Source organism: Notothenia rossii, assembly GCF_949606895.1.
Source record: "Notothenia rossii genome assembly, chromosome: 1".
NCBI classification, from domain to species: Eukaryota; Metazoa; Chordata; class Actinopteri; order Perciformes; family Nototheniidae; genus Notothenia; species Notothenia rossii.
The window spans coordinates 79,131,785-79,193,883 of record NC_136912.1 but is presented as its reverse complement, the minus strand read 5'-3'; the positions used below and the strand labels follow the sequence as shown (position 1 = coordinate 79,193,883).

At 40.4% G+C, this 62,099-nt stretch overlaps 3 protein-coding genes across 6 annotated transcripts in view; 2 read left to right on the top strand and 1 right to left on the bottom strand.

Moving 5' to 3' along the window:
• LOC307019599 (dipeptidyl peptidase 9-like) overlaps positions 1–3,656 on the top strand; it is a 9,423-nt gene extending 5,767 nt beyond the window's left edge. The window contains 6 exon segments of the mRNA XM_079650603.1: positions 13–26; positions 160–306; positions 1,433–1,585; positions 1,804–1,946; positions 2,231–2,342; positions 2,430–3,656. Coding sequence (XP_079506729.1) covers positions 13–26; positions 160–306; positions 1,433–1,585; positions 1,804–1,946; positions 2,231–2,342; positions 2,430–2,522 — 662 coding nt within the window. The 3' untranslated portion in view covers positions 2,523–3,656.
• A 1,172-nt stretch (positions 3,657–4,828) lies between these two features.
• Positions 4,829–7,807, bottom strand: LOC307028997 (angiopoietin-related protein 4-like). The gene is given in 8 exon segments (XM_079664508.1): positions 4,829–5,306; positions 5,395–5,673; positions 5,765–5,860; positions 6,028–6,141; positions 6,743–6,833; positions 6,987–7,097; positions 7,261–7,731; positions 7,733–7,807. Coding segments are annotated over 8 exon segments (1,395 nt in total). The 5' UTR covers positions 7,793–7,807; the 3' UTR covers positions 4,829–5,133.
• Positions 7,808–30,582: 22,775 nt separating this feature from the next.
• On the top strand, positions 30,583–61,792 carry kank3 (KN motif and ankyrin repeat domains 3). Of its 4 annotated transcripts, none has more exons than XM_079685939.1 (12): positions 30,584–30,649; positions 48,771–48,830; positions 50,810–50,896; positions 51,463–53,256; positions 54,485–54,587; positions 54,681–54,911; positions 55,183–55,273; positions 55,671–55,890; positions 56,618–56,760; positions 58,627–58,827; positions 60,205–60,306; positions 61,129–61,792. In XM_079685939.1, the coding sequence occupies exons 3-12, from the start codon at positions 50,860–50,862 to the stop codon at positions 61,189–61,191; spliced, it is 2,985 nt and encodes a 994-aa protein (XP_079542065.1). In that variant the 5' UTR covers positions 30,584–30,649; positions 48,771–48,830; positions 50,810–50,859; the 3' UTR covers positions 61,192–61,792. The 4 variants fall into 4 exon arrangements, 3 of the variants coding, with proteins under 3 accessions (XP_079542065.1, XP_079542066.1, XP_079542067.1); XM_079685940.1 differs by lacking the exon at positions 30,584–30,649 and adding an exon at positions 33,501–33,635; XM_079685941.1 differs by lacking the exons at positions 30,584–30,649; positions 48,771–48,830 and adding an exon at positions 50,041–50,107.
• The last annotated feature ends 307 nt before the right edge of the window (positions 61,793–62,099 follow it).

The window sequence follows — 62,099 nt, the reverse complement described above, 5'->3', positions numbered from 1 at the left end:
ATACTTCTTAAGAAATTCTTATTTTTGTCCTTTTTTACTTGAATAAATGGCAATTAATTTGTGCCTGTGGTCTTGTCAAAGCAAACAGACTGTCAAAGCTTTTCTTTAAGAAGGAATCAAAAGACCTAGCTGTAACCATGATTGTATTCTTTGTTCCAGGTCCAGCTAGTAAATAACTCGTACAAAGGAGTGAAGTACCTGCGGCTGAGCACGCTGGCGTCTCTTGGCTACGCCGTGCTGGTGATCGATGGACGAGGCTCCTGTCAGAGAGGACTCAAGTTTGAAGGAGCTGTGAAAGACAAAATGGTATTTAACACAAATCACCCGTCTGCTTCAGGACAGACTCACACAGGGACGATCTGTTAACACAAACTGGGACTAAATATCTTTGCAAACAACCTTTCTTTCCTTGACTTAGACAACATTAGACATGGTGATGCAAAATTAAATAGAAAATTAAAACTAGACTTTATTCTTATTTCTAGTGACAAAAAGAAGAAGAGACAAAATATTTTGGACAGTTTTTCTTATGAATGCAGCGTTCCCTGTCCTGTGTACTACACCAGCAGCACACAATAGCCGCTTTCACACCGCAGTACTTTTCCCACTTTAGTTCCGATATAGTTCTGAAATGTCGCGTTCACACCAAAAAGAGCCGGAACTAAAATGAGTTCATCAGAACCTTTTTACCCCCTTTTCCTTCCCTGCTAGAGAGCAGGTACTTTCGTGGGAGAAAAAGGTTCCTATGTCTGATTGGCTGGGCGGAATGCAAACCACGCCCCGTAAAAAGTTTTGTGAAGCCGCCATTTTATTATCCTCGCATTAGCATTATTAGCATTAGCCCAGCGCAGAAACGCAGAGAGACTAACTTATGGTAACACAAAAGGAAACATGGAGCGGTGGAGATGAGGAGGTGTCAGCGTTCTGGCGATTTACTCGGAAGGCTTCAGTAGAAGCTGCTGGGAGTCCCAGCAGCTTCTACTGAAGCCAGTTCCCAACTCCGGGGACTACCGGCCGGGGATTCCGGGTGGCAGTATACGCCGTGAAGTTGTTTGCGGCCTGCCAGTAAACCCAAAGCAGCAGCAGAAGAAGAAGAAGAAGTGACGTCAGCAACTTCATTTGCCTAATCCTTCCCCAGGAAATTATTCCGGTGTGAACGCGATCTTTACTTAGTTCATGTGAACTAAAGAGTTCTCATGAACTAAGTTCTCATGAACCTTTGGGAAAAGTACTGCGGTGTGAATGCGCCTAATGAACACAGTCCGGAGGAATAGCCACTTTGAGGTTTTAAGATCTTATTGTAGCTTCAAATGAGAAACACTGAGTAGCCACTACCTCCTGCATCCAAACTTTAGTGGAAGTAGTATATTATTTAGATTGCCAATGGAAGTGTGTTGTTGTGGGGGAGTAACCTCTGTTCTCCTCCAATCAGGGTCAGGTGGAGATTGAAGACCAGGTGGAGGGCTTGCACTACGTGGCTGAGAAGTACGCGTTTGTGGACCTGAGTCGTGTTGCCATCCACGGCTGGTCGTACGGAGGCTTCCTCTCCCTCATGGGCCTCATCCACAAACCGGACATTTTCAAGGTCAGAAACGCCACTGTTCACTCTGTCTGAGTGCTAACTGACGTGCAAGTGGGCAACCAGATTAACGGAAATAATTGCAGTTGTTTTAATAATCCTATTTTTCTTTAATTTACCATTTCAACTTCCATTTTTCAGCTTGTATTTCATCTGTGAAGAAAACTTTGATGTATTCTGTTTGACACTGTATTTGTGTTGTTTTCTTTGTTTTGTTTTTTTAGGTTGCCATCGCAGGAGCTCCGGTGACACTGTGGATGGCGTACGACACCGGATACACCGAGCGGTATCTGGACACGCCTGAGAAAAACCCCAAGGGTTACGAGGCTTGTTCCGTCGCCCTGCACGTCGACAAGCTCCCCAATGAGTAAGAGCTGTCTATTGAAAACACGGAATTTAGTTTCAATTCTCTAAATCTATTACTATTCAGTTACTGTCCACTATCATCCGTGACAAATACCCACTTTAGATTGCATTGTTATGCTGTAACTTCTGTCATAAATCACAGCAAAGATTGTATTTCACTTGTACCTTTAAGCTGCAGTGATCAGTGTCCCTGTCAGCTGTAAAATGTGTTACATTTAGTCCTACATGTTTACAAGTAAACAACACGGTCAGAGGAACTAAAACTCCTTCTCTCTGTTAACGCAGGCCCAACAGATTGCTGATCCTGCACGGGTTTCTAGATGAGAACGTGCACTTTTTCCACACCAACTTCTTGGTGTCTCAACTCATCCGCGCAGGAAAACCATACAGCCTGCAGGTAAGCCGATTGACACATTCATACTGACTTAAGTGAAGACTCTTCAGCTGATCCCATGTTAATTGAACATGTTTTTTGTTTCCCCAGATTTATCCCAACGAGCGACACAGCATCCGGTGTCCTGAGTCTGGAGAACATTACGAGATTACGCTGCTGCACTTCCTCCAGCAGAACCTCTGATAAGCCTTTCCAAACACTGACCTTTCCTCCCTCGCTTCCTAACCTCCTCTCCTTGTCTCTTCGTTCCATTTCCTTCATTTATTTAAACCTGCATCTCCTTTCACTTGGTTTTATGATTTGCTGAATGCAAGCTATGCCTCGTTGCAGTTCAATAGTTGTTTGGCAGTTTTAAAGGTGCTTTAGTTTTTTAGCATCAATGAATGAATACGAGATTTGAATATCGTTACCATAAAGGAGACTATCTCTGAGAGAAAGTGGTCTTGTAGTCTTAACACTGTATTTACAGTGAGGGGAAATCTGCTGGGATGCTTACAGGCCCCGTAACAAGCAGAGGGCGCCGTTCACCCTAAACACAGGGCTGGAACTTTCTGAGATTGATGTGATGGCAGACGGTGACAGAAAAACCATCACAGTGGGACAGTTGTGTTCAAAATGCTGCTCGGTGCTCCATTACTAGAACTTTATCAGCAATGCAAAAAGTACAGAAGTGGCTGCTGGGCTCAGTATTCTCTTTTTTCGTGCCATTCCTTTTTTTTATTGAACTTTTTTGGAACCCATTTGATATAGTTATAATTTTCTGTGTCTGAGAATAAACACTGGAGTAAATTAGTCATTGTAAAGCTCTAAAAGAGCAATCAAGCAAGCTCTTAAATCCCCTAGTGTGCTCTGTGCCCTCATGTGCCATCAAATACTTTTGATGTGCTGTGCCACACTTTTCCACATAAAAAAATGAATAATCACAGGCCACGATTTTATTGTGTTGTAAAACGAAATATTTTATGCAATCATAAACAATTGAAATATGTAGCGACATGTTGCTGTTTCACTCGCTTGCTTTATTTTCCGGGGAGCTTCTCTTTCTTCTTCTTCTGCTGCTGAGGACTTTTGCACATATTACGTATATTTGCCTTGGTGCCAACAAACTGACCTATAAGATGATGTATGACACAGCTGTTGGCAGTCTGAGGTGCCTTGCTCGTAAAGTATATATCAGGGAATCTGTCTGAGGACCTACGAGAATAAAATGCCTTTTTACGTGTGTGTCTGATGACCATCTGCAAGATGAGCTGCCATGAGCTCATCATGGTTAAATGTTCTCTCAGAAATGGAAGAAATAAACAGAAGTGAACAATCTTTTTCTACGTTTTGTCATCTCCTTAAATGTATTCTTTTAGAACGTTTTTAGATGTAATAATTTTGTCGAATAACACAAAAAATGGATGTCTTTATAATCCCCACCGGACCATTTCTTAAACAGTATTGGGCTTTTTGAGTTTAAAGAAAAGATTAAACAGGATTCAACTTCCCCTAAGTTTCTTTTTAAGGAAAGGCAAAAAAAAAAAGAAAGAAGAATAGAAGAATTCATATGCTTTACTTTACGTTAAACTTCCAATACATTATTGTCAACATATTTAATTACTAGTAGAAGTCCTGCATTCAAAATCTTACTTTAAGTAAAAGTACAAAAGTATTATCAGCAAAATGTATTTAAAGTACAACAAGTAAAAGTAATCAATGTGCAGGAAAATGGCCTTTATAATTGTATGTGACCCTTCTAGATAATATTGTTGCCTCAACTAGCATTTGACTGTAGTAGACAAACAAAGTTATTGACTTCTCTTAAAATAATTTGACCCTTTTGTGACTTAAACAGTTAGGTCCGCTAGTTTAATTTTTAGAGATGCATTTTTAAAAAAAATAATTGTAGTGGAACAAAATTACATTATTTCCCTTTTTAAATGTAGTTATTTAAATGTACATGGAATTACTCAAGTACGTCAAAATTGTACAGTACTTGCGTAAATGTACTTAGTTACTTACCACCTCTGCGAAATACTCAATATAAATATGTATTAGTATTGGTATTAAGAATTAAAACACTTATTAAAAATGGAAATATTTGAGATAAGATGTAGGTAAACCACGGACTCCACAGAACATTTCACATTTTCACCAAAGAGAAAACCTGTTAAGGAATTCATCTTAAACCATTTTTCATTAGAGAGATTTTATATTTATCCATTTACATTGATCCTGACGACTAAAAGACATTCTCCTGTAAATGTACTGTTTGTTCATTGAGCACAACATTTATTATGATTTCCCCAGCAGGGAGTAGCTGTTTCAAACTAGTGTGTGTGTGTGTGTGTGTGTGTGTGTGTGTGTGTGTGTGTGTGTGTGTGTGTGTGTGTGTGTGTGTGTGTGTGTGTGTGTGTGTGTGTGTGTGTGTGTGTGTGTGTGTGTGTGTGTGTGTGTGTGTGTGTGTGTGTGTCCTTTCACCTTCAAGCATGATCGAAGAGTCAGAATTTATCATACCTTTTTAAAAACTTTATTTTCGTCCACTTCATATAAATGAAATATAAAATGTGTATAAATGTCAAAAATAATACAGGGTTTATTACCAAGTAGACGTTTTTAAAAACACATATAGTAAGTCAAAGACAAACTAAGATTATGGAGCCCTTATAAAGGGAGTAAAGAAACGGTCAATATGACAACAAGTGACGGTATGGCATAGCATAGAAATATGTGATGATCCTGTGCATGATGGATCATTGGAGTTAAATGCAGTTTTCTTTGGTCCTTTGCTCTTTCATTGAGACTGATCTGCCTAATTATGTAACGTGGCGGGGGCCATCTTCAAAACAGTCGTCTTCACAGAGTAGTTTTGTCCCTTTGTGGACGTCCAAAACATCCCCTGTCTTCTGGACTGATGATGTCTCATCCCTCTCGCATATCTGCCATTCAGGTTTGACTCACCGCAGCTACTGAACCACCACCCACCTGAAACAAAAGAGCATTATTATTACAACTTTTCATTTTTCCTCGTATTAAACCACTCGCACAGTTTTGATTTGTAGAAGTTTCGTACCTGAGAGCAGCTCAGCACAGTTGGCGTCAGTGGAGAGGTCGTTGTCTCTGTCGGCCGTGGAGAAAGGAAGACCAGATTTTCCAGTCGTCATTATTTTCTCTTGAAGCCCGGACAATGACTCCAGGTGGAGAGCGAACTTCTTCTCTTCTCCGTCCAGTTTGATCTGATATTGAGCGTTGTGCTGCTGGTCTCCCGCCCAATCAGAGAGCTCCACCTGCAGGATGTACGGGCCTTGTCGAGAGAGAGAGTGGATGTTCTCCAAGCCCAACCAAAACTCACCTGGAGGGACGAGAAATATTAAGATTAATATTCACCACTGAGGTTTAATCATGCAGATGTTTAAATAACTCTTATGAGACAAGTTTCTCACCATTCAAGCTGCCAAAGCCTGTTTTATAGCTTTCCCACAGCTGGTTGAAGCTCTGGGATCCATCGTGACGTTTCTGGATGACAGTCCATCCACCTTCTGCAAAGAGAGAGGAACAATTAAGCTAAGACAAACTCTTCTCTGTGGTTGAAGCCGTTGAGACAGGTGTGGTTTGTAAGTACAAAAGTTGCTTCCCTCAGGAATGTGTTGTTGTTCTGTATAATCTACACTGGAGGACCTTTAGGGGAAGTTCCTGTTTGACTCACCTGAAGTCATTTCACAGAGCACGCTGAAGGGTTGGGAGCTCTCTGGTTGGATGGTGTAGACGCCACTGGCTCGCTGCCCTCGTACAAACAGATCATGACAATCTCTGGCCAGACCTGATAAAACCAGAACACAGAAAAACTCAGATTAGGTCCTTTGTTCAGACTGAAGCTGCAGCTTTCATTTGGGGAATTCATTCAGTACATCTGTAAGCATTGATGAGTCTCATGCTTGCTGTGTCTTTGCACCTCGCTCTTTGCATGTCCCATGAGCATGCAGTACAGTAGTCGTGTTTTAAAAACCACTGTCCTCATGTTCTCCTGATCTTTGGACTCTAGGTGAGCCGCTCTGCCAGCAAGTCAGGTATTATAAATTAAGGTTCAAAGGTTTTAGCTCTTATGTAACTTTAGGATAAATGAATAGTTATTGTGTCTCTGTGCACACAGAGCTGCCCATCCTGTAAAGTCTCTATTGTTGCAAAATCAATGATGTTGACAACGTTTTCTGTCGACGTATGTGTCTCCTCAAATCGGGATTGTATACCTTTCGTACTTGATAAGGAATGCCCAGAAAAGAAGAACATATGAAGGCCATGGTTCCTTAATTGTCCTTTGTTTTCAGCACTCAAAGGTCAAGCCTCTCACACCGGCTACAGGTCAAAGTCATCACTCATTTTGACTTAATTTCTTCCCCTCAGATCGACAGTTTGATTCTTACCTGATGCGTCTGTTCTCTGCTCTGCTGGCTCTCCTCTCAGCGCCATCTCTTCATCTCTCCGTCGGTGGGACTTCACTCTCTTATGTGCAATCTGGTGGATCACAGCAGGGTCAATAAACTATAACGTATCACTTACATTGATGCTGTCAACACTAATGTAATCCTGCAGCTGAATTGTTATGTTGACAGTTTTGTTCTCTCACCTCCTAAATCATGCGTGCTGTATATAAGTGGTGTATCTCACCTTGCTCTGCAGTGTTTGCAGGTGTAGGCTCTGCTTCTCCTGTCTTTCTTGCTGCTGCTGGATTTTCTCCACCAGCTGGTCAATGCGTCTGTTCTGAGCCGCCACCAGTCTCTGGAAATATAAAATGTCTCGTCAGCTACAGAGCATCATAGCGTTTTGCAGGATTACAGCTTTTATTACAATATATAATGCCTTTCTTTATGCCGGGGTATTTAGATAAGAAACTCTTTCACAGTTACACATTAACAACATGAGCACAGTATGCGTCTCTCACCTGGATGAGTGAGACCTCTGTGTAATTGATGCTGTCCAGTGTCGGCTCTTTGAGCACCTCATCCACTTTCTGTTCAAGTCTGTCCATCCTGGAGTGGATGTCCTCATTCTGTGTCCTCACTTCCCTTGACAGCTCTGCCTCCAGCCTCTCCTCCTCCTCCATTATGCTTATTGCCTTCAGAGCTTCTTCTTGCTGCTGCTGCCTCCTCTGCAGTTCGTCTACAGTAGCGTTGAAGGTCTTCAGTTTGGTGTTGATGTCCCTCACCTGGGCTTTGGTCTTGTCCACATGCTCCTTCAGACCCTGGCCTAGCTGCAGGAGGCCGTGAGCCACCACGTTCATGTCGTCCCAGGACGCTTGTTTATCCCGAGCTCTTCTGTCTGTGGGGAAAGAATCTCCTGCTTGCACTAAAATGAACAGCAAGAGGATGAGCAGTAGTGGCATATTCATCTTAGTGTCTGCTGAGATTCTCTTTCAGTATGAAAGCGGGTTCTGAAATGTTTCTCTGTCTCTGTCGTGTGCTGCTGAAGAGCATTGTGGGGGGTTTATAGCTCAGGGCTGCAGCAGAGGGCTCCTCTGATTGGCTCTCGGAGCAAGGAGGAGGGAATAGGGGGAGGCCTGGGGCGTGGAAATTCCTTCAAAGTAGTCACCCTCATAAGGACTTGATCATGATGCAATGGGAGGTTTTAATTACTGGTAAAGACTTAGTGAAACAGAAATAAAAGCTTGGATTCTCCTCACTTATCAATGCTCATAGCAAGTCTTTCTACCTAAAGTTTGTGGGTCAAATAAGGTACAATTACATTTAAATATCAATATGCTAGAGCCAACCTTTTAAACATTACATTTCTTGAATTGTCTGAGCAACAAGTCAAACATCGATTAAAATGCTTTACAAAATGTTTCATCTTAATATTCTGTTTGTATTAATACAACCTATAATGTAGTATACATCTAACTTAAGCATGCGTTTTTCAATCGCTAAATAATGCACATTTTACATCCCCAACACACTGATAATAATTAAATACTATCTTTCTAAGTTGTTTTCCATACGTCAATACAGATTAAACTGTTTTTTTTTTAAATAGCCTAATGCCAACACTTGTGAATACTCTTTTTTGTATTTTGTGTAAATTATACAAAGATACATTCAAATTGCAGTTTTTTAGAATGGTAAGCAACAAGATATAATGACTGATACTTGTATATTGTTTAAAGCTTTAAATATCTAACGTATTTAATATTGTTAAAATGTAAATGGGCGAGCCACTGAGTCCTCCGCATAAATCAGGAATGCCGGAGAGCACTCAAAGATGGAGGAGTCAGTGTGAGAAGTAGGGGAAAGTTCAACCCTCCGGCCTTCCTATTCACTCAATCCCGACAGCAATACACACACACACACACACACACACACACACACACACACACACACACACACACACACACACACACACACACACACAGCGCACGTGGTGTACTGATGAGGTACAGATGAGAAGCCGAACTCTGAAACACAAACATTCAGTATGTGGGTTGTCACATTTGTGAGAAGAGTATTTTTAAAGAGACATTTTACCCAAAGAAGGAAATACATTACACAATGTGTTGATTAGATAAAAGGGAACTTCCCCCTAAACTCTTAAAGTTAGTCTGCACTCATAAATATTTGATTAATCTATAACTTTAAACCAAAAGTGCCAGAAATTGACTATTTCCACCTCCTACATTGTGATAATGTGCTGCTTTTCTTAGAATTCACTTGAGTTTAGGGTTGTTGTTCAACAAAACAAACAACTTAAACAACATTCTCATCCTGGGCTTTAGGGAATTTTTGATAGGCTATTTTGTACTTCTTCACTCATTATACAAGCAAAAAGAAGACGATATTGTCAAATAAATGACATTGAACATTTCCATTGAACAGCCCTTAGCTTGTTTTAAAAAGAAAAGTGTCATCAGGAAGAATTTATTAACATGTAAATATGGTCAGATGTCTAAGATTTTAAAGCCATGCTAGCCGCTCTGTGGACAACATGCTAACATTATGTTTAGCAAGTGTAATCTTACCATGTTCCCCACCTGCGTTTAGCATGTTAGCATTCTAACATTAGCTAATTAGCACTCAACACAAAGTTCATCTGAAGCTAATGGGAAAAAAATCAGTTTAACGTATATTTTCTTCTAAATCAAAGTGTTGGAGTAATGTAAATGTGATGATGGTGTCACAAGAGAAAACAGCAAGCTTATTAAAAAAGGTTTTGCAATTCATCATCTTTAAGTATGCCCTGAATCCCATGACCATCCATTAGATATGTCCTTCAAAACCAAAAATGTGAACCTCATTTTGGCGCTAGCTAGGTGAAAAGTCAGAGGATCATCAATGTGGATAGGATTTGTTTTCCTGTATGACATGAATGTTTGAATCAAATATCATGACGATACATAAAATAATTGTTGAGATATTTAAGTTTAGACAATGGTTGACTGACCAACATTGTCATCCCAACGGCCCATGAAAGCTAAATGAAAACAAATGTCGAGAAAGGAAAAATGTTTGTGAGGTTTTTGTAGGTTATTTTGTGTAATTTGTGAAAAGGAAAACCCCAGATGATTTAAAATGAAACCGCACAAGGAGGAATGGTTGATGTGACATTTTGCACAGTTCCAAAGTAGCTACAGTATGATCAACCTTAAACAAACATTGACACACGAACTAGGATACCTGATTCTATATGTTTGTATTCCTAATATAGCCTAGTTGGGACACTCTGCTTTTACATAATTATTGGTTGTTCTGTGGTCTGTGCTGCAGTGCACGTAGGCCAGTGGCGCCCCATGACACTCGTGGGGCAGGCACGTGCACACATCAGACAGACATCAGAGTGGGCTTGAGCCCCTGCCCTTTTTCTTCCTCCAGAGAAAGTGCCCTTTTTTCCCCCTTTAAAATAAATAAATAAATGAATATCTACTGCTGTTTGTGCATAGTTTCCCTTTCCAAAAAGATATTGATTGAATACAAAAAATAAAATATCTGGTCGGGAGATTAAACTGTGAAGTTCCGATGCTCTCTCTCTATGATGAATTGGAAATGGGGGACCCTGATGTAAACAAGACGAAAGTCTTTTTCTGGTCTGCATCCCCTTAACAATTGTATGTTTTGAGCTGTACTGTACTGTACCCAATATACAAGCTGTTAATAAACTTTTCAATCAATCAATCAATCAATCAATCAATCAATCAATCAATCAAACCCTCCCTCCCTCCCTCCACGTCTCGCGCACATCGATGCGGACATCGGCAGTCACTTCAGACAGACAGGTAGCAGCACCTCCCACCTTTTAAGTCCCATGTTATGCCGGCTTTTCTTGGCTCGTTTGAAGGTGAGTGGTGATGACATGATTAAGCTGCCAGTGCCTTGAGTTTACAGCTAATTAGCCAAAAGACAAAAACAAATATAGTTAACTAAAGGCTACTAGCTAATGGATAAGTTAGCTCAAGGTTTAGTTAAGGCAATCTATCATGGGCATACAGGCTAATGTACTGTAGCCTAGGCCTAGTTAAGGGGAGACAGACACTAAAGGTGAATACAGTACAATGTGTATCTAATAACGTCATCACAATCGCCACATTAATATGCAAATTAGGCATTAGGACTAATTAAAATGCGCTCATTTGCATGCAGTGACGGCATTGCAGGTGTGAAGGATCAAACAAAAAACAAACAAAAAAGCATATCACCTCACAACTTCACCAGATAGTTACTTACGTCAAGTCAGTATTTTCCCCTTAAATGTTATTTGCTTGGTTGTAGCCTTTATTTAACCAGGTGAAAGCCCCTTGAGATCAAAAGATCTCTTTTTCAAGGGTGACCTGCAATTTATGTTTAAGTATGCAGATTAGCTTTACATCTATAGATTAATTCAGGCATTGTAGTAAAACGAACACCATTTATATTATGTTTTTTGGAAGTTGTCTTTCCATTAGAGTGAAAGAGAACGTGGAAGTAAAATAGACCAAAATAACTAAATGTACAAGTACGTGAAAAAATCTTTTAGCCTTGAATGTCCTGCCTTAAACAGTAACTTCATCATTTTGATTGTTGGCTGCTCATTTAGTAACTATTAATTGTACTAGTTTGTTGTCTGCTCTTGTGCTTAGTATACTATAGAAGACCATTGTCTCTGTGTTAACTGACTATTTTGTAGAATTCTGTTGAGTATTAAACACTTGCATGAGTGTGAGGGTATTAAAAATAAATTGGTCAGTAAGTCAGAGATGTGCAACCAGCCTATATTTAACTTTTTGTTTTAAAAATTGTTTTTACAAATGATTATGGGAAGTGCCCTTTTTCTCACTTGAGCTCCCGCCCCCCCGAAATGTCTGTGAAACTGGGTTTTTCATGTTGTCGTTGCTGTGGACCTTCTTAATCTACCTTCTTTGGGGGCCCCCTTCTCGTCCGGGGCCCCAAGCAGTTGCCTGTCGGCAAACGGCGCCCCTGAGTGCTGCACGTAGGCCTACCCTCAAACCTCCTGCCGTCAACTACATCTGGCAGGGATTTGTGTCTGCAGCTCTGTCAGACTGAGCTCTAGGAGGAAGATTTCCATCCTCTCTCAGCTGGATCAGGACAAAATGAGGTTTTGTTTGGACGAGGCAGCGTGCATGTCTCTGCCCTCTTACAATAATAGCTGTTTCCTGTGAGTTAGAATAAATGTAAAAGAGGTTTACACACTGAAGATCTGAGAGTCAAGTCAACCTCATTTACATTTGTGGCAGGAATCGTCATGAAATCTTGCAACAAGATCTTCAGAGTCAGCATGTCAGACAGGAAACGTCTTTGTTTAGTCTCATCAGGGCCGGCCCTGACCAATTTGCTGCCCTAGACAAGATTTTAGCAGGCGCCCCCCCCCCCACAAAATGCAGACACTCACTATGACTCGCGCATGCAAGCACAGTTGTGGCATGACCACCAAAACAGAAAGATATGGACACAAGATGTGTGCACATGTATTTATTATCCTATCCATTTGAACGATTTAAGTGTGTGTGTGTGGGGGGGGGGGGACCTAACCTCCTCTAGGGGGGTCCCGGGGCATGCTTCCCACGATTTTTGTTTATATTGAAGTTAAAAGGATCAATTTGGTGCACTTTGAGAGCAGCATTAGAGATCTATGGATACATCTCTCAGCACCTATATGAAACAGAACTGTAAGCAGATTTTCTTTTTATTTATGGATATTTTACAAATCACTCCCCTTTTAAACTGTATTCTTCTTTATTAATAACAACTTTTAGTTTAAAACCTCCCTTTGCATATCAATTTCCAGGAAAATTTGTGTCAAGGTTCAACTGTGCATGTTGATCTCCTTGTTGTAAGGCTTTTAGATGATGGTGGAAAAAATGATAGCATTGTCCCTTAATATCAGACTATCTGTGGTTATCTGCAGATTATAAATCTCAACACATCATACTCTGATGAAGGATGTCCAGATCATTTTATTTGTTCTTTTCATACAGAAACATCTCTGATACTCGAGGCCCCTTTGCAGATAACAACAACACAACTTGTCCCTTCAGATATGCACATTTACAGCACATCAGCCTCCACACCCAGTGGTCGGGGTAGCTGGGTAGTCTGTGTTTCAGGCACCAGTGGGTTAGTGTGTGAAAGCTGAAGCTGTTGTCACATACAGGGTTTGTTGCATCAGCCTCTGCCAGGCAGAGAATAACCCTTTGTTCTGATTCGCATCAGACATGCTCCGCTGGAGGTCGAGACACCAGAGAAACAAAAACATGCAGGAGAGCTGCAGCTTGATCAGGAAGTATTTTAAACATTTGTTATCATCTTCAACCTTGAATGTTTGTGATCAGGTTGCTTAATCAAAACAGCCATTTCACAAAAACACAAAATAAGGAAAATAAATCCATTAATTGAAAAACTAAAATAAGACATGGGATATGTTTGAGTTTTAGATGTGTGTTAAAAATCACAATTTTGTAATTGTCCCATTTGAATGTGTTCTTTAATAGTTGTTACACAGTTTCAACTTGTTTAGTCTTGCATTCAATTGGATAAATGCATAAACATAATTGATGATTAATTTGTTAAGTAGATAAGTATATATTTTTTACCCTTTGAGATTAGTTTAGATTTGAGAGTTGGATCGCACAATAAATGTAGGTAAAACAAAACAAGTTTGATATTTTTGGAAATACGCTTTTTCACTTTATTGCCCAGAGAGAGATCAGAAGATTGACACCACTCTCATATCAAGAACAACCTAAATCTAAAAGTGTATTGTAAAAATGTGGCTCAAAACTGGATACAAAAATAGGTTTATGGCATCTTTTGGTGGACAGCCACTTTGCATGTGCGAGGAGGATACAGTGCTTTAACAAATGGCAAAATGAAACAAACCATTACTTTATTTAAAATAAGTTTTCTCTCAGTTTTAAATATTTGAAAACATTGTGGGTAATGTTCACAACTCAACAACATGCAGAGTTGTTTAAGGACATTTTTAATAGGAAATAATACATATTATATCTTTAATGCTCTTACTTGTATTCATGTCAAACAGGTTAGTTTTAAGTTCATGGAAATAGCCTTCAGTTCATGCTTGTCTCTTATTTTCGTATTTTTAAAGGGAGTCAGTTCAGTTCACTTGGCAGACAAGGAAAGTGTGTGAAAGGTCGTGTACAGCTCCCTATGCTGATGTAATCAGGGATTTATAAAAAGCAGCTGTTATTTACAATTCAAAGGTTGGTTCTACGTTCATTCACTTGCATCACACTAACCTTTTACCCAGATTCCCCTCACAGCATCTGTATCCTGCTGCCCCCGCCCGCTTAAAGACCTGTTCCCTCTTTATTTTTTACAATCCGATTTTCCTGCTTGCACTTTAACCTAGAAAGAAGTTGTGTTCCCCCAAGGCATCCAATCCCTGTTCAAAGACGAGTCAAAGTATAAATACCTTTCCTGTTTTAGGTGATTTAATGATGCTTTTATGGCTTCTGTGAAACACTGAATGTATAGTTTCATAGTGATTTAATCAACATCTGTATCAGAAAGTAAATACTTGAAACTTGGTGAAAAGGTGAAGCATGAACTAAGGAAAAAATCTGAAAGGATTGTAGAAGATGCAAACAAAATAACATCCCCATACAAACTAAACTGTAAAGTACACTTTGAGAAATGTATATATATTATAAATGTATCATGGTAAATTGAAACACAACAAAAAACACAACAAAACGACTTGGTTAGGTTTGGTACATATCATGGTTTGGCCTAAGATACTGCACTTTTAATAATGAATTTATTATATAAATATATAATAAAAAAAGTTATTGCTAACTTTTAGTTTCACACAGGACACGAACAATGGCCAAACCTCCTCCAGACTTTCATTAGAGACGTATTGTGATGCCTTAAAAACAATCGTAATCCGGGACGAATTAAAGTTTCCATAAAACACAACTGAAGATGCAGTTTTGTTGTATGGGAACATCATTTGTAGAAAACCATGCTAGATCCACGGTCTATTACACACATTATTCTCTTTGGTCTGTGCTACAAAGGATTTGACCTTTGGGATTTTTTGTGATTCATAGCGATGAACTCACTTGAAATCAATTTGACAATATATTTTCTTTCAGACTGAAAAAAAGGCACGAGACAGGTTAAAAAACCCTGCCAACTTTCTCACCTTCACACTGCTGACTAATGGGTGAGGTAAATGTCGTATTGTCAGTTTCGGAAAGTTACAGAAGTGTTATGCACTGTTCCCGGTCCTGACGATGGAAAGGTGTGCGTGAGGAACAGGTTGTTGTTATCCACCTCCGCTGACTCGTTCAGTCTTGTTGAGACTGACACCAGCAGTTGTTAGACATGCTTTGTTAAGGCTGACAGACAGCTGGATTTCGTGCTTTTGTTCAAAACGAACTGAAGGCCGTTTGAGGCAAATACATGACATCTTGTTGTTTGACTTCTCTTACAGAAGCGGATTAATGTAGGGCCCCTCCTCTAGCGTTTAGGTCCATTTTGCTGTAAACAGATTCAGATTCACCTGAACTCATCCTAACCTCAATGCGACTCTCAACTCTCGATGTGTCCTCCGTATAAACTGAGTCACTTTAACTGGTGTTTGTATTGCTTAAATTACATTTCTATCTGGAGTTTGATTCCCAATGTCAAAACAAAAAATAAATAATTGTGCACATGAGTTTGTCTTAACTCATCTTCTTACTTTCTCAGCATCTTATATAAGTCACTTGCCAACCTCTGATCCATTTCTGAAAATGATCCCCTCAGTTGACCTTTTTTGTCCTGGTATGCCCGAGTATTTACCCTGCTTCATTCCAGACTTTTCCTCACATGGGGCTCCATGTTTCCCTGCAAGCGCCGTCACATTACTTTTACTCTGTTTAGCAGTGACCTCGCTGTGAGAGGGTCAAATCACTTCTCTTACACAGTTCCCCTTTGACACAGAAACCAGGGAGAAGCAAACTCAAGAGAAAATAATTCATTTTCTGCCAAAATGATTCTATTTGTAAGCACATTTATAAAGAAGCAACTCTGACTAATGATTGTAGATTTTCACTCAGTAAATGACTTTTTATTTTATGTTTAACAGATTTATTGTTAAATGATCAGATAATAATTGCCATTATAAATTCCAAATTGTTGTGCTTTGATATGTGTTTTTGAGTTACCTTTACTATTTGTTGACTGAATGTTGAAGCTACTTTGTGCTTATATTTGTGTTTTTTCCGTGCAAAACTTGTTTTCTTTTTACGTTTCTCAATTGAAAAAAACATCTGGGAGAAAAGAGAAACCAACTCAGTAAAATAAAGATTGTTTGAGTTTGATACCGTTACATTCACCAGCCTGTGTTTTTGAGATTTTACATTTTTATTTATTTTAATGAATCAAAGGCCAGCTTGTAGAATTAGCTGATCTATTATCCTTATTTCTGCGAACGTTTCCACTGAGAGTCTGCCATTTTGTACCGTCAGTTTTCTACAGTAACCTAAAGAGCACCAACCAAACTCTTGAAGGAGAACCTTTTAAGTTTTTGCCCTATGATTTACATTACCTGGAGGCCACTGCAACACAGTTGTCAAACTGCTGTGACACTAGCATTATGGACACTAAAACCCTCTACTAGGCTGGGTGAGCATCTCAGATGACATAGTGGTAAAGCCTTTTTATAAGTGCCGTTTTTTTCTTCTTTTAAAAAAACCCGCAAAGTGTTAGATGTCTGAATTTGGTTGCTCCTAAAATATTTGTATGGTAAGAACTAGTGATGTTAAGATTCACCGATTCACATTGGTGCACTGGCATAAACGTTCAAGATGCGAGTGCACCGGTTGAAAGAGTGCACATCGGCTACAGTTTGGGTTGAACTCGCGATGCATCGATTATGGCATCTCTTTGCATCTGTAAAAAACGATTAATTCATATATTGTGGTGACTCTAGTTAACCATAATTCACTTTTGGGTCACAGTTCCTAAACGGACTTGGTTTAGCGTAACACCGGAGATATAGGTTGCCAAGCTAGAGCTAGCAATGCACTCTAACTTGACTCTCCTCACTGAGTACATGTCTGATACTACTATTGCTTGATGGAAAATAAAGAGTGGAAATCCCTTTTAAATACTCCGCCTCCGACTCCTTCTTACCGGCACTACACTGGTGACCCTGAGTTTTTCGAGATAGTTTCCGAAATTTTTTGAACATGGCTGAACTAGATGTTTTCGTTAAGCTGCCGGAGTTTTGGGAGCATGCCGCGGAGGTATGGTTTGCACACGTGGAGGCTCACTTCGCTTGCAAGCATCTCCACGACGAAGATCTGAGATATTACCACGTGGTGGCTTCGCTGGGGGTTTCTACTTCAGCCAGCTTAGTGGGTTTCATCGCAGCACCCCCACGCCTCTGCAAATACGAGGCTATCAAAGCTCTTCTCCTGAAGACATTTGGTTTATCGACGAGAGAAAGAGCACGCCAAATTATGGACATTCAGGGCCTCGGAGATGGCAAGCCATCTCAGTTAATGGAGAAGATGCTAAGCCTGCTAGGAGGGGAGATCCCCAGATTTTGTTCATGGAGATGTTTCTTCAACACTTACCTCCCCGGGTCCATACAGCGTTGGCCAACACATCCATCACGGAGCCCCGAGCGCTGGACGGAGAAGCGGACCGTTTCTTCCTGGCTACACGACAGTCTGGTGCGGAGGCGTTGGCTGTGGCGCACAGCGGCCCTTGTGCGGTTGAACCCTTCTAAGCTAACCGTAGCGAGGGCGGAATTCGCAACCATGGAACGCCTGGGCATCGTCCGCCGCCCCAACAGCCCTTGGGCCTCTCCTCTGCACGTTGTGCCCAAGCCGAACGGCGGTTTACCTGACCGCTACCCGGTGCCGCACATACAGGACTTTTCAGCGCATCTGGCCGGCACAAAGGTTTTCTCCAATGTGGACCTGGTGCGTGGATACCACCGAGTGCCCATGCACCCCCTGGACATTTCCAAAACGGCAGTAATAACGCCTTTTGGACTCTTTGAGTTCCTGCGGATGCCTTTTGGGCTCAAGAATGCCGCCCAGACGTTCCAGCGCCTGATGGATTCGGTGCTGCGGGACCTGCAGTTCTTGTTCGTGTACCTGGACGACATCCTCGTCGCCAGCGTTTGAGTGGAGGAGCACCTGTCTCACCTCTGGGCCCTGTTCACGCGGCTCAGCGAACATGGATTGATCATCAACCCTGCAAAGTGCCAGTTCGGGGTGTCTGACATTAACTTCCTCGGGCACCGCGTCACCAGGGACGGTGCAACACCCCTGCCGGCGAAGGTGGAGGCTTTTGCGGCTTTTCCTCACCCGTTTACAGCCCAGTCACTGCGTGAGTTCCTGGGGATGGTGACTTTCTACCACCGTTTCATCCCCCAGGCCGCCCACATCATGCGGCCTTTGTATGAGGCTCTGAAGGCAAGACCCCCGTTCAGGCGATCGACTGGACATCAGGGGCGGAAGTCGCTTTCACTGAAGTTAAGACCGCGCTGGCTCAAGCGGCTTTGCTGGCACATCCTTCATCCACGGCTCCCATCTGTAAGAGCTTGGGCTGGGGGGTGCGTGGCTTGTCAACGCGCTAAGGTGCACCGCCACACGAAGGCCCCTTTGGAGCGGTTCCTAGTGCCAGAGAGGAGGTTTGATCATGTTAACATCGACCTAGTAGGTCCGTTGCCCTCCTCTCAGGGTTTTTCCTACCTCCTCACCATGGTGGATAGGACGACCCATTGGCCGGAGGCGGTTCCTCTTGTGTCGACTTCAGCCGCTGACGTGGCTAGGGCTTTTATCGCGACATGGGTGTGTCGTTTTGGCACCCCGTCAGACATTTCACTTCGGGGCTCTGGGGCTCTGTTGCAGACAGTTTGGGGGTCAAACTGCACAGGACTACCGCTTACCACCCCCAGGCTAACGGCTTCTGCGAGCGCTTCCATCGCTCCATGAAGGCGGTGCTCAAGGCCGGCCTTACGGACGGTAACTGGGTCGACAAGCTGCCCTGGGTGATGTTGGGCCTGAGGACCGCGCCTAAGGAGGATCTGCAGTGCTCCATGGCGGAGATGGTTTACGGTCAACCCCTGAGAGTCTCAGGGGAATTCCTACCTAAGGCATCAGTTCCTTGGTCTCCTACGGCTCAACGGGTTTTCCTGCAAGATTCGGCGGAGGCTTTCGTTCCGGTTCCGACTTCTCAGCACGGTGCGCCGGGGTTTCAGGTGCCAGGAGAGCTACGCTCGGCTGGGCACGTTTTCATCCGCCACGACGTGCACAGGGGCCCCCTACAGCCCCCTTACGATGGGCCTTTCCGGGTTTTGGAGCAGGGGGACAAGCACCTGGTGGTCGACATAGGTGGCAAGGCGGAGACCGTCTCGGTGGACAGGGTTAAGGCTGCTCATTTGGACTTGGAGCAGCCGGTGGTGTTGGCCCGTCCACCACGACGGGGTCGCCCCCCGTCTTATATTCCCGCTACAGGTTTGAGTCCTGTGGTCCCGGTTCCCACTTTGCCGGGAACCGCACGTTCAGAGGTTGTTTTGCCTGCCCCCATACTCAGGAGTAGAGGGGGTCGGCGTGTTGTTCCTCCCCGCCACACGGACTTTGTTTATCTGTGAATTCTGGGGGGGCTTGTGTGGTGACTCTAGTTAAGCATAATTCACTTTTGGGTCACAGTTCCTACACGGACCTGGTTTAGCGTAACACCGGAGATATAGGTTGCCAAGCTAGAGCTAGCAACGCACTCTAACTTGACTCTCCTCACTGATTACATGTCTGATACTACTATTGCTTGATTGAAAATAAAGAGTGGAAATCCCTTTTAAATACTCCGCCTCTGACTCCTTCTTACCGGCACTACAATATATAATATTATCCACTCATCCACTTGTCAGCACTCTGCGGAGACAATCTTTGATCTGACACAGAAATAAACAGGGCACTGAAAAATAAATATAAACCAAACGTTTGGCAACACTTTGCATTTTTCAAACAAGACGGAGAACTTGACAAATCACAAGCTATTTGCTAACGATGCCGTACCGCTATTAAGTACACGAGTAGCACAACGAATTTAGCAACGCACCTACAGAGGCGACACAGGGTGGATAGTACGTTTGCGGCTGCCTCCCCATCCTCCTCGGATTCAGCTGAAGCTAACCCGGCTATCCCTGAGGCCTGTACGACTAAAGTTATTATTATTCAGATGGATGTTTCTGCCCCTCTGTTCATTCTCCCATTAACCTCCTCAATCTGCCTAGAAGTATTTTAATGTTGTAGTTGTTACTATAACCAATACTAATGCTAGGGCTGCAACTGACAGTTATTTAGGCACATTGTTATTGTTTCTTATCGCTGTGTGATTAAAAGAATAAACACAAATAGCACGATAGGCAATGCAAAACTTTATTTCGTACCTTCATACACACAACACAACATTAGAATGAGCTTTTATCAACGCCTACATGATGATAACCTGTCCACATGACATTAATACAGAGCGGGCAGAACCCAAATCTAGCTCCAGTGCCGCACGAAACATGTTTTCGATGGACGAGAGTGAAAATGGAACGCACATGCTACGTTTGTTTATATCAGGCAGTCTGTTCTTCTTCTCTGTCTTCCGGTTGTTGCCTCTTTTGAATGACGAATACACACTACCGCCGCCTGCTGTTAAGGAGAGTTATTGCCACTCACGCACTGAAGTCTTTGCGGTGTGTTCCCGTGCGACACATGGCCAAGGCGCAGGAGAACAGGGCGACGCAACAGCCGGCGTCGGCGAGTCCTCTTGTGACTGCTTGGTGTGTCAGGGCCTTAAGGCGTGTCACGGCCGACGGTGCGGGACACACCAAATTGAGTTTGGGCAACACGACACGCTTCGTCTTCCGACTAACGAAAACGGCCGAAATCGGCCTGGTTTGTCAGGGCCTTAAAGGCCCAGACCCACCAAGCTGACGCCAAAGACACTGACACAGACGGACCCCCGACTGTTGTGTCGTCTCGCCTCTCTGCGTTTTGGCCATGTGTCGCACTGGAACACACCGCAAAGACTTTAGCCGACGGCCAAGAAGCACGTACGAACTGCGCATGCGTGAGTGGCAATAACTCTCCTTACCAGCAGGCGGCGGTAGTGTGTATTCGTCATTCAAAAGAGGCAACAACCGGAAGACAGACTGCGTGATAACCGAGAGAAGAAGAACAGACTGCGTGATATAAATAAATAGCGTGTGCGTTCCATTTTCACTCTACAACGAGAAGCTCATGGGGCTTTCCCGAACCTGTGTCGAGAGCTGGAGTTAAGTAAAATCTCAGATTTGCCTTCTTAATAGTTTGTTTGGGTCCCTCACTTCCGTTTCGCTTCTTATGCACTGATTCGCTAGCTGAACAGCCAATCAGAGTGATTTATTTTGCCAATTTGAACTGCTAGCACATGCCGGGGGGTGGTAGATAGAGACCAAAGCGCTACAGTTAGCTTTGTGCCTCACAGACGAGGCTCTTTCATGCCTGCTACTACTTAGCCCTGAGGACCGACACAGCCATGAAGCGTTAGCAGGGGCTTTGAAGAGGCGGTTTGGACAGTGTTTCCCGCCAGAGCTGCTCCGGAATGAATTAAGTAACCGCTGTAGGAAGTCTGGGGAGAAGCTGCGGGTGTAGGCTAACGACGTGGAGAGTCTGACGCGGCGGGCGTATGCACACATGCCACCCGGAGTGCAGAGTGAGCTGGTACGGGATCAATTCACCAGGGCCCTCCTCCCTGCAGACTTGAGGGTCGAGGTAAAGCTGCAGCATCCACAGTCCTTGCAGGTGGCCTTGGAGATGGCTGTGGAGAGATAGAATGTGTGGAGTGTAGCTGCTAGGAGTAGCGAAGGGCCTGTACCACCGGCTGTGAGGAGCTGCAGAGAGGAGGAGAAGCCTGCATGGGTTGCTGAAATGACTGAACTGATAAGGGCCGTGTCTCTGCAGCCAACACGCAGGCCAAGTACCAGGGCCTGCTGGTGGTGTGATCAGCCAGGACATTTGGCCAGAGACTGCCCCAAGACACACCGGGCCCAGGGAAACGACGTGGGGCCCGCATAAAGGGGAAGATTCGGAGCCAAGCCCAAAGACCCCCCAAACAAACCACAGCCTTATTACCACTGTGGCAGCGGGGTGTGGTTTGGGCGCTGGCTGCTGGAGTGAAGGGAGTGGCTCGGCCGGAGGCCAGACAGCTGATCGGAATCAGGTAATCAGTGCCGGAATAAAAGCATGTCGTAACCTGGTTCTGGTCTGTTTTGCAGTAGGCGGGATCCTGGAAGGTCGCGAAAGGACCTGTGAGTGAAGGTTCCCACCCGGGCAACGTTTGAGACCCGCGTATATTTTTGTTTGGAGTTAATAAACGCCTGTATTCAACCAACCTGCTCTTTCCGTCCCTATTTGAACCCTGTGTGAGCGGAGAGGCTCACAACCACCAACACAGACATCCGAGGAAGGAGCCCGACAGCACAACCGGGGGAGCCAGGCTCTACTCCTTCCTGAAGAAGATGTGTAGTGGCAATTTCTTATGTTACCTTATATGCTAAAACCAAATGCTTCTAAAAGCATTGTCCAACACTACTGTACCATTTCTTGATATGTGCTGTTTTCTCTGCATACTCTAATGAGGGTTATTATTCTCAAGCGCTTCAAGGCCACAGAGCTGATTTGGCAGACTATGTTGAAACTACTCCTCTTCACACAAAGTTTGAACTTCCATATGCTGATAACCGTTATACTTTCTGCAGCTCAAGGACACAGGTGTCTAATAGCAATATGAGACATCTGTGTGAAAGCAGATTTCTGAGGCGTTCCGCCATGCTACACAAAACTCTGTCTGCCCGCCCTATCTTGTATATAAGCTTTGCTATTCTGTGACTATTGCACACTCCTGCAGACTATCCTATACTCTGTGAGACCTGTGCCTTTGAAGCTTCAAATAAATAACCAACATGACAACGCTGTTTGCTTTCACCAGTTTATTATTGATTACTCTCATTGTACATCTTTACAGTATTGACGAGTTTAAATTATCCACAACAGATGACAGCACATGCTTGGAGCCTGTCGTCGCAGTGGGCCATGCTGGTGGTGGGGATTCCTGTTATGTCCCTGTCACTGTGGAAGGGGTGCCCTGCACTGGTGGACACAGGCTCGACAGTAACCCTGGTGAGAGCAGATGTGTTGCTGGCACCTATGAAAGGAAAAGGCATGCTGACTGTGTCGGTGGGGGGAGTTGAAGTGCATCATCCGGTGTGGATTGCAGATGTACAGGACCCGTGTATTCTGGGCTTGGACTTTTTGAGGGCGTCTGGCTGCCACCTGGATCTTACAGAAGGCACAGTGAGTTTCCACGGGGGGCCTGTGATCACTATGACCCGTATCCACACCCCTGGTGAACCTGCTGGGAGACCCCCTACACACCCCGTGAGTACCCTAGAAACTGAAAGAAATCCTCCCTCCTTGCCTTTATTCCCGGTGACGCCCACTCCAGGCAACTCCGCATCTGTCACCCCCGGCCTGCCACCCGACCACAGCCCCCCCCCAGTTACCCCAGACCGGGGTGGAAGAGGCTCAGTCTGCAGTATTGGAGGTGTGGAGGAAGAACTGTGGCGGCCTTAATCCCGAGCAGCAAGAGCAATTTTGGCAGCTGCTGCTAGAGTTCCAGGGCAGTTTCGCCATGAGTGAGGAGGAGGTGGGCCGAACACATGTGGTAGAACACGAGATTGATAGAGGGGACTCACGCCCCATCAAGTGTCGTCCTCGCCGACTTCCCCTGGCTCGTCAGAAGGCTTGTGACAAGGCAATGCAGAACATGCTGCAGGCAGACATCATCAAGCGCTCCGACAGTCCACGTGGGCAGCACCTGTAGTCATGGTACCAAAGAAAACAGGTGGCTGGCGGCTGTGCTCAGACTACAGGCCGGTGAACGGGGTCACCAAGAAGGATTCATACTTCATACTTCCCCGCATCAATGAGTCTGAATCGTGTCGTATCGTATCGCATCGCCCGGTGCTTCAAATGTATCGTCAATGTATCGTATCTTTGGGCAACAAATCGAGATGCGCTTCGCATCGACCTCAGTGGGAACTGTTTCTGAGCGAGCCTAAGGTCCTGAAAGATACCACTGTCTTACAACAGTTTTGCACTCAGTGGTTTGTTATCGCAGTCTCGTAGAGGTAAGTGAGCTGAGGGGTATTCAATTGTGTTACAATTTGCAATTTTGAATAGCTTTGCTATAAGGCACCAAATTCTGCAAACTATCCCTTTAAATGGTTTTATAGCAAAATGCCAAAATGATCCTTTATCCCGTCATTTGATTGAACTTATTTGATGACAGTATTTGCAGCTTTTCTTTGCAATATGTAGTTGTAAAGTGCATAATTTGCAAGAGAGTTTTGGACAATGTGACTAAAAATTATAAATATTTGAATATAAAACAAATATCAGCATATTTATCCCTAATGAAATTAAGTTTTTACCCTAATCTTATGACCCCTTAACTTGTTTTTCTTAATCAAAACAAGTTCATAACAATTTCTTTATTACCTCTTCCTGTTTGGACACAGGACTCAAGGACTCTCCTCGAGGCCTGCAGTAAAGAAAACATGTTTTTGTGCCAGCGGCTCTGGACTTTGATCCTTGCTCAGACAACGAGACGGACAGGTATCCTCCTATCTCCATCCTGGCCGTACCATTCTCCGCTCAGAGTGAAATTACTTTTTGTTCTGAAAAAGAGCTACTCTGTTTTTCCTCTGGGGTCGCTCAGTGTGTACAAAGGTTTCAGCAAAGTTACCATGACAGAGGTTAAGGGTCAAAGACAAATAAAGGTGTACAATGTCACCTATGACAATACTGTAAACAGAGAGCCATGCATCCTGTTCTTTACAAAGACAAATCAGTGGGATCGACAATTGGTTTTCTTGGTTTACTCAAAAGATTGGTGTCCTTTCTACTGTGTTTTGTAAAAAAATATCATAACTCAAATGCCAGAGATTAAAACAATGGTGACATGTGTTGCATTAATACAATATGACATGAATTGCTGTTGATGGAAGAAAGCACATGTTATTAAAAGTGGTAATGCTAAGACTGTTCCAGTGAAGGTAAGATACGGTGTGCTTTTGCTCAGTTTTGAAATATACATACTGCCATTATTATGATTACAGAAACACAATATATCACTTTAAATCCCCGAGAGCTGATGATTTTATTTGAATACATAGTTGTTTGTTTTGTAGTTATTGTTGTGATTGTAGTGTTTGACACAAGTTGTTGTTGGTGTAAAGTGTTAATATGATGTAAGGTGTGTGCACTAATTTACCTTAATTATTGTAAATACATATCGATTACAGAGTATGGATGGGCGGAAGATATCTTCCATTGCTAATTTAATTTAATTTCAAACCTTTATTTAATCAGATTGGTCCCTTGAGATCATAGATCTCTTTTTCAAGGGAGACCTGCATGTTAATGGGGATCTAAATCAACAATAAGCTTGTTTATAATTCCAAAAATATATTTAAAGCTGCAGTAAACAATATGTTTGTACTTACAATGGATTATAATGGATCAAATAGCTTATTGCAAACACAAAAACATATCATGTGTTCGCACATAGAGAGTTATTGCTCAATTCTGCAGAATCTCTCACCTTACCGGTTGTTTTGTTTTGTTTTGTTTTACAGCCAGCAACTCCATTTTCTGGTTCACTCATATTCTCTCATCGAGAGCAGCAGTTTCTGGTACATTTCTGTGATAAACCAACTAATTGCTACATCTGCTTTATGAAATTGTTTAAATGTATTAGTTGGTAGAGAGGGAAGACTCTGTGTCTTTTTTATTTTTTTATTAGCAGTCTCTCTTTTACCATAATGACTCTTTAAGGTGTTTTCAGGTTGTTCTGCTGCCCTCTAGTGGCAAAGGTAAACATAGGTGGCTTTAATGTCCTTTGTGAATCCAAGTCACATCCATCTTTTTTATGAACTGATCAGTTTAAGCAAAAACAATTAGCATTAATGTACTGACTATAGTCTCCAATGATAAATACAATTATAAAATGCTGCCAGATTTAAACCTATTTTGTTGAGTTAGCACAGAGCTACCAGATTATTTCCTTGCTTTGTCAGTCAACAGCCCCAACTCTTCTGATGAGATCAGCACCCTTGTTTGATATTGATTGCCAACAAAGTTTACAATGTTATATGAGGAGATTATTCAGGGTGTAGGTGTCGTTTTATGTCTGATCAGTGGTGATGTTGAAGAAAGATAACCCTCTGCAGGCTAAACACGCAGAAACTGTATGAAAAAATATTCGAATATTTAAAGTTTTAGATTAAATGAAAGAAGCACTAGAAGTGATAACAAGGAAGATATAAAAAGGAAGTGAAACTAAGGGACATTTTGTTCTTTGTTGCTTCACTGAATTCATAATTAAAGTTGAATGAAATCCATCTAATACATAACAAATAATGTCCCATGCTCACTTATTTGTTGCCTTTTGAAAGTTATTAAACAATTGCAGTCAGGTGGGATTTAGCTGAAGGCAGTCAAATTAGTTATGGGAGGATGAGGGTGTGTTCATGTCTTTTGGCTCTGATCTAATCCACTGTGAGGGACCCTCTGAACCAGCATCAGGCCGACCTGCAGGAAAGAGAAGCCATCAAATATCTCAATGCTTTCAGCCATGTGCAGCATCCTCCATCTGTACGGTCCATCAGGAAACTCTTGCATATTGCTGCACCTTCGTCAGGGCAAACAGGCATAATGGTAGCAAGGCAAGGCACATTTATTTATAAAACACACTTTCATATTTCAACAAGGCAATTGAAACTGCTTTACAAGAACATTAAAATCATTACAATATAGTGAAAAAGAAACACATTAGGAAAGGACATTTTATTAGGGATGTAACGATACCAAAAACTCACGGTACGATAATATCGCGATAACAAGTCCACGGTACGGTATTTATCGCGATATTGAATAATAAAGGGAAGAAAAAAAAAAAATCATAATTTTTTTTTTTACTCGGAAAATGTTTCTTTATTACATAATAAATCTGATTTTTACAGCCTTTTTGTAGGATAGCAGTATTTTAAAGTGTCAAAAACAAAGTGACAGTAACAGACAAGAAAACCAGTGTTTTTGTACCTACTGGTACTACCAAACAAAGTAAGCATTTTCTTTATGCCACTGCATCTCACAAATAAACAAGGACATTTAATAATCAGACCCTGCAATAAAATAAATCAAGTTTCACTTTAGTTTTTCAAGTAACTCAACTCAAACTCACTAGTCACTCACTCAGCATCATCAGACAGGTTTTTAGGAATATGAGAATGTCCACATTTCCAGGTATTTATAAGCTGGGGTGTTTGGGCATTTACAATATCCCCTGCTCTGGAAACAACTCTCTCGCTTGGTACTGATGTTGCTGGGACACCAGTGGTCGCGTTAACCGAATATTTTATTTAACAATGACGGAAAAATCTGAAAGCAGTCTGTCATTTTGACAGATTAGAACAAACTCGGAACAGCGCCAACGTTTCCCCGCAGCAAGGCTCTGGTGTTATGCCGTGTTATGCATGCCCTCCAAAAGGAAATGATATAGTTCCCAAACCGTAATTTGCCGTACAGATCAATACATGTCTGGGAGGTTTTGCTTCACGCTGTGCGCGTCCCGCGAGTTGCATGCACACACGGCATAACACCGCCCCCCCCCCCCACCCCCCGTTGACAGTTCACGAGCATGCTCTATCGTGAACTGTTCAGATCCGACGCGTAATAAGGGATTATGACGGATATTTTACGATCCTGTCTGTCAAAATGACGGACAGCGAAAAAGTCTAACGCCAGGCTTATTGACATGGCGAGATATAAATATATGGTTGGTACTTGTCAATGTCTCTAGGTGTGTAAATGTAGCCCTGTAAATACGATGTCCTTTTGTGTTATCTGTTGTTTTATTTTCATGTTGTAACCTACTTGCTGCCATGTTGGACAGGTCTCTCTTGAAAAAGAGATCGATGATCTCAATGGGACCACCTGGTTAAATAAAGGTTTAAAAAAAAAAAAGTGTTTTTAAAAAAAAAAAAATTCTTTTTTAAAAATTTTTTTTTTTTTTAAATCGCGGTAGATTTTGTCAGTCTCACGACGGTACTGGGAAGATTATTTACCGCGATACCGCGATATTCGGTATATCGTTACATCCCTACATTTTATACATTTACTAAACTAGGCAAATAAAAAAAAACAAGCTGAAATGGAACAAGGCATGTAAGAAGTGCGAGAATAGAGCTGTGTAAGATATAAATAGTTATTTGATTTAATAAAGGCAGTAGCAAACAGAAGAGTTTTGCAGTGATAGCAAACAGTTACTCATTTACAGCAGAAAGGGCAACATTAGCATTCATTGACATTTAGGTATGAGGAAGTTTTGTATGTTTCTGGCCAACATATTCTCTTCTTTCAGCTCTGTTTTTATAAAAGAAAGCAAGTGAATCAGATTTATTTTGATTTCAGACTATTGTTTACAAAGTCAAACATGTACTTTGAACCCCTTATAAATTATCACTCAAAACAAAAATAAGATATATTAGACACACAATAAATCCTTTAAATCTAAAGACATGTTATTACAATTTCTATTTAATAAGCTGGAAGATGTGGACTGATCATCAGTCTCCTTTAATGCCTTTATAAATAAAAAGTAACAGCCTAAGCCGGACGCAGTGGAAACAAACACAAATTAAAAACCTCTCTGTTTCTCTGACAGTTTATGTTGTTTCCTAGAGCCACACATACAAACCAGATTTTCGACAGTATAACTTTTGGCAGCAGTCATACAGTAATTTTCTTAGGTGTTTTTTAAAGATCAGATTTTCATTTATAACTCTAATGATGTTTTGAACATGATAACAATGAACAAAACTCAGTGATGAAAGACTCATTTTATATTTTACTCAAATAAAAGTAGCAATACTGTTCTGTAAAGATAGTCTGTTACCAGTAAAAATCCTGAATTTAACATGGTAAAATTAGGTTATAATGTCACAAAAAGTCATAACTATATTATTTCATTTTGTAACAAAAAATGTAAGTAATTCTAAAGGCTATTTGGAAAAATATCATTAAAAAGCCATAGTATAAAAACTCATAATATAGAAAACTATGAAAGTTACAGTATACACAGTCCTCGTATAGCATGTCATAACAAGTCAGTAATAAAGTCATAGGAAAGTACGTTAAGAAAAGTCTTGGAATAGTATGGCATAAAAAGTCATAGTTTATGTAAAAATGTCTCAATTCATAAGACATTTTTGTCATACATTTTTTGCAAATAATCATAGTATATTATTATTACATTAAAATGGCATAGGAGGCAATGAAAGACTTCTGTAATGGTATGCCAGAATTCTTTTAAATAAACAGTATAGAACAGGAATACAGCCATAATGAAAAAAAACCGGTATCCAACACACTTTTCCTATTTAAGCACAATGTACTAATGAAATTATTTAAGTAACATTGTAGTACAGCATTTTACCAACTGTAGCTACATAATTCACCTTTAAGCAACATTAGACATTGATGTGTTGAACACAGTTGTCATGTTGTGTGCTTTCAGGTACAACAACAGCGTCCTCAGCTGCTGGCTGCCAGGTAATGCAGTTCTGACGATTTATACAGCATGGCTCAGCCTTTTATTTCCATATTAACAAATATTTTATGATCCGTATTATACTTGTGTTTTGTCTGTAACTGTGACTAACAAGCTCTAGAAAATTCAATAATCGGTTGACTTTGATATGAACTGAAGGGTAGAATCGCAGTAGCATTGGATTTTTTAAATGGAGCAGCACAGGACTAAAACAGGATGATTTAAATAAAAAGTGTCCAGATTATGCTGACAATGATTCTAGGGCAAATACTTGTATTATATGGGTAAATCAACATTTTACTAGCCGTGAATTATTGGACACTTTGGCGCCGTTTGACTGAAATGTCGAACTAGTCCCGCCCCTCTGTCGTTACCAGACAGGCGCTGAATCTCCTTTCTCATTGGAGGACTCAGCTGTCTGTCAGTGATTTATCAGCAACAAACTTAAGAAAGCTGCGTCAAAATACAACCATGAGTTAGACAGGAAATATCATGCCTGCCTTCAAAATCAAATCACTGAAAAGCAACTGTATACATCCCTTAAGATAAAACAGGCTTAGTAGACTTTAAGCAATGGTGAGTGACTACAGTAAACACTCTACAAGTAAACATCCTCGAAATAAACATAATAGCCTATGCGGGAAAAAATGCGAGACCAAAAGTACTCATTGTGCAGAAAAGCCCGTTTTAGAATAATTTACAAATGACTGGATTATACTTGTTGTTGATGCATTAATGCCTTCATTACTTTAATATTGGTTTTCATAATGGTGGAAATTATTTAAAAACATGTTCATACCGCAGACTAATTTTAACAAAATGGGAATCCCCATGTTCCTCTTGTATCATAATTTGTTTATTTTATTTCGATCTTATAATAATATGTAACTAACATTGCCTAAGACATAGGCTATAGTGCAGTAAAATTAATGCTGCTAATCAAGTAGAAGTATCAAGTAGCATACAACGAGAATAAATAGCATAAAGTAGACCTACATGTTGTTGTTTTTTGCTGGGGTCTTATTTTGAAAAACAAAACAGGAAACGCGTTTCACGTGTGAGATAGCTTGACATTAGTCAGAGGGGTAGGAGTTTTTTTTAATTTTCTTTTCCTCCCAAACTTTTCTTACCTTCTCGGAAAGTCATGAGAAGTCTCAGTGAGACTGGAGCCAGAAGGTAAGACACAGCCTGAGGGATCCATTAACTCACATGATGCTGATACTTATTGATTAGCTGGTTATTGCATGACTGATCCAATCGTGAACGAAAGACAAAACGATTTAGCTGAGTGTTTTAGTTATTAGGTGCTTCAAAGAGTTACGGTAAATTATTGATCACAACTAATCATGGTCTAATTGTCTATACAACGCCTGTAGGACATACCTGAAACACTTTCTACATTTAGTTTTTTGCTGCTGTAAATCTGTGTCCTTGATGTTCTAGTATTACTTTTAGTGTCATAGACGTATGTATTTATATTCATAGTGTGCTTTTTATAGTGTTTAAAACATCCATGAATCTTGCCAACATCCTTTTAATTAACTGAATAGACACTTATACTTTCTATCTTTAATATCTGTGAAATATTTAATTCGTCATGGGTTTTGGAAATCATATTTCCTCCAAATTGTTCCCTCCTATTAAGAAAAGCTATTTTCTCTGCTATGTTTGTTTTTAAGAATCATGCTTCCAAAGATCTTTTTCTCTACCTAAACTGTAACTTGACCTTCTTAAAAATAGAAAAATAAAATGAGTAATTGTAAGTAGGCCTATTGATGTTCTGAACAGATGTGGACAAAGTGAAATGCTCTTGTTGGTCATTAATCCCTAATAGTGATTTAGACACGTGTATCTTTCTGTAATCTACCTGTGTTGCTCCACAAATCACTGCACATTTTTATAAAGTTTGCATTTTTGGCTTTCCCGTGACTTTTAGTGGTTTGTGCCAAACATTTATCTCGTACTCTATCTTCATCTCCCTTTCTCGCATAAATCACCTCTGTTTTTGATGCTTCATAAATATGTCCACATCAATGAAGTTAATATAAACTTATGAAATAGTTTGTGTGTCTGCTTCTAGTCGTAGAGCATTAATCTCTCTCACATACTGTTGTTGTAGTTGTTACATGGAATGGAAATCCCCCCTCCACCTCCTGTATAGTCAGAAGTGTTGAACCTCTCCCCCCTCCTCACCCTTAGCTGCTCTCTTGTCTGTTATTACACCGTTCATCATCTCGGCCACCTCACTTCCCCCCGAGCAGTTTTTAAAATGTGGTGTTGAATTTTCAGAGGTCAGTCACAGTGAAACAAACAGAAATCAGTGGTTGACTATCATAAAAGCAACAATACTGATTTTTTTAAAAAGGACCATAAAAGCAGCAGAAACATCTGTCTTGAATATGGTTACTCCTGTTTTGCAATGGGATTCTGGAAAATGTGGGAAATCAAAACTTTAAGTACAGACTTGGATACATTTAGGATGACAGATTCACAGGGTTCGACATGGTTAGAAGATCTTATGCTGGCTTGATGGTTGTTTAGAGTCGTGTACAATTAGATCTTTCCCTTAAACAAATATGGCTATAATCAATATTTAATGACAACAAGATATCAAATGACAATTGGAAAACAATAAGAAAGGGGTAACTCTCTCAGCTCATATAGCATTGTTTTAGACATTGTTTCAGGGAAATAATCACAAAATCGACTGTACTAAGCAGTAAACCACATATAATACAAGTACAGTTAGCAAGTAGCTGGTGAACTTAGAGGAGCGTTTAGCACCTGAAGAGCCAGATATTTCTCTCAGGAGCTGGTGGAGGCCAAAAACAGCTAAAAGAGGGTAAATATAGGCAAATCCGTCATTTGGAATCAAACTTGACTTCAACTAAATGATAGTGTAGCTCTGTAACTACTGCATTTTGAAAAAAAAAAAGAAGCAACTAATTGCTAAGAAGTTGTCACTAAAAAGTGATTATATGTCAAGTTAGGTTCATAACTTGTTTCTGCTGCCTCCAAGTGGCAAACAAAATCAGTTATTGAAGTTCTTTCAAAGTCTGCAAAGATGTAAATGAATCCCTAAATAACATTCGGCTAATTTGTTGATTCTGTTGACTGTGTGTATTTCCACAAGTATAAGGGAGGGTTTATATAAAAGCTAGATGCACATGATGTTATGATGTTCGCTGATACTGGTTCGACTGCAAGTAATGCAGTTTATGTTTCTTGTTTAGGAGTGAGGTTAAATGATAGTTACCATAATGAAAAGAGGGTCGTGTTTTGTTTGGTCTTGGTAACAATCATGTGGAGAATGTTGTAAAAGCTGATTGGATAAAAGGCCACAGAGAAACAATGAATGTTTATTTACTTTAGATAGGAATGTCAGGACGCGCTGGCCTTTCTGTTGCACTTCCTCTCTAGCGCCTTATTGTTAAATGAAACAGAAATACAAGCTAGAAGTTGAATATGCCGTTAATGTGTCGTTATAAGATGAAGGTTGATCTTTGTCATGTTTTTGAAATGCAACTAAGGCAAAGAAATCTGCCCAAATTGATAACGAAACAACCTTCTGTTGCAAAATTGGGATGAGTAAGCTGGAAATTGTCCTTTGAATGAGTGTTTAACTTTCTGACGCCCTCTCAGGGGAAGTGTCTCTTTCTGCAACAGGACTCTGGGGTTTGGCTTACTGCTGTCGCCTCCAAAATAGATTCACTGTAAGTTTAGTTGGCAGTGTCAGGAGGTCACTCTGATACTCTTGATTTTCCTTTTCTGCTCATCTTTTTGGTTTTGTTTCATAGACACTGTTTCTTATTCATGTGATCTTCCCCTATTTACACCTAAGAACAGAAGGAGCACAGTTAATTAGATACAAACTGAATTAAATGTGGTTGTGTGCTCATACTCATGAGCTTGATAAGATGCATGCTGTTGTATCTTTAGCTCTATTTCGAGTGGTTTCAATTTTAGCAGACTGCAAGCTACTCTTTGGACTGCAGTGACATGACGAGCAAAGATAGAGCTGGACTCACCAGCGTTACATTGGACAAACAAAATGACTTGTTCTTCTCTAGAAATCTGATGGTGTTACATTCCAAAAGAACCCCCGTGTTAGAATTGACTCGCTGTTACATGCACAAGGAAACTGTCTGTGTTTATATTTAAGGTCAGTAACAATCTGTGTTGTCTTTGTTTTGGATTTCTTCTTTATAATTATCTTCTTCACTGTGAGCGGCATCTCTTCACGAGGACAGACAGACTGCTGGTAGTATTTGCAGCCTTTGAGAATCTGTCAAATAAGATTTTTAAATCGGCGGGCTCGCAACCTTAAATGTTTTTCCTGCTTCCTCTTTGGTCTCTACAGTCAAGCCAAGTTGTTCAACATGAATTTACTGACATCACCTCAATGGAAGTTTTGAATCAGTTTATTCCTACGCCCATTGTGAAGTACCACTGGAAGGCATTCAGACATTTCTTAGACGTTGTTGTTTTGAGATACATGTTAGACAATGAAACAGTTTGCGTAACATAAGCAATGTTTTAAATGGCAAACCAATTGCCTCTCCAGCAGTGGCGAAAGGTACCTCATTACATTTACTAAAGTAATCTATAATGAAGTAAGTGTACTTTACTGAGTGTTTTTATTTTATGCTACATTGATGCTTTGTTTTTCTTTCTAACAGCTTTACTTAATAGACTCTTTTTGTAATATAATTTCATATATATATCAAATCATCTGTAAACTTTTGTTATATATTTAACTCCCCACAATATATAAAGGATTTAAAAATAAAACAGTAAAATGCTGCTCACACATGAATTAATCAGTAAGCCAGTAATATAATGTAGAACCCCCACAGATTAATTTTTTGCGTTTTTAGCATATTTTGCTTGCTAGCTGATATTACTTCTGTCTTTTTGTTCCCCATTAGCCTGACTGGTGTCATTGAAATGAATGAGAGGGCTGCACTTTCCTCTAGAGAGTGAAAAGTCCTGTCAAAGGTCAGGCCATTTGTTTATTAGTTCAAAGCTGATCTCGTGATCAAAATCAGAACATTAATTCCAGGAGAGCTTAAACATATTAATTATCTGCTCTTTGAAAGTCTGTGTTCTGTTGACCTTTTATTAAAGCTTAAGCTTCTCTTTTCTTCTCAGGCAACAATTAGTTTTAAGTGTCTGGGCTGTGTGAAACCTGATATCAGCAGGGTTTCATCTGAATTAGCATGCACCCAGGCTTTGGAAAAGGAAATTACCACTTTCAGCTTCATGCCAGATCCTATGATTGGAGTGGTTTTCCAAAATGTCCCTAAAGGAGAAGAAGCTCTTCAGTCCGTCTGCGAGAAGCAGTTGAGTTTTCTTCTTTTAGTTTAGTTTTAACAAGCTAGGAAAAAACAAACTTGTGTTCTGATTTTTGTAGCATATGTTAACAATGGCACCAGAGTTAGCAGGAAGTATTGAGTGATTACAATACATGACAAAAACACACAGCAGAATTAGATAAATATCAACTACACACACATTTAATAATATTAAATATTTGTGCTGTTTGTTCTTTGTTGCTGGTAAACTGTATTATACTTACAAGAGTTTCTTATACGGTTATTTTCAGTGTTAGTCTTGAGATTGTTATGTCTGAAACTCAAGCAAACTCTACTGATGTTTTCTTTTGCAGATTGTGTTTGAATTTAATTGTTATCCCAAGACATTGGACGATGGGATGACAGATTAATGGTTTCAAGAAATCTAACCTAATAATGTGGAATTCAGTTGGATTATTTTCGTCATGAAGTCCTTCCTCCTGACATTTCAGCTCTGATCTCTCTTTTTGACTTTAATATAATTCTATAAAGCTATCAGACTTGAACGGACTCTTTGAGTAAAATGAGACCCTGGAAAACTTGATTATCTTATGGTCATGAAAAAAGAGTTTGATCATTTGAGAGCTAACTTGTGATGTGGACCATTTGGAAAATTAATTGGGTCATTTTAGGATCACAATAACTATATCTCAGGTTAAAAAACAGTGAGCGGTTACAGGCGGAAACAGATGTAAATGTCCAGATGATTAACTGCTGGGAATTCAAGATAACAGATAACCCTTGTGTTCCTTTGTTTCATTTACCGATTGAAGATGAGGCTTTCTGAATAGATACTATCAGCTTTTTACCTGAGGCTCTGGATTTCTTATCCTATAATCATTCATATTTTTTCTGAAAACTAAAGGGTTGTTTAAGGACAGTGCCACTCATATTGAAGTCAATGTCAAAACCAGCAACTTTCCCACTTTCCTACCAAACTTCACCTACTTTAAAAAATGTTCACAAATATAAAGTTCAAATTTTGAAATAAGCCGAACAATTTCTGAGAAAAAGCTGTAAAGAACTGACTGTAAACATTTATTAATTAACACATAGATATGAATAGTCATGACATGGCTAAAATGTAACGCCAACAAAGCATGGATAACGAGATGGGCTCCGTAATGCCAAAGGGGTCCGGATTCATTTGAACACGTCATGATAACGTTAAAATGTAACTTTGTCCAGTAATAGTTTTTACCGAATCAAACTTGAACGCATCAGTAAGTAAATCGATGGCACCTCTGTTGAAGTCGGATGTTTGCTCTGTCCACCGGCTGCTAACGGCTAACGGTAACTAGCTGTACTCATGCTGATTTCAACAGGGTTTTGTTGTTAAACATTGACTATCGTAAAGGGGAATAAAGGTTTTCGAAATGTTGATATTGACATCCTTTATACAGAATATCACACAATTTCTCAATGAGCGTCTACCACTGTGGTCCAATCACATGCTCCCCCCTCTGCTATCACCTCTGCCTGAGAAACGCTGAATAAAGAACGCAGGGCTAAAAATACCAACACTTACTCAAGAACTTAGGCAGAGCTTTGGAGACAGGCACTGATTAAACCGTTTGCGCACAAATAACGATGGGAAAACACCGAACTAGCCAATCAATGCAGCTATAATTTGGTTCATATGATGAAATAGTTTACTCTACCAGACTCTGATTGACATGTTGTGATAGTTGACCCTAAAAGCCTTTTTGGCTGTAAAATGGTGAAAGTGGCAGAAGGGTTGACTTCTGAGGCTTGAGAACCAAAAAGGTCTTCTCTCTGTCGAAGAATCAATCCTTGACTGCCAGAAACACTTCCTCTAATGCCTGAAACCCTTTGAACCATTTTTTTCTGACGAAACAATGAATGTTTTTGTGTGCAGAGGAGAGAGAAGTTTAGTTTGCGGTTGTACTAAAACTTTCTCTGGCGCCTGAGAAAGCTTCTGAGAGCGAGCCATTGAACTCCAGTTTCAAACTAGTTTTCCAGCACAGAGATCACCTCTGTTCACAGGCTCATAATGGAAGAGATTTTGTGTTTAGCACTGTGGAAAAGCACCTCTGCCATCTGAAGTCAAATAAAGAGGCTGTATAACACCTACATGGTCGGATCCCAATGCAGGATGAAAGGAAACTTTTGTATCCTATTTTTCTTTGGATAGTCCCACTTTTTGTTACAAATAGTGTTTTATGTTCTGTTACTCTTTTTATCTCCTCTTTCTATGTATACTTTTCTATTGTGCAAGTGCTTTAAAAAAAGTTAAAGAAAATGCCGGCTCCATTTTGTAATAGGGGTTTTAAAAAGACCTTACTATTACTATCAATGAAAAATAAATAATTGACTTCTTCTTCAGATCAGTTATAAGCCAATTATTAAGTATACCATTTGGGTAGCTCAGTTGGAAAACATCTATGTGACTGGTTTGTCAATTCAAGTCATGTTAATATATAAAACATTGAAATAAACAAATAATGAGTGGTCAGAGGTTCCTCTATTTTAATACATACACACTATACTGTACATTCAAAGCAAATGTTATTTGGTTTTGCTACAGACTGTCCATTGGAGAGTGTTCCCGATGAACTAAAAAAACAAAATAAATCGAATGTATTTTTTTTAAAAACATTTATATTTTATTAAACATTTTCAAAAGACAAAAACTCATGGACAAGGACATGGCTCACACACATCACAAGTAGGACAGGACATAACATGAAGGGTGGGGGGTAGGGGGATTACAGTGTCAGTTACATTTGATGTATGCATATGGCGTTGTATTTATACATGATTTGCTTCATAATATAGGTATACTTCATTGTTTAATAGGTAAATAAATAGTCAAATAAATAAATACATATATATATATATATATATATATATATATATGCACACATATGTACATATACACACACACATCTCTTCCTTTTATGATTAATTCACCTATTCATCCATTTCCCATTTAATTTAACTTCTTTCATTATTATTACCGTTATTTTTCTGTTTCTTCATAGCTCATTTCTCTTTATATTTACTTGTTAATATATATTATTATATTTATTGTTGGCAGCCGAGATGGTTTGAGTCCAGGAAAGCCCTTATCTTATCCCAAAGCCTGTTGTCTGGCTTAACCAAATATAACAGGGAGAAAGCAGCTTCCTCCACACTTAAGATGTTTAGGAAGTCCTCCAGCCATCTATTTAAATTGAAGCAGTTGGGCTCTCTGACTTTCCAGTTCATAAGAACGAGGCGTTTAGTTGAAAGGCATGCTAGGGCTATGAGTTTACTTGCAAATGTTGATGTTATGCCATTGAGCGGGTATCGAATGTATTAACGGAGCCAGCGCACCTTCACACGACTTGACAAACTAAACGTTGGTTGTTCTTGCCTCTAACTCATTAATGAAACATTAGTAAGGTATTTATTTATCTTCTGTTTCTTATTAGAACACGGTTACCAACACTCTGAAAAACAAGGAGCTAAAATAGTTGTTTAATGAATTGAATAAATGATGTTGGAGTGTAAAAAAGTGAAATGTTATGTAAAGGCTCCTTTGTGATTTGGGTTGGATTAGTCTGTAGATTGTCTCAGACTCGGCCGCGTGGCATCATTATGTTCAATGAAGCTTTCTAATGCCTGGGAAACATCAGATTTCCTCTCAGGGGTAATCTGAGAAGCTAACTGAATCACTGCCTGATGTTAGAGCCCACAAACATGTATTTTTCACAGAAGCAGCTCCATGTTGAGAAAGGTGTGTTCACAGGAGCTTTGGAAGACATTTTAAAGACCTACATACACCCAGTGCCTTGTCATTACTCCAACACTCAATGAAAGAGATGCTGAGATGGTGTAATTTCCACCAGTATGGGAAACAACACAATATAATAGACATATCTTTCAGTTGTTTCTGGGCAGAAAGCTGCTGACATCTGGTCCTGTTGTGCAGTTAGAAGACTCAAACATCTGTTGGCTCCAGTTTGCTACTGATGTGAAAGAGACATACTGTATGGGTCTTAAACACAAATCTGTGGACCGGATATCTAGGTCAACATAGAGAGACTTTTGGAGATGCTTAAAGCTGGTTTATTTAAGTTATTTGCTTGGCTAGAAACACAAAAAGCTGAAGTGATTAAGGGAACAGGGAATGTGCGGATAGAGAAAAACATTTGTATATGGAAAATTCAGTTAGGAAAAAAGTGTTTTCTAACAGATCTAAAAAGCAGCTTCAACAACAGTGCAGTTTACAGGCCTGCAGAGTTTGTGTCTCACCACAGAAGGGAAAACAAGGTGTTTTTCTTCCAAAAATGCAACGTGACATTAGAGCTGGAAACTGGCTAATTGGGAACAACTCGACATGTGAGCTCTGCTTTGTTTGAGGGAGGGGCAGTTAGCCGTCAGCCATTGGACGTCCCAGTCTCAGCTGATTGCATGCTGCTGCCGCTGCTGGGATACTAACTGTGTGCAGCTCTCTGGGCTGCAAACTGATGCTAAAACCTTTTTTTCGGAAATAAACATGAACAAGCTATTTCTTATAATGTATTCATGTCCAGTCCGGTTTGTTCTGTGGTGGTCTCTGTTTAAAGATTTACTGGGTAAAGTTGCCAAGATATAACCTATCCCAAAATACTTTTACCATTGTAAATTCTTTCCATCTTCTTCTTTCTTATTTGTGTGAAACTCCCACTGAGTGTTTTTTTTGTGAGCTGCAGTGAGGGACAGGAGCACAAGGTGGGATTATTGAACTGAAATGACTGAAACGTTGGAAGATGCCCACTTGATTTATCAATACTCAAGTGTCCGATGTCGACTGAATGTTTTCGTTTAGAAAAAGGAAAATGGATTTCCCCCAATCTTGGCCTTCTCTATGTCTTTGAATGTACATTAGTATGGACATGCGAGTATTGTATAAATAAGACTTGAAAAATATGAACTTACTTAATATAAACATTGATAAACGTAAAATTGATGAGGCTTTAGGTGTGTTTAGAGCGCCGACTGATCCTGTTGTCATTGGCTACATTTGCTTCAAACGATGGACACTTTCCCTTATGTTGATTATGTGATGGATAAGACAAAAAATTACAAGGATTGGGTCGACTCAAAGAGCTTCTCAGCATCTTCAGATCCACTGGGAAGCCAGACTCTGTTCATCTTAACAATCCCAGAGTGACGGACTTCCCCGGCCACTTTATTGAATCACTTTGTGACATTTTGAACCTGGACACAGTCGGCTAAAAGGCAGGGATTGTAGGGGAGGGGTCTGTTGTGGAGAAAACAAGGAGTCTTCACAAAACTTCTCGAAAACAGCGTCACCACTAAACGGGCATAAAGCCTCATTGTGGGGGCTGAATGTGCCTGATTGTGTTTGCTGAGGAATCTGGAAGGAAGAGGGAGGGTGGGCAGGACGCATGTGATGTTTGAAGTCAACCTGATTGTGATCAAATATAAATAAATTGATCTATCTTTTTATCTGGTTACAGAAGGACACGCAAAACATAAATGTGACCCCAGTGTTTAATGAACAGCGTTTTACACAGGATAACATCCCATTACTGTTGGTAGTTACATGGGGGGCACCAAGGAAGGGCTAAGCTATCAAAGTGCTGGAATAAGATTATTTTTTTACAAGTATTCTTTTTTCATTATAGTGTACAGTAATCGGATTCATTTCATTTATATTGTAATATCACAGTACACTCACTACACTCCCCACTCCCTCCCTCCACCCGCACATGCCCATACGGGCAAAAAAAAAAAAAAATGCTTATCAATATAACTTAAACAACAGAGCCATGAAAATAAATATAAAACAGAAAAAACAGAAAGAAAAAAATAAGATTTGATATATTTTATAATAAAATACATCAAACAAACACACTTTCTAACATGACAAAGAACGTCTCTCTGTTTCTCTGCATGGGCGATTGTCAGTAGACCCCCTTCCTCTAATTGGCTCCTTCTCTTGTAATGATACAACAACATGTTTAGTTTCAGTTTACATCAATGTCCGTTTTAAATGTCATCACTTTACCCTGTTGGACATCTGTGTAAAATGTCCTCCAGGTCTTATTTTTAGAATAATGGGAGGCGGATAACTCAAATTTGAGGCATACAAATTCAAAAATATGTTGCTAAATGTATTTTGGTGGCTGTTGATATACCTAGACGTCCTGCGCAGTAAAAGTCTGTTTGGGAAACACACATTTATGATGAAAAGATGGGAGACAGGAAGTAGCTCAGCTCTTTTTATATACAATGTTTATATAGAGAGGTGTCCGACTGTAACTGCGTGACACTTTAACACTTGAGTCCTCGTGCAAAAGTGATAGCACGTTATCTAACCTCTGTGTGATGCATCATGTGCTGTTGGCCTTGGTGCTGTTATTGGCAGCAGTGTGTTTGTGTGTGTGAGCGTGTCACACTGGCTCTATTTGTTCAGCTCTCAGTTTGTGCTTGCCCTCTCTCCGGTGATTTCCTGCTGCCTTCAGGAAGCAGCTTTCAGGACGGCCTGATGGGTTTCCTGGCAGGCCCCCCCCCCCCCCCCCCCCCGAACTGGGAGACAATAGGAGGTCTCCCACAGGGGCATGAAGGGGTTGTGTGTGTGTGTATGTAGTGATGAGGGGGATTTATTGAGGGAGTAGTGGGCTTCCCTTCAGGAAACTGCAGATTTATATCCAAGCAGCAGAGAGGCCCTCGTGTGTGTCTCTTGTGTTTGTGTGCTTGTATATCTGTCTATTAGGCCTAAATGTCCTCACAAGGATAAAGGCATGATGATACAAATGTTCTTCTTGCCTCCACAAGACATTAAGTTCTGGATTAGGAGCTTTAAGCTTTTGGTTAAATGAGAAAGTGGAAGTTTGTTAACTTTCGTGTTGAGATGCTGTTTCCTGTGTTCAGAGCTCTTTCTTCACTACAGACATAGCAGCTAAAGAACAATCTCACCGCAGTGAGCAGTTTTCAGTTTGGGTTTATATATATTTATATTCTTTCTTGAAATTGGAAATGGAAAATTCTGACTGAAGGCACATTAAGTAGAGGCTTTTCTGCTGTTGATTTTTAGGGGAGTCAAAATGTTGCAATTAGCTGAAAGTCTGTGATAGGGTTAAAGTTGTAAGACCAAAACACGGAGAGTACATCATAGGGTAGCCTTACCCAAAAGTATATCCTGCCTATCTCATCTATCTTATTCAATATGTGACCATATTCTATAAAACAAACTTCATGCTGATTGGGAGAAGACTTAAAACCACTGATTTAGACCTTAAAGTGCAAGTGAGATGTTTGGTATTTTCGCATACAGTAGACTTCTAGGAAACCAGAGTTGATGTGAGATTAGAGTTTGGGAAAACACATTTAAGAAATACAAATGTTTTATAATCAGTCAAAGTCCACTTTAGTTGATGAATGGTTGGTTCGATTCAGAAAAAGACAATGGGTTTTACTCAAAATGAAATCAGTGTGTGGCATATGGAGAAGTTTTTGTGTGTGTACGAACATTTTTTCCTCATGTAAAGCAGTCGGTTAGCAAAAACTGATGACTTTCCTTCTCAGGGAAAGGGCGTCAGGCGGTGGGGGTGAGGTCACTGTTTAAAAACATGGCCCCAAAGCCTCGACCCAGCACAGCATTTCCTCTTCCACTGAAAGCAGCAGGACAGCTCGATGTTCTCTTCTCCATGAGTCGGCTCAACTCGTCACATGTTCCTACTGAACCTTTCAAGCAGTAACATCCTGAAGTAGTGTTTATTCCACTTCGTTTGACAGAGCCCTGACAGAGGTTTATTTTACAATTTTAGTTGTGACTGTTGCATTCAAAAGTGGATTGCAGTGTTGCATTCAAAGTGAAAACTGTCATGTAATTTGTAGCCTTGGGAAAATACAGACGTCTAAAGCTTTCTGATGAGTCTAAAGGACAATTACCTTTTTCTGTTCACAGTAAAAAACGTTAGGCGTTTTTTTTACTCCCTAATATTGGTAGCCTTCAACATAAACTTTATAATCTCTGACTAAAGAATACGTGTGTTGCTTTGAGGACTTATCTACATGCGTTTATGGGCATTTTTGTTAAATTGTTCTTGGCTTGTGCATGTGTCGTTATTATTGAGTTGGAACTTGTGTGTGTGTGTGTGTGTGTGTGTGTGTGTGTGTGTGTGTGTGTGTGTGTGTGTGTGTGTGTGTGTGTGTGTGTGTGTGTGTGTGTGTGTGTGTGTGTGTGTGTGTGTGTGTGTGTGTGTGTGTGTGTGTGTGTGTGTGTGTGTGTGTGTGTGTGTGTGTGTGTGTGTGTGTGTGTGTGTGTGTGTGTGTGTGTGTGTGTGTGTGTGTGTGTGTGTGTGTGTGTGTGTTGATCAGGACTGGGTGGTTGAAGAGAGAAGGAATGCAGCTTGAAGTCTGTAATTTGCTGACTTTCATCAAATCGGAGAGAAAAACAGCAACACTTGAGATGTGTCTGTGTGTTTGTGTGTGTGTGAGAGAAAATAAGTGGGTGAGAGGAGAAATGAGTCATGTGAGGATAGCAGGGTAGAGATGAAGAGAGTAAATAGGGGGGAAAGAAAGAGAGGAGAAAACATAAAAAATGTTTCATCGAAGGATAATGAAGAAGATTGAAAAAAGAATAAACGTGTGGAGGGGGAAAGCCTCAACTGTCTGGGGTTAATTTGGTTGTTTAACAGTCCAACTAACTTTCAACACACAGTTTCATGAATAATACTCTACAGAAAATGATCCACAGCCCTTGCTGCTGTCATTCCTCTGGTTTAAAAAACATGTTTGATATCCATACTATATACATGGTGAAACCATTTCATGAAAAAATTGGTATATAAATATATGTACTGTATATCTGTGTTTTTTGTCATCGCAGCTTCTGCTTGCACGATAGATTGTGAGAGACTGTTGTATATTATATATTGCGGTAACGTTTCCTCATACTGTGCAGCCCTACTTTGAACCCAATGATTTATCCTATAAAATAGGATACTTGATAATGAGCTCTGGCACTTGAATGGTGTTTGGCCTGTAACCCAGAGCTTCTGAAAACCTACATTTTTAAAGAACCTTTAAAAAAGATAACCAGGTTCTGCTTTGTGTTTCTACAAAAATATTCTGGAGACGTCTGTTACCGTTTCTTAGGTTCCTGAAGTGGGAAAGGCATGAAGCTTAAACTGAGCTCCTCTTTCTGTCCTTCAGTGTCCATGTTATGTTTTCACTTGTTAGGGGAGAGATTATATTCAGTGTATTGAGTAGCTGGTTGATCTAGGGATGCACGATTTTGGTAAAAAATCTAATTGCAATTTTTCTGACAAATATTGCGATTCGATTTGCGATATTTGTTTTTAAGCGACCCAACAGAAGTTTATTGTGAAATGCGGCCATATCTCCGGCTAGGAAGGTCGTATCAACCTGCTCCCGTCTCTAGCACCCCCGCAGCCCGAGCTAGGAGTGAAAGAACTACACTTACATGAAACTTCCGTTGGGTTGCTTTAAAGTCAAGCTTCAGTTTAAGATTCACCCTGTAATAGATGTAAAACATGTGATGGAGCATTACTAACCTGACTCAGATGGTTTGTTTCACCAAACCATGGTTTGTTTCACCAAAACATCTAGGAAAGCTCCATTGGAAGCCATTTGGAAAAGTATTTCAAAAATACTTGGCAGGTGATTAGATCAATCTGTCTATCGCCTTCTATCATGGGCCACTTCTGATTGGTTAACAATGGCTGGTACATGTGGAGCACAGCACTTCTGATTGGTGTGGATGACTGACACACAAGAAAAAAAAGAAGAAGAAAAACAGCTTAAAAAAATCGCAGGCTTTGCGATTTGATAATCGCATCGTCTCAAATCGCAATTTCGATTTAAAATCGATTAATCGTTCAGCCCTATGTTGATCTTATCATCTATATCATTCATCAATGTTTTAAGAATGGCAACCGAATGGTTATTAGTGATATGGGGATGCATACAAATATGAGTATGATTCTCCAGCATTTCTAAACGAATTTCATACTTTCTGACGTTGATACTTTCTTTAACTGCAGCATGTCTCAGTGAATCTCTCATCGTCACATGTGCTTTGCATCCTTTGCCATGTTACATTTGCCGTCATTAAGATATAGATGTATAGTTCCTGCATATTTTCATATTGTGCAGAAAACATGCCGCTTTGTATGCTTGTGTCCGTCAATAATCATTATGATCCCATCGACTCTTTCCCAGAAGTTCATATGCTCTTTGTTTTGTCTCTTTTTGAAAATGCTTTGTTTCATTACATTACATGTCACTTGTTAGACGCTTTTATCCAAAGCGACTAACATACTCAATACTGTGGGCAATCCCCACACGAGCAATTTGGGGTGAAGTGTCTTGCCCAGGGACACAACGACATGCTGACTGCAGTGGGGTTTGAACCTGTGACCCCCTGATCCGAATACTAACTCACAATCCACTGCACCACACGCATTGATTCAGACCATATCAGCTCTTATGGAAATCGGTTAATTGCAACGGTAAGGTTTTTTTTTATCCTAAACAAACTCAGTAAACCAACAAGGTGAGGTCCCATCCTTGACAACCTTTTAGGATAACTTGGTAATGATTGCCTGCAGCATCATGTTTACTGTGCCTTGACCTGAGGGCAGAATCTGACAGAAACACTGAGCAGGAAAAGAGCTGCGGTTGATAAGACACTGAGCCGAAACGCTGTAAGCAGTTAGAGACGATTTGTTGTTCTTTATTTTCACCACATTTTAATTCAGTCATTGTCCACTAGGGGTGCAACAACTAATCGATTAACATCTATTATCAAATTAGTTGCCAACTAATTCAGTTCGTCGATTCGTTGGTGACGTCATCACGTGTGTTTTACGCGCCGTTAAGCTCCAACGTTATTGGTATTTTTATCGGTACTGGAGACATTTAAAAAATATCTGTCATATATTATTGCTACAAAAACATTATAACGCAGTCTTAGTGTCGCCAACTCGTTTCTAATATGCAAAAAGGCAAACAAAAAATGCGTCTATGATGTATTTTCGACGAGATCTCTCTCCCCCGTCTGAGTGCGAGGGGGCGGGGCAGTTTACACACACGCAGCTGCTACATGCAGCAACACAGAACGCGCTCCGAGGTGTGGTTAAACTGTACCCGTCTCGATGTGGACAATGCTCGTTGCCAAAAGTGCAATAAGAGTTTAGCATGTAAGGGCGGTAACACGAGCAATTTGTCTAAACATTTAGCAAAAGTACTCCACATTCAGACGGAGGAATGCACCGGGTTCGACTGTCTTTCTAGTAGCTCTGTCAGGTATGCTAGCAGCAACACACGGAGCTAACTCAATTATACAAACATGGGTTAATGATTAGAGGTAACTGAGTTATTTATTTTGTTAAAGTTTCAGCTATTCTGTTTACAGTTCTGTTATCACATTATTTAATACGATTTGTTAAAAACACTGTTGTTTCTTTTGATGTGAAATATTATTTATTTAATTTAAATAAAAAGCAATGTTAAATTTGTTCAAAATGTGTTTAGTTAATTGAATAATATATGTATTTTTGAATCAAGTATTCATCTTCATTGTTAGTTTCCACATGCCTAAAACAACCTCAAGCTAAATCTAAAAGTTGATGGCTAAATAAGAGCGCTTGAGAAATTGTGCAAGGCATAATAGTCCGAATAGTCGATTAATCGATAGATTAATCAATTATCAAATTAGTCGTTTGTTGCAGCCCTATTGTCCACGCATTACAAATTATAATATAATCTGTGATAATAAATCAGATGCCTGTCGGATTGTTGCGGCGTTTACTTTGTCAATAAACTGCTTGTGTGCTGCAGTTCCAGCTGACAGATGATGAGTGTGTGTGTGTGTGTGTGTGTGTGTTTATAGGTTATCAGTAGTCAGTCAGCCAGAAGGACGACCGGCGTGTTGCAACAGCGTTTGTGAGGAATGTGCCTGAGGCTGCTTGAAAACACATCTGTATGTTTAAAACTGAATGAATGACTTCATGTATGTGAGGTTTGAGTGTGTGTACAGGTTACTGTACCTTAGACTGTACGTTATTTCAAAGGCCGATCTGTGTTGCACCCATCTTTCTCTCTATTTTTAAAGTTGTTTTTCTGTAGAAGTCTTGAGAAAACGCATCAGTTTTAGTGTTTCAGATAAAAAGCAGACTCCTATCATTTCCTTTATAAACCCATTCACACGTGATAGGGATGTTTGTGGCGGTGAATGAGGATAAACACCTTTTCCCAGTGAATACCAGTGTCCTGTTGTCCAGCATTACATTTTTTAAATGTTATTCTTCCTCTCTTCTCTAACTTCTCTTAGTGGTGTATCGTCTTTGGTCTTGGGGAAATGTGTAGATGAGATTAAAAATATACTTGAATTTCTAAAGAAAAATAGGTACCACTTTATATTAAGGTACACAAATTCACCATCAACTAGTTGTTAATTAACATGCATATTAGCAGTATATTGGCTCTTTATTAGTCATTATAGCCCACCTTTTCTCCTTAGCATTCGTAAACAAGTAGATTGTTGCTTTTATTTGCTTTCAGTGGTCTATTGTTTTTACTATATGGTTGTTTTTATGTTTGTATTTTTATTTTGTAATTGTTTATTCTGGTTTGTTTTGTGTTGGTATCTTTTATGTGATTTTATACTTATTTTTATGTTTTGTGAGCTGAGCTGTGTGATTTTATATGTTATGTATCTCTCTGTACAGCACTTTGGTCTGGAGGTTTTAAGTGCTATATAAATAAAGTTGGATTATAAAACACTTATTAATGCCTTATTCTACATTACCATATTCTACAAGTAATAGGCTATTAGTTGAGAGTTTTTCCTCAATAACCCTCTAATCAGTGCTTATTTATTGCAAGTAAGGAAGTTGTTGTTCATGAGTTTTGGTCTTAATATGCTCTGCTCAATATGGGCCTAATAAGTAGTACAACAAGAATAGTCATTCTCCCATAATGACACTTAACAAATATGATCTATTCTTATGTAACAAGACATTAAACTATAAGTGTTAATTAAGTCTAAATAACTCCAAATTAGGTATTTTTACATTACATTACATTACATTGCATTTAGCTGACGCTTTTATCCAAAGCGTCAGCTAAAGCGTTATTTCTATCAAAGAATATGTTCCCCTATTTTAAAGTGAAGTCTTGTTCCTAACCAGTAAGCTAGTAATTTGACTCCAATTGACCTGAACAGGTTCCCTATTCTAAAGTTGCCACCACTTCACACTTTGTAAATACATTATAGCACACAACTACTGAAATTAACCTCAACAGTACATGAACAAAGTAGGCTCACATTGAAATATCTGTTTTATTAATGAACCACTAAAGAGAGGTTCAGACACATGTACGAAAACATGTCAAGTTTCTCCAAGGCTGAGAACACATATGCAGCCTGTATGTTTGATTATGTATTTGTGATCATACTGTGTGACTGACCTGCATGTATGTTCTTACACAATAGGTGTACTGTTCTCTCTATGTGTTGTACTGTCTCAGTGTGAACATAGATTAAACAGACTGCCAAACTCTTTTGAGAGCCAGGGAATGAGCAACCATGCTCCTTTGTTGACTTATTTGCAGTCCACTGACATTATGAAACTATAAAAAAAAATAAGTTACAAGGCACTTAATGATCTCATACATGCAGAACTCTAGATTAACTTTATTTCAAATGTTCACATTGGTGACATATTGTTATATGTATACATATATATCAGGAGGTGTTGGGTAGCTTTACTGGGGAATGAACATCATTCTCCACAGCATATTCACTGGTTTGGTATTTTCATGGTGGTAAACAAGCATATCTGTTTTTGTTTTCTGTTTTCTGAGGCTTGGTTAATGTGAAGGTTCATGGTTATATGATTAATATGCTGCAGTGATGGTACCTGATGTGTTTCTAATGGTGGATGTTTGTGTCTCAGGGCTGAGTGGAGCAGGAAGGAGCAAACCAGCCTGAATCGCTCACTGAGCGGCTGAGAGAGGTAAACTTCTCAACATAACATTTATTTTACAGTTTGTCATATTAAAGTTAATGCTATTTCTGAACTAGTTTTACAATTGTCCATAAAGTATCCATTTAATGCAGATGTACATTTGCTCTTAGAACAAAAATCTCTGCTTCTTTGCTGAAACACAGGAAGTATTTCCTGTCTTTTTGAAACTATAGAATAAAATAATTTTAATATGGCAAGACAAAGAAAAGCCCAAACCGTTCACAGCTACAGTCCCTTTTAGAATAATATGGATTACTTATAACTTTAAACTCAAATCTTATTAACAGTTAGAACGTTATTTTCAATCAAACAAATTGTTCTTTATCAAGCCCAATATCACAAATTATGTCTCAGGGGGCTTTGCATGAGGTACAGTATACCACACCCTCTGTGCTTAAACAACTCCCACAGAAAACCCACAATATTAATAGGGAGAAGAAATAAAGAAACTTTGAGGAAAACATTAGTGCTTTGTTTTTCAATCATTGTAGATTTATTTTTCAATTATGTTCTATAATTTAGTCTTTCCCATTAAAGTTACTTTGTCTCATGGGTCTAAATAAATAGACATCATGCTCAAAGGAAATAAAAAATGTCTCAGTGCAGCGCCATGTAAGTCAGGTTTCAGCGATCTTGTGCTGAGGAAGGATCCTGTGGTTTCTCAGTCGGATGGTGTGATGCTATCATTAGTGGAGCGGCTGTCTAGTGGTTTTTGGAAAATGTTCAGCTCTTTGTTGTTGACTTTGTTCTGGGGTGTTTCCCCTGACTGCCAACTTCACTGTGAGCCAGAAGTATCTTTAAATACAAACTCACCCACTAACTTATTTTTGAAATTAGCCATTTAACTTGCCTTCTTTATGACTTCAAATAACTGTTATCGTTAACAAAGTCTATTGTGAAGATCCTCCTATAAGCAGCTTCTAGTGAAGGAGAGAGCTTGAAAGTTTTAACACACAAACCCACGTGCACACACCCACGCACGAACGCCAGGCCCGCCTTAACCTGCTCTCAGGCCCTGGGGGCTAATGTTTTGTAGGCCCCCTATTTATTTATTTTATATTTTATTTTGTTTATTTATTTTATTTTATTTTTTTATTTTTTTTTATTTAATCAGATAAAAACAAACTGTAACGGACCCTGCAGTGTTATCTATGATTACTATATGCCTTACATTCATAATTTCAGCGGAGGGAGGGGAAGCGGCGCTGTGGAAGAGCAGAGTGGCGAGGGAGAGCTGTCTTCTTCCCTTTACAAGCTTCAAAAATGTATTTATCGTGTGATTTTGGAAATAAAAGTTTCATATTCTGAAAGCCAAGACTTTGTTTATTTAAAATAAAAAATAAACACCCGAAATAAAAAATAAAACAATTTGAATCTTTTTTTTTTTGGCTCATGATAGGCCCCCAATCTCCGTAGGCCCTTGGGCTTCAGCCCAGGTCAGCCCGTGCATTAAGGCGGCCCTGACGAACACACGCACGCACGCACGCACGCACGCACGCACACACACACACACACACACACACACACACACACACACACACACACACACACACACACACACACACACACACACACACACAGTATGGATGATGTCAGGCTCAACAGCCTTCAACACCAACTAAAACCAGGAAAAGCAAACAATCCCTTTAACAAACCCTCTTATCTCTGAAAGCAAGGAATTCACCCTCTTCACAATTCAGTCACACATGTCAAAGTGTCAAAAGAAAAAGTAAGGCTACTAAAGCAACTTGTTTTGTTATGTGTTTCCCAATAACATAATAATGTTCATGGGAATCTTTGATACTTACAAAAAAACATATACATATATTAAAAAAGCACATATATTAACTTGTGCCAATCTTTCACAAAACTACTATGCAGTATTTTAAAAATAGACATCCCCTTACTTCCTCTTGTTAAAGATCATTCATGACAAGTGCATTCATGTCACTGTTTTTATTCTTTAGCCAGGTGTTGATTTGAAGCTGTGTCTGCTGAAAGGTCCCAGTCTTGAAAAATGACTCAGTCGGTGCAAGTTAACACCAAGCTGCCTGGTAAGAAACTGCATTTAAAAAAGTATTTTGCATTATAACCCCATTTGCCAATTCATTTTGTGGTTGTGCATATGTAAATATTTAGGCTTCTTATTGAGATGAGATTTGGGTGTTACAGTATACTTGGGTATTGTTTTTTAATGTTGTTGTAATATCCTGCTATTGTTTAACCTGACAGAAGCAGGTTGTGGCGTTTACTACATTGAGACGGGTTCACAATACTGTAAAACAAAGGAATCAAAACACATATGAACTAGTTTGATGTGCATTTATGTTGCTTGTAGAGTAAACAGGAAAGATCGCGAAGAACCAGCTCCAATATATGATAAATATACCCAAAGTATTGTATTTATATTAAAACATGAGTACTTTTATTATCAAGCTAGTAGACATGAATGTAAACGATTAAGAATCTCAATGTTCCCCCAAAAATAGGTATGCAAGTGTTTTAGGAGCTAACAACGTGTTGTGATGTAACACACTAAATGTGAACTTAAACCATCTTTACGTACTAACGATGTAGCTATATTATTTGTTCACATGTTCACATGTCTTCTTCCCTTCAGATCTGGGCTCTCCGTTTATCTACTCCAGTCAGGACGAGGCTGAGCAGCCGGGCTCGTACTCCGTCCAGACTCCGTATGGTTTCCAGCTGGATCTGGACTTCCTCAAGTATGTAGAAGAGATAGAAAGTGGGCACAATCTCCGTCGGGCTCCTGTCAGCTCCCGCCGCCCTGGCCGGGGGCTCAAACTCTCCCAGCGGAGTGTGGGGGGGCGTAACAGTGGATGGACTTCCACAGAGTCTCTCGCATCCCCGGCCAGTGAGGATGGCAGAGCTCCTCCCCCGCCGCCACCACGCAACCGCCTCGGGTCAGCCCCCTGCGAATCGCTTTGTCTTTCCCCTGGAGCCGTCCTCAGTGTCCCCCCCTTGTCAGCTGGAGCCAAAGTGCCGCCTCCTCCACCACAGCGCAACCCCAGAGTGGAGCGGACTCTTCTGGAAACCAGCCGGCGGCTCCAACAGGAACAATCCCACCAGCACCAAAACGGGGTGCGTCTCCAGCTCGCAGATCCCCCCAAACATCATGTACCCTCTCCGTCGACTCAGCTCCTGCAGAGTAACTGGACTAAACCCAGTCCTCAGAACTCTGGGCGCAACACTCCAGCTGCTGGAACCACAATGACTCCTATCCCACCCAGCCAGCTGCAGACAGTCAGAGAGCAGATGGCCACCGCCTTGAAACAGCTGAAGGAGATGGAAGAGAGGGTGAAGGGTGTTCCTGCGCTTGAGAAAGAGGTGGCCAAGCTTCGGGCGGAGAAAGACATGCTCCTGTTAGCCCTGCAGGAGAAGAAGGCAGCCATGGAGGCGGCCCAGCAGAAGCAGCAGTCCACAGAGACGTCCACCCAAACCACAGAGACCGTTCAAGCGGACCAAAATATCCACAGTCGATTGAATGCACCAACCTCACCTGGACAGAAAGGCCTCGGAAAATCTGGTGAGCTGAAAAGGCTGACTGAGAGATTTGAGGGCAAGGACGAGAAAGCTACAGAAACTTCATCCAAAGTTTCTGTAAAAGCTCCAGAAAAGGTATCTGTTGTGGAGAGGAAAACTGTTTCTGTTGGGGGCGACGCGCCAATGAACTCAGTTGTTTTTTACTACAGCCAGGGGGTGAAAGATGCTTCTGAGGGCACAGAGGTAAATGTTTGTGAGACAGGCACAGGGACTGAGGCCCACCTGCTTCATGAGGAGGGGGTGCAGGCCAGTGTGGAGACAGAAGAGGCTGGGGTTTGGGTTATGGAGTCACTACTCGGGCTGACCAGCGAGGCACAGCGGGAAATCGACACCTTACAGGACACCATTAAATTCCAGCAGGAGTCCATTGGGGCTCTAGAGGACCGGTTGAGTGTGGCCGACAAAGACATGGGGATCCTTAAAGCCAAGATGGAGGAGAAAACCTCCAAGGTCACGTTTGAGAAGGGGGTTCTTGCTAAACCAGACATGAGACATGCTCAGGTAGAGACATCGACTGCTGTATTAAAACATGCTGCAGTATTGTGCCGTCCTGAGGTGAGCGATGCATGCGTGGGTGAGAATTTAACATCAGATCACATCGAACAATTCACCCAAACTGATGCTGCAGAGGAAAAGGCAGAACCAGCTCCTATTGCAGTGGTCAGCACTGGGTGCCAATGGGAGAACTTGTTTGGGGAAAAGCTGGAGGTGAAGAGAGTTACAGTCTTAAAGAAAAGACAGTTGACCATCGCCGATTACAAGGTCTCACCTGAAGAAGAGGTGGTCAGTACAGCCGATAAGAAAGAGGACGACCAAGAGGAGAAGACTGGAGCCAGTGACACCAAGACAGGTGAGCACTTACAGAAATAAAAAAAATGTGTTTTTTAAGTCAGGACAACATATGTAGTCCTTCTTCACAAAAAACATCAAATGTAGAAGTTTTTATGATATTGGTACAAAACTAATACTCATGTAGTACGTTCCTCCTGCACCAAGTTCTAGAACAAGTTACCAAGAAACTTCTCACTTTGTAATTTGGTACTAAATTAAGGGGTCAACAAGAATGAGCTTTAACACTAGAACCGCCAGAGGTCGCTGTATACCTAAAACCGCCAACGGGTCAAATGTACCCACTATTGATTTTCAAGGTACAATGTTCTTTTATTTATCATGTAGAACAGTGAGTTTGAATCGCACAGGGATGAAAGTTATACCAATAGAATCTGTGGACTCTCAGCTTTTCATGTGATATAGTTTGTGCAGATAGCATGAAGTATAAAATATCGCTACCAGTGCTGATTCAAACGTTTGGTGTTAGACTTGTGTTTTGTTTAGGTACAAATCTCTCCATCCCTCTATCTATCTATAACTATCTACCGATCTATCTATAACTATCCATCTGTCTATCTATCTACCAATCTCTCCATCTCTCTATCTCTCTATCTATAAGGAACCGCAGTAGACAAAAGGCTTTGCTATAGCAGCACGCGATGTTACATTTCTTTTGGGAATTTTTTTCAATCTGACTTCATATTGACCATTTTTAACAACAGAGGGTGCTACATAACACACTTTCAGGAAAAGTCACGGACTGGGAGACTTTAATATTTTATTGAACAAAAGTTAAATACAATCAAAAAACAGCTGCGGGTAAAGTTGACCCGTTGGCGGTTCTAGTGTTAAATAACTTTGTTGTTTAAAACTAAGTCAATTATTATTCGTTTTGTAGTGCTACAGGCAAACACATTTTTGGAACAAGCTGACCTGTTGTGCACTGGCTAAAAGACTCTCAAGGGCTTCAGTCACTTTGTAAGCCTCAGTGCTCAATTCAGATTTATTCGTCAGATCCAATTTTTTTATTTAGCTGTACAAATGATTGTTTTAATGTGGCCAACATGAGACAAAGTGTGTCAAACTTGTCATGCTTCTGAACTGACATTCTGCGCATAAAGATCAATAACCAAGACGTCAGCACAATGTTGTTAAGTCCACATGGAGGCCACACACATTTTTCTTTTTTACGTTATGTCAGTTGTTTGTTTCTCTGTTTGACCTGTCTACTTCCTTTATGGTAACAGGTATGCTGAAATCCATCATGAAGAGGAAGGATGGGAGTAGCTCAGACGAGAATCGCACCGCTGGCAAGAAGAGCCTGCAGTTTGTTGGCATACTAAATGGAGGGTGGGTAACATTATTTATTTTCCTACAGTTAAAATAATATAAGGGCAGCAGACAGTCTAGAGGTTGGAAATAACAAACATGTGTGTCTCCCAGGTATGAATCAACATCCAGTGAAGAGGAGGAGGATGAAGAAGAAGAGGAGGAAGATGGGAGTTCTTCTGGGGAAAGTGGAGAGGGTGAGTGCTTGGACAGCACCGAGGAGGATGAGGCGGCTCTGGAGGAAGAAACATCGGACGAGGAAAGAAACGTCAACCTGGATGAGAGTGACACTGATGAGGAAACCCTGAGAGCGTCAAATTATTCCTCCGATGCCGTGAAAGAGAAGTAGGTTGTTCCTCAGTACAGAAATATACTTTCGCTTTATTGATGAATTCAGTTTCAGAACACAAGGCTCAAAATGTGTAAATGTAGTTTCCCGATTACATTTTTTTTATATGAATGTAACAAAACCATGTTGGATGACAGTCTTCCTAATATATAAAACATGAACAAAGACATTAATGGCAAAATCCACATACAATTGTATAAAATGGAAACTATGTAAAGAAAGCAGGTATTTGTTTTGTGTTTCAACATCCCACATTGTTTGTTAAAGGTTTGAGCTGAGCTCAAAAATGAGAGAAGCGTGCCTCATTCTGAAGAACCACCTGAACGATGACCTAAAAACACTGAAGAGTAAGGAAGTGGTGCGTCCCTGCATGCTTTTTCTATTCATTATATCACTTAGTTACACCTTTTAATTCAACACTTAACCAAGTTGATGATAGTTGTAAGACCGCTTTATTTAAGTAAAAGCAGTAATACCAATATGTTGAAATAGTGTTAAAAGTCAAAGTTCTGCATTCAGAACATTACTTGAATAAAAGTCAAAAGTATTTGTGTAAAAATATACTAACCAAATGTGAAATGGACAATTTTAGAACAATGTACATTATAAATGGACAATATCAACCATTGACTACAATAACAGATTCATGTTTTTTCAGCTGCTGAGATTCAGCAGTTGCTGTTTACGTATCTTGTGTAATCTAAACTTACTTTATATACACCCCCCCCCCCCCCCCCCCCCCCCCTCACCACCAGCTCTCCAGTACCCACACAGTGCAGCTCGAGTGGTTCCGTATCTCCAGCGCCAAGATGGCTCTGCCTCCTCGGGTCTCGGACTACCTGATGGCGTTCTCAGAGGTGTCGTCTGTGCTGCTGGAGCACGTGGTCAACATGACCGATGGCAACGGAAACACTGCACTCCACTACAGCGTCTCCCACTCCAACTTCGGGGTGGTGGGGCTGCTGCTGGACACAAGTCAGTGCCCTTCTGAAAATAATCCACAGTACACCATTAAATGTATAACCAATTAAATAATACAGCTAGTGACCTCTCATCTAGGGACCCCAGGTCAATTGGAAGGAAATAGGGTGTTGTCAGATACAAAACATAAGCTAAATATTCTTTCTTGTGAGGGTGTGAAAGAAATACTTTCACATAGACATAAAAAAGGATGTTACATCAAGTGCAGATGATGATGGATTGTTGGAGAAACTAACATTTATCATTTTACAACATTTACAGAAAAATTACCTTAGAAAATTACTTAATACAATTCTTATACTGAGATTTCTTGGCTTTCTGTTTCGATTTATACTCACTATCTTTCGGTTTTTGAACTGAGCAAATGTTTTTTTCATATGTAAGTAGGGAAAGGTACAGTATATTGGTGCACTTGCATATTTACCTAATGAACTGGGAATTTACGATATGAATTATTTTTTGGCCCTTGCCTATCATTTAAAAATGTAAAAGGAGTTTAAAACTTCTAGTTTTTGCCCTCCTGAGGTTAAGAAACTGGGTAAAATAAACGGTAGTATGCAAAGACGAATGATTTAATATTACTTTAGTCATCTTAGACTTGACCAAATATAACTAAAGTATCATCTGCTGATAATGTATCTGCTATATTTTATTATCAGAAAAATGCATTATAAATATACATTTCCAATTCAGCTGATAATGTTGTATGCGCTCCCTGCAGATGTGTGCAGTGTGGATAAGCAGAACAAGGCGGGCTACACGGCCATCATGCTGGCTGCCCTCTCCACTGTGAAGGAGGAGGCCGACATGGCTGTGGTCAAGAGGCTCTTCAGTAAAGGCAACGTCAACGCCAAGGCCAGCCAGGCAAGTCCTCAGCACTTCATCACGCACACACACACGCACACACACACACACACACACACACACACACACACACACACACACACACACACACACACACACACACACACACACACACACACACACACACACACACACACACACACACACACACACACACACTTACTGATGTCATGTTCCCACTGTCATTTTACTGCACTCATTACTTATCTGCATGTCCTGAATTAAAAAAAGGTATCACCTGAGAAGTGTGAACAACCACGTGTTGGAAAATGAGAAAACAAAGACTTACTGTTCTGTTTGTAGTCAGCTCCAACACCCTGAAGCATTTAATCACCTAAAAGAGTCAAGCCTGGCACAGCTGGCTTTGTTCAATTAATTTCATCTGATTTAAACTGTAAATGTAAAAGCATTGACTTTGAACCAGAACAGAGGATAGATTCCACATATTACAGCCAAATACATAACAAAAAGGTGTAAGGGAGGCGAATGATCCACTAATATGATCTGTTACTAGCATTGCATTGGATAAAGTGAGTATTTACAGCATTCCTTCCTGCTGGTTTATAATGTGACATTTAAACGCAAAACGTTTGAACTAACGCACACAGAACGTCAAAGTAGTTCAACATGACTTAATCATTTTAGAGCTAACACCTTCTGGTCAGTTAGTCGATATGCCCTTCGGCAACAGAACTCTCTTTAGTAGGACAACCCCTGGTGAAGAGGGGGGAGTGTTACCTTGGTTGGTTATTGGTTAATGGTTAAACAAGCCAAAAAATCGTTATGACATCATAACGTGGCCAAAATCGGATCAGCTCATTTTCAGACAAAAAAAGTGAGCAAATCTTTTTTCCTGAGACTTTCAGAATCTCTTTACACAGAGGGGACACATGTTGATGTATAAAATACATGAAAATGTGGATTTTGCACAAAGGGTGACATATAAAGCCTGACAGTGCATCACTATTTGGTAGTGTGACTGTGAAAAAAATCAAAATGGTCAAATGTAATATTTGAATATCTTTGGTTTAATACATGGCATTATTTTGTTTAAAATATTACTGCAGGCAAACACCATGGCAACAGCTTTGAGGCCTGATTTACTTTCTGAAATCACATGAGAATGGACTTGTCGGCTTTAAGTCTGATATGATTTAGGTTTAAAATAATGTAATATGCCACAAATAGCTTTTCATATGTATCTGTATAATTCATTTAGGCTACCAGCCACAGTAAACTCAGTGCACTGTGGCTGGTTTATCTTCCCCCTGTCATCCGATGGATTTGTTGACAGCCCTACTAGTTTTCACTTCAACACCTTGCTAGTTAGAGTGAAGGTAGGCAGTGTTCTGGGGATTTAAGCGTTTTATTCTCTCTTAAGAGCATTTCCTGTTGTAATGAAGCACTACATTCGGAGCCAGTTGAGTAATATGTTTCAAATCGGATTGGGTTAAAGAAATGTGTTGGGTAACGTGAGACATTTGTGACTTTTTAAGTGGTTTTATCTCTTTGCCTGATCTAATCAGGTTGTGTAGAGTATGTGTTTGGACACAGCGCCTGACAGGCTTTCACACTGCCAAGTCATAGGACTCTGGATTTATAGCATCACTGGCTATAAACCCAATTACTGGAGCTTGTTATTGTTGCCGTGGGGAACAAAACACGAGGCACACAATACATTTTAGAATCAGGAATTGAACTCATAATATTTTCTGCTGTGTTTCAGAATGAGAATGACTGAGGTGTTTATGTGATGGATGACTTCTTCAAAATGCAAAAGTCTTTGATTGACCCTTTGAACAAGTGACTTGAGAAGCTGTGCAAATGGAGACGAGCAAAAGTGTTTATAATCCTTTACCTTTGCAGGCGGGCCAGACAGCGTTGATGCTAGCTGTTAGCCACGGCCGTCAGGAGATGGTGCGGGCGCTGCTGGAGTGCGGCGCTGACGTCAACGTGCAGGACGACGAGGGATCCACAGCCCTGATGTGTGCTAGTGAACATGGCCGGGCTGAGATAGTTAAACTGCTCCTGGAACAACCTGGTTGCGACATATCCATTGTTGACAATGTAAGGCTTTTACAGTTAGCTGATGCGCAGATTGAGGGGAAGTCTTCAGTAACTTGAGCTGAGCCTACAGTTGAGGCCAGCTGTTGGACTGTCTGACTGCTGAAAACATCTGAATACTTGCTTGTCTGGGATTCAGCTTAATCTATGCTCAGGAAATGGCTTCTCATGGGAAATTGGTCTCTCCAGCTTCCTCTACTTGCCACCTCTTTTTTGGTTTCTCTTCTTTCAAGATTTCCTTTGTTCGCGCTAAAGAGCCACGATCAGATTAGTTTCTTCTGCCTTTTACTGAAATCAGTGCTGTTTACAGGAAACCCAATCCCTGGGCTACTCACAAGCCCCTCAGGGGATGAATTAAAAAGCCACAACTCCTCTGTTAACAACCGCAGACTTGCAGATTTCTGCCCTGCAGGCTCTTGCACGAGTCCTCTGCATAGTTCACCACATGATCCATTCACAAGTCGGCAGCTGTTTGTTTACTCAAACCAAAACAATGAAAAAATTGCATTAATATAAGATATCAACTTTTTTTATCCCGAACTGACATACATGATGCACCAAAATTATTTTATTTAATTGTATCACATAGTTGTAGATTTGTTCGTGTACATTATCTTTTTTCTCAAATTCGGCCTAAAACAAAACTTCGCATTCGCTGCTTGGGACATTTCTCGCTTTGTGTTTTAAATTGATTTCACAGAGGATTGCTCTGCATGCTTGAGGAGAGGCCAGTCAGAGAGATATTTGAGAATTCACATCTGTGCAATGAATGAGTTGGCCCTTCAGTGCAGGAGCTCCTGGATTGTGTTTCAGTGCAGCACAGCTGGACTGACAGGACTGGGGGGGGTGTAAAAGATTTCGAAAAATCCCCCACTTTTGCTGTCCTCTAAAAACCCCGAACAGCATGGCAAACCATCACTGTAAAACACAGTAGAGTTATATGTACAATTATGCAGGGTCATTGCTTAACCTTATTAAGCTTTACGTTTTAAACTCAAGGTGGAAGCGTGGTTTAATTACTTTAATACTGTCTAATTAGGTCTAAGTAACAATGGTAGGCGAGTTAACACCATGATAAATAGTTAATGCGGTGAATGCAAATTAGAGAACAAAAAGAGTCTCCAATGTCGTTAAAATCACTCGTTGCAAAGCGTTACGGTTTCCTGGCAAGTAGATGAAGTTTACTGGACAATCGGTGATGCATGAAAGGGACAAAACTGATAAGAATGAATTCGCTACCCCAACATCATTCACAAAAGTGATGTCACACATCCAGACAGAAGTACAGTGCGGATCACATGGTCAATGTGAAAAGCCCTCTGTTTTCTTAAGGGTCAATGAACTCCTACTTGATCTGTTTCTCCTTTCTTCTATCTGTAGGATGGCAGCAATGCTCTTTCCATCGCACTGGAGGCGTCTCACAACGACACAGCTGTGCTGCTCTACGCCCATATGAACTATGCCAAGTCCCAGCCTGCTGTGGTGAGTCCCACTCCACCCCCTCCTCTTCCTCTGTGGAGATGGGTTAGTCTCACTTATATAAATGACGTGTGAATAAACAAAACAATTGAAATAACAGGTTAAAATATGGTAAATACACCTTTAGTTTTCATGCAGGCTTGTCTTGTTTTGTTTAAACAACGTGGAAAGAAAGGATACACATTTCGAGTGAAGAGTTAATGTTTTAGAAGTGATTCATTGTTTGTTTTATGAGCTAAAAGGTCTGAAAGCCATCCACTTTAAATCTGCTGGGAAATGGCATGTACGCAAGAAGGCTGACGTCTGTGCAGGTCACACGACAGCATATCTGGGTTGTATCTGTGGGTTGGATCAGTTCCTCTGCAGCTCTCAGCTTTAGTTTGGGTGTGGGCAGCACTATCTGAAGGGGCACTGCTGCCCCCTATAGGTTTTGTCAAGCTCCCGTCAAGTTTGTTTTATTAATATTTTAATAACAGTGCTGCAACATATTCATATTTCTATTTTGGGATAAGAAACTGTTGATAATTTCTCGATTCAATTAGGAAATTAGTTGTTTGTTGTGAAACATTTTCCAATCAGAGTTTTCCAAAGCCCATTTGACCTCCTCGAATTTCTTGTTTTGTCCAAACAACAAAATATTAGGTTTACACATTAAAGAAGCTCTAATCAGATGATTTAGATGGTTTTTCCCTAAAAAATGAATCAAACCAAGTTATCGATTTTCTAAAAAGTTAAGTACATTGATAAAAAGAAATGGCCAACTAACATCCGAAATGTAATCCTTTGCAGGGTATTGAAATATTTGATGTGTTTAATGTCTTCCAGGGGAGTCCAAAGACCCAGCCGAGAAGCCCCACCAGCCCCCACAAGTCCTGGCCTTCAGACTGAAAGGATCATGTAGACGAACACATCGGATCTGAGCTGTAAAACGCTCCACTGGAATTTTCTTAAATATATATGTATTTATATATTGCCATATGTCCTGCATTTATAAGTATTGTTAATATGAAAATATTATTTTTTCATAAAAGTTGTGAATGGTTATATAATATACGTGACTAATATGAGCTCCTAGCATGTCTGAATGAGGTCTCCAGCGCTTGTTTTATTTTAAATCTGTGACGAGATGAGACCTTTACATGTATTATTTGCACTCCCTATAATATGTTTTACTGTTAAGGGCAATACACACCAGTGGGATATTATACATGTCAAAGAAACCTGCACCAATAAGTTTCAATGTAAGCTTACAGCCCAATATGGGCCAGGCGTTACTGTCGGTGCAGAAAAGTGATCATCTCTTGGATCCCTGGTTTAGCACGTCCCAACTCTTCTACTCTTTGTTTTTTTTTCTGTGCAGCCTTGGTTAACGTATCTGTGAACCTCTTCACCTTCATCTTTGTCTGCACTAACTGTTCGTGCAATGTAAGTTTATATAAATAAATATATATATATTCATGTCTGAAATAAACATATTTACATAAAAGTTGATGGAAATTGGTTGTTTTTGCAAGCATTCAAATTTTTGGGATGATTCACTTTTCTTTACTAACGGTATGCATCTAGAAGTGTTCTGAAATCATTTGGTTTTCTACATTTTCGGTGAAGCATTATTAATCAATTAATTAAAAGTCATTTCAAAATCTTTATAGACAAAATAGTTTTTATTTTTCTGAAATGGATTTGTGGGAGGTCAAAGTACACGGATCATTTTAATTAGGTTAAATAGAAATTCAATTGTGTGGAATATTGTTAAAAAGAAAAGTCCTGCATTCAAAGTCCATACGTTACCATTA

Excerpts from the sequence above, each read along its gene's own strand:
- kank3 (XM_079685939.1), top strand. The coding sequence starts at position 50,860 with ATGACTCAGTCGGTGCAAGTTAACACCAAGCTGCCTG. Across the intron at positions 54,912-55,182 it reads TCCGATGCCGTGAAAGAGAA|GTTTGAGCTGAGCTCAAAAA; the intron begins GTAGGTTGTTCC and ends TGTTTGTTAAAG. Across the intron at positions 60,307-61,128 it reads CCAAGTCCCAGCCTGCTGTG|GGGAGTCCAAAGACCCAGCC; the intron begins GTGAGTCCCACT and ends AATGTCTTCCAG.